This window comes from Labrus bergylta, chromosome 23, assembly GCF_963930695.1.
Source record: "Labrus bergylta chromosome 23, fLabBer1.1, whole genome shotgun sequence".
NCBI lineage: Eukaryota > Metazoa > Chordata > Actinopteri > Labriformes > Labridae > Labrus > Labrus bergylta.
This window is the reverse complement of record NC_089217.1, coordinates 16,606,631-16,667,578: the sequence shown is the minus strand read 5'-3', so window position 1 is coordinate 16,667,578 and position 60,948 is coordinate 16,606,631. Positions and strand designations below refer to the sequence as shown.

General features: G+C 40.4%; 2 protein-coding genes and 1 long non-coding RNA gene across 5 annotated transcripts in view; 2 read left to right on the top strand and 1 right to left on the bottom strand.

The window, feature by feature from the left end:
- The first annotated feature begins 1,500 nt into the window (after window positions 1–1,500).
- LOC110004020 (NXPE family member 3-like) lies at window positions 1,501–36,545 on the top strand. 3 transcript variants are annotated; one of them, XM_065951530.1, is made up of 8 exons: window positions 1,501–2,128; window positions 3,352–3,484; window positions 6,150–6,617; window positions 7,588–7,883; window positions 8,147–8,217; window positions 8,335–8,541; window positions 8,623–8,699; window positions 35,921–36,545. In XM_065951530.1, exons 2-8 carry the CDS (start codon window positions 3,368–3,370, stop codon window positions 35,936–35,938), a joined length of 1,254 nt encoding a protein of 417 aa, XP_065807602.1. In that variant the 5' UTR covers window positions 1,501–2,128; window positions 3,352–3,367; the 3' UTR covers window positions 35,939–36,545. The 3 variants fall into 3 exon arrangements, with proteins under 3 accessions (XP_065807602.1, XP_065807601.1, XP_065807603.1); XM_065951529.1 differs by lacking the exon at window positions 35,921–36,545 and having other exon boundaries at window positions 1,503–2,128; window positions 8,623–10,735; XM_065951531.1 differs by lacking the exons at window positions 1,501–2,128; window positions 3,352–3,484; window positions 35,921–36,545 and having other exon boundaries at window positions 6,488–6,617; window positions 6,758–7,883; window positions 8,623–10,735.
- On the bottom strand, window positions 33,788–38,259 carry LOC136177662 (uncharacterized). The gene is made up of 3 exons (XR_010665170.1): window positions 36,615–38,259; window positions 35,930–36,004; window positions 33,788–35,176 (listed from the first exon to the last, which is right to left on the bottom strand). It is a non-coding gene; the product is annotated as an uncharacterized lncRNA (long non-coding RNA).
- A 21,807-nt stretch (window positions 38,260–60,066) lies between these two features.
- Window positions 60,067–60,948, top strand: part of LOC110002972 (NXPE family member 3-like) — a 971-nt gene continuing 89 nt past the window's right edge. The window contains exons 1-2 of the mRNA XM_065951609.1: window positions 60,067–60,265; window positions 60,331–60,948. The exon at window positions 60,331–60,948 is cut by the window's right edge and continues 89 nt beyond it. Coding sequence (XP_065807681.1) covers window positions 60,067–60,265; window positions 60,331–60,893 — 762 coding nt within the window. The 3' untranslated portion in view covers window positions 60,894–60,948. The remainder of the gene's footprint in view (window positions 60,266–60,330) is intronic.

Sequence of the window (60,948 nt, the reverse complement as noted above, 5' to 3'; positions counted from 1 at the left end):
AACACATTTGATATGTAATGTCATAGTTGACATTTTCTTGTAATCCAGCCTGAATCCAGCACTCAGCTGGTATCACCATAATCCTGAGTTTTTGGATTAAAGAAATCATATAGTCAAAAGTTTAGACAACAAAAACTGAAGGTTTTACCAGTGAACAAAACAGGATTGGATTGGTTTTATTTGATTATGTTTTCCTTTTCTTTTTTAAACAACCTGATTTCAAGATTTGATCCTATCCATAGCTTTAATCCTGTTGGATTACTTTACTACCGGGACTTGATGATATCAGGGAAGTATGATGACTTTTTTCAACGTTCGTCTGATCTTCAGAAAATACTTTCTGGGTGCATAGTGCCTCATAATGGTTCATAATGCAGAACAAATGGCATTGCAAGGTTGTGAATCATGCAGATAATCTTTCAAGTCGAGTATTCATGTTGTTAATTATTACAACCCTGATTCCTAAAAGTTGGGATGCTGTGTAAAATTAAAATTAAAATAGAAGGTGATGATTATTTTTTAAAAAGGTTAGAACACCATATCTGATTAAAAATTGCACAAAGACAACATATCAAATGTTGAATCTGAGAAATTCTATCAATGTTTGAAAAATGTACTCCGATTTTAAATTTGAGGCTGAAAGCATGTTTAAAAAAAGTTTTGAAAGTTGCAACAAGGGGACAAAGAGTTGAGAAAGTCTTTCAATAACAGCTATTGATAGAATACATCTCGTGGATGCTCCTGAACACATCATCAGAGATGTAACCTGGGGTCATCGGGTGTTTCGGGTCTTTCAATCATCATACACCCTCGCCCAGGTGAGATCGAACATCTCACAGTTAATAAGGTTAACAGGAAAAAGGTGAGTATCATGATTGGTATAAAAAAGAGAAGCAGCAGAGTGGCTGAGTCTTTGTGCAGTCAAGATGGGGATGTGTTCAAAGTGTTTAAATTGATGAGGTTTAATTACAGTTGTTTCAAATGACTGTGGTACAGTCATCTCCCCAGTATAACTTTAACCCCTCATACAAGAACACGTATACTTTCACCTGAACAATGAACGAGCACCGCTCTAAACAGTCTCACCTTTCAATACATTCAAACGAACCATGTTGAGAGACCACATTCCTGTGGTTCAGGATGTTCTTAACATGTCATTCTCAACCTTTCACTATCTGCTCTCATCATGTTGTGTAAGGAGGTGTCTGTTTGTAGCTGAGGGATTATAGAGCATCATGTATGTAGTAAGTAGTAATAATCAGTCTTAAATAAAGGCTACTGTTTGTTTTGTGCTGATGTGATTAATATATTGTAACTAAAATTCAACAATGACATATGATCTGATTTAATAGTGCTCTGGCCAGAGTTTTCAGATTGTGAAATATAAAGCACATGTTGTAGGTATACAAGTCACAAAACAAGATCATTCTCTGATGTTGATGATCACAGAAGGATTCAAAAAGGTTTTTTCAAAGAGTTATATACATTTCATATTAAAAAAATGGATTCTGGATCTTTTACGTGGTTTCACTGTCATGCACAGGGGTGGGCAACTGGTGGCCCCCATCAACCCTCAATGAGGCCCTCAGGTCAATTTTTACATATCAATTAATTGGAAACATGAAGAAAACATGACAAAATCTGCCATGAAATCATGAAAACAAGAAATATTGCCCATCCCTGTCATGCGTGTATTAAGTTTCAGATAAAAGATATAAACATTTAGTAAAACATTTTTATTTCTTTTCCATATGGGTGTCTCCGCCACCTTGACATATTTCAGCACTCAATGGAGATGCATTGTTTTTGCAGAGTTTATGCTTCAGGCCCGTACTTCAGTTACTGTCAAACTGGTTTTCATCTGTTCAGTTGTTCAGCTGGCGTTTATGTTATTGCAACCCACTGTTAAATGTAAGGAGGCAACATTCTTATGAAGGGCATCATTCGTCTTGATAATAGAACTTCTAACCTTGATGACTTTATGAAGCTTCTTTATCACTTTTTTGGCGCTTCTTGTTATGACAGGTTGTCTTGTTTTCTGAGTAAAAGGTTTACTTTTTTAATTTGGATTTCCGTCACATCACAGAGATTTCAACACTGTGTTCACTCCAAATTAATCTCTTCTGAGGTAAGCTGTAATATTCTTTATTTTGTTTGGGTGAAACTTATGTTTCATTTTATAGACGCTGAGAAAACAACATGTTTCCATTAGTGTCTACTTTGAAGGTATTTTTTTTAACGTTTTCTGTTCCTCTTTTATGCTGCATGCTTTAAGCTTCTTGCTTCTGATTTTTGTTTTTAATTGAACCCCTGTATCACATTTACTTGTTTTGTTACTGGATACTTTAGGGATAGGAAATACTCTTCACTGTTTGAGTTCAAGCTCTGATATAAAACCCCATGTCATATATCATACTTTATCAATCTATGATCCCATCAGTTAAAAAGCACATGTTCAGTTTGATAAATCTAGTTTAAAATAGTCCTCCATTTAGAGGTAGTACAGTGCCATCAAAATATATTTAAATGCCCAAAAATAAGTGTCGTCATTCGGTAAGCATGAGCTATTTGAACAGTTTCAATTAAATTACTGTAGACATGGTATCATATATGCTGAAGCTGTGAGACACAGAGTTGATGAGCTTAATTTAATGTTGTCTAAAATTATACATCATGATTTTTAGAATCATTGATTTTTTAATCTACAAAGTAACAAGTGAAACTAAAGAAAAAACATTGAGGAATAAATGGAATAGAATTAGAATCTGAAATGTAAATGTGTTAAAGTATAAAGTAACAAAATAGTACCAGTTAAAATGTCTACTTAAAAACAATCTTTAGTTAGGTATTAAGCTCTTTTACCTGCTTTTTGTAAAGTGTGTCAAGATAACACTTGTTATGAGTTGAGGTTATAGAAATAAAAAATGATTGATTGATTGATTGATTAGACTAAATGTACATGTTTCCTTTGTGCCTCCATTACTGCGTGCCTGCAGGTAAACTAACCCTACCTTAAGTCAATATTTTGTCCTCAAGTGACTTCACTACATTTCACAAGACCATGTGACCTTGGCACACCTGATTGTGAGAATTTGACCATCAGTATGAACATTGTAATTATGTTTCTGTCAAACCTCTAGCACCAAAAAGTTGTTTTGTTGTACACTACCTGTTTGGTAACATATAATTATCACATTCTTGATTGACTACATTAGTTTGATGTTGGTAGTGAGACATGATGACAATATACATATTCAGAGGTTTTTATGACTGAGTCAAGTGACTTCCAGAAGAATTCATTTGATAAACTTAACACAGAGTCTGTTTCCCCTTTTTGTTGTTTTAATCCAGTACCAGAGGACTCACCATGTGGCTAAAAGGTTTTATAAGTAACCATGTCAACATGAAACTTCTGAAGACCTGTGTCATCCTTCTCCTTCTGACTGTGTTGTTCTTTACACTAAGAAACATGGCCCTGCTGCAGGTGAGAACTGTGATTATTGGTAACACTTTAAAGGTGGAATTTGTATGTTTTGAGTCTGATTACAGGAGACTATTTACAACAGTCTCTTTCGATGTACTCTCAGATAACATTAATCTTTTTGTTGCAAATAAACACTACAGGGGCTGGGGGGTGAGGGCACTAGCATGGGCCCTACTTGAAAATGATGCTCACCTGCTGCACCCCCAAAATGCTAACCAGCTATTCACCTTGTCAAAGGTTGGACAGATGATAATATAACATTTAGGTGGGGAGCATTTTTAATTCAAATATTTCACTGCTTTATTCCATAAAGATTCAAATTAAGACGTAAGACTTAAGACATGAAATGTTGAATTTATTTTTTTTAATTTTGTTAATAGTACTAATTCTGAAGTTACAGGAGTGTCCACTAGAGTGGACATCATGCAACTCTATAATGCAAAAATTTTTTATTTATTTATCTTGTAGTGCATAAACAACAATAATAATTCTTCCCCTTTCAAAATCACATTTCCAATTTTCACATGTCAACTGGGGTGGAGAGATCTATTTAAATTTAAGTTTTGAATATAATAATATAAAGTGTTTGAGTTTTTGAGTGTTCCTGTTTAAAAAAATCAAAAAACATGCTTAATGAGCTCAAACTACCTGCTCAGTTTTTGCCTGAAGGCTGCCTGAACAGCATTTAATGGGAGAAAATAAATTTATGAAGAGCAACCAAAACCATCACAACATCAGATATTTTCATAATTAGCAAAGTCTCAGTATTGTCATTGAAATGTAGCCGGCAATGCACGATGTCCAACTAGTGGACAGCCGATCAATCATGATTTTCTCCAGAACTAAAATCAATATTTGGATCGTTTCACAATAACATTGCTCCTTAGTTTTTACTTGATGTTAAGAAAAAAACATGCAAGTTATATGGACCATCTACATTTTGGCACACTTACAACAGCTGGCCAATGGATGACAGTGTATGGGCTGACTTGCTAAAGTCCACTGGAGTGGAAAACAGCTTTTGAATAGCTGTCCATTGTAGTGACCAGTATGTGTGAAAAGGATAATTATTGGTATAGTCAATATGAGCTGCCTTGTTGATTTGATTTTGATTTGATTGATTTATTTGGAACATGTAAAAAATGAAAAACAAAATAATAAAATAGCTGTAATTAAAAATATGTAAAAAAATAAAGTGAATTCACAACATAAGAAAGAGAAATTATAGTTCATTCGTTTTTGATGCCCGAAAAGGAGAAGGAAGAATGATTTAATCTACCCCTTTTAACTAAATTTAATTTGTATGAATTATACCATAATATATAATATTAAAAATGTTAATTACTTGTATACCATAATGTAACTATTCTCATTACCATAATTATTTACAGTGTGCCATTACCAGTAACAAAACCCACAAACTATACTAAAGTAAATCATAAACTAAATAATTACATACACACCCCAGTGATTGTATTACCCTTCCTCATGTACTATATGTTGGAGGGTCAGGTTTTAACCATTTAATTGTGATACAGTTGAGAACTGCTGTTATCACTATTTCTAAAAGGTATTTAATAGCTCTACCATCAACCTATCGGTTTTAGGCCCAGTATTTCCTCATTCGATCTTTTGATGAAATATTGTTTCCAGAGCTTCAGAAACCTCCTCCCAAAATGTTTTTAATGTTCAAAATATGGGTATGGGTGCTGATTTGTCTACCACTATTTATCCAACATGTATCACAGTATGCTGAGACCATTTTAATCACTATTGCTGGTGTCCGTAAGTATCTCATTTTCTTCCACTTCAATTCCCTCCATGTATTAGAATTGGCTACAAGATGTGCTTCAGTTCATATTTCTAACATTTTTCCCTCTGGTATGTCTACATTAATTTCAGTTTCCCATCTTCCTTTTATCTGCATTGCAATTTTCTAAGTCATACCTGAAAATACATGATAAAAGTGACTTGTAATTTTCTTACTTGGAAATTTTTTTTTCTTACTTGTAATTTTCTTAGTGGAAAATGTCCTGATCTGTAAATATATAAAGAAATCAGTGTAAGGGAATAACAAAGACTTTTTTCAATGCTGAGCCAGAGTGTGTCTGACGGCCAAATTCCACCAGCTTCCACTGTCTCAGCTCAGCCAGTCCGGAGCAATCCGTAGCAGTTACACAAGGCTTCTATTTTTGCCAGATGCCGGAGCACGGTGCATCAATTTACCACAGAAAAGATTGAGCGGGAGGGGAAGTCATTTTCCATTTAAAAATAAATTGTACTCCCATTTTAAATTTGATGGTGAAGACATGTTTGAAACAGTTGGGACAGTGGCAACAAAATAGTATAAAAGTTGTAAAATGCTTTAAATAACAGCTGATGGAACATCTTACAGTTAATAAGGTTAACAGGAAACAGGCGAGTAACATTTCTAGGTATGAAAAGAGCATTGCAGAGTGGCTTGTCTTTGTTAAGTCAAGATGTGGTGGATGTTTTCTTGTCCACTGACATCCACATATTAAATCCCTTGCAATCCTGTAACTTTTTTTCTTGTGTAGAGATCATGGCAGTATATTTGAAAAATCTTCCATCCTCTTTTAGTTCAATTTAGTCCATTTGTTTGATACATCGTTGTAACCATCCTTCTTTTTCGACTCCTTGCCAGATTAATTTAGAAGAAAACTCTATCATCTTCCTCAAGAAAGTGACCTCTGCTCCTTCCACTGGTCCTGTGTTGGCTCCTTACATGCCTGACAACTTCTGCACCATCAAGCCACTGTCTTCTGCAGATGCTAAAGAGGAACGTCTCAAATTGGACTCCATTGCTTGGCCTGAGACTCCTCCTCTGCCAGTTCCTTTTTCATTGAATCAGACAAGTGATGCCGCCCACAGCACCTTTACCATTCTCCCAAGGAGGGGTGGAGGAGATTGGCATGTAGGAGACCAGCTGGAAGTTATTATACAAATGTACAACTTCCAAGGTAACCCCAAGAAGTCTGGAGGAGATGCAATTGTTGCCCGGTTGCACAACAGGGCACTTGAAGCAGGTGTGGCTGGACGAGTGGTGGATCTCCTTAATGGCTCCTACTCTGCTGTATTCTCTTTACTCTGGGAAGGAAGCGCACAGGTTGAGGTACAGTTCAAGGCTATATCCTTAAATGTTAATGTACAATAAGTAATGCCAAAAGAATTACCTATTGCAATGGTATTGTTCTGTAGGTAGTTTAATTTATGAAATCTAAACCATTCCCCCTGATTACTTTTGCTAACAAGCAACAACATTCAAAGTTAAAACGAAGACATTGTGGAAGTCTGCAGCGCTCCTGGTCCGAAGAAAATACAAGGAAAGAAAACTCTCTGTGCTCGACCAACTAGTTGCCGACTACGCACCAAGACTCTTAAAAACATGCTGTGGAAGCAGGGAAAGTGATACAGACCTGTCTGCGGAGGAAGGCCAGCACTTGAGAGACGAGGAGCAATTGGAGACTACAGTCTTTGATTCCCTGCTGTTATCCCCCAGTTCTACTCCAATGAGGGAATTGAGTCTGACTCCCCCCTACACTTTACACCTGGGCCACAGGCCTGAGTCTGTCCAACACACGGCTGGTCACAACACTCATAACACTTTATGTTTACACTTTTTAATGGTCTGATGCTCTACAGAACACTTTAGCCACTCTAAAATTGCCTATGGGCCAGAGATGGTGTCAGAATTGTTGGGTTAGATAGTTGCAAAACTAAGGGTCCGGATATTATGTTACGAGCCAATTTACAGAGTACTTGTTGCAGTGGCCTGGGATTAGAATCCACTCTTGGCCTTTTGCTGAATGTCACCCCCCACTTTCTCCTCCCAACATTTTCTGTCTGTCTTCAGCTGATATAACAGAGAGAAGAAAACAAGTTCTACTGGCCAGCTAGAGAGTTTACCATATAAACCAATCTCTCTTATGTTTTAGAGATATTGTTAAGTTAAATAAATTAGCAACTTCAGTGCGCTGAAGCAAAAAAAAAAAATAGTTATGAACTATCTAATTATACAGGTACTGTACATGGGGTATTTCTTGTATGTTATAACTTTAAACTCTTGTTCTTTGTTTTATCAGGTGACCCTTGTCCACTCAAGTGAGGCTGTCACAGTTCTACGTAGGCTAAACAGAGATCATCCTGATAGGGTTCGCTTCCAAAGCGTCTTCCGCTCAGGCTCAATCTCTGAATCTACCATCTGTAATGTTTGCCTACGCCAAACCAGCCAGCCACAGTGCAACTATACTGACCTCCATACAGGTGACCCGTGGTTCTGCTACAAGCCAAAGAATCTGAGCTGTGATGCCAGGTTTAACCACATGAAAACAGGATATAATAATGTACTCAAGACCGAAGAGTTGAAGCTCTTTCAAAGGTGATGAAGCTTAAAAAAATACTTTTTTCACTTGATGAATACATACAAATATTAGAGTTTACTATGTATCTCCTGGTTTAAATATGTCTAGTTAATAACAACGGACATTTATGAGTAAATCTAAAGGTATTTATATATAAAGCCCAAATATGGAGGCTGAGTAACTTAATGCAATTAAATCTTTACCTTTTGGTAAATCATGTTTTGACAGTGATTATATTAGTGTGTGTAAAGTACAATATATAATGTGAATTTTTATACAGGAATGTCAACCTGAAAGTCTTCATTCCGGCTTCAGGACCTGCCAGTGTCACTGTGTTGCCACGAAGGAAAGGTAAGCATAATCTTTCCTACTCTCACCAATAAAAATCAAAACTGAATGAGCTTGAGACCTTGACAGTTAAAGTGACTTGTGAAAGAGTACGTACAACCTTTTTTCAATTCTTCTCAGGGCAACCTGCAGTCAATCAAGACAGTGGGAAGTCTGGACTCTCTGGGTATTACTACCAGGGTGTGTGGCGATCACTAGGTGGCTTTAACGTTAACCAATTCAACAACGACTCTGCAATCAGCCAGTGTTTGAAAGGCAAGGTGGTCCACATGTATGGAGACTCAACCATCAGGCAGTGGTTTGAGTACCTCGACGCTTCGCTTCCAGGTATCTGTTCCACAGTTATTGTAGGCAAAATTTGGTTCATTAATATTGCAACTTAATCTGTTCCTTCTGTCACACTTGCAGAGGCTAAGGCAGTAAACCTGAACAGTCCGAAGCCAGCAGGACCTTACATGATATGGGAAAATGCAAACAAAATCATGGTAACGTACCGCATCCATGGTCTTCCTCTTCGGATTTCAATCATACCAACCAGTAAGGAGTGTTACGTTTCCAAAGAACTTGATACGCTGGTTGGTGGTACCAACACAGTTGTAGTTTTAGGAATCTGGGCCCATTTCAGCACTTTTCCAATTGAACTTTACATCAGACGGCTTCAGAGCATCCGCAGGGCAGTGGTCCGTCTGTTGAATAGGGCTCCTGGCACACTGGTGGTCATCAGAACTGGGACCCTCCAAGCTATGCATGTTGGTAATGTGATAAGCAACGGTGACTGGTTCTCGTTTCAGGTGGACAAGGTGCTTAGAGCCATGTTCAATGGACTTAATGTCCAACTGGTGGATGCATGGGATATGGTTCTTGCTCACCACTTGCCACACAACATTCATCCAAAACGTCCCATCATTAAGAATATGGTTGATGTTCTATTGTCCTACATATGCCCACAAAAGAAGAGATAGCTGTTAATTTCATGAAGGAATTTTAACAATTCAGGAAAAATGCAGCTCTTGTTGGTAAAACTGAAGTTTTTCTGCTTCTTGTGTGTTTCTATCAAATGATTTCTTTTTCCTAAAGCAGATTATACAGACAAAGCAAGTACAACTTCCATCTTTTAAAAAAGAGAATTGTGAATAAAAAAAGGAGAGCAAACCGTATTGCAATCAGTTTGAAGTCAAATAGCTCTAATAAAAACAGGCGTGTGAAGATTCACATTAACCCAAACAGCTCATTGAGCTAGGTACTTGGAAATTTGGAAATTTAAATACATCTGAGCTCAAGTCTAAATTTACCATACCACAATAAGCTAAATTTACCATTTAGTCCATTTACTCCATAGAATTGTATGAGAAGTTACTATCTACCCATTAACTAATGGCTAACTAGTAGTTAATTCCCCATTAACTATGCAACAATTTGTGTAGTTACATTATCTGTTAAATTATAATTAGCTACTCTGGAACATGTAATGAAGAAGTATTCACCATCTACCCATTACTAAATATCCATGACATGAATTTATTCAGCCAATTTACATGAAAACTAAAAAACTAAACTAAAATAATCCATTATGCCATCCAACCTTTGGCTGCTCAATTGAAAAAGAAAAGTCAGGAGAATACCTCGGCTTGTGAGGGAGCGTCTCCTATTCACCTCATTCAATCATGTAACTATCTTATTAAACATTAAGTGGACTTTTTTTATTCAATGTGTTAATCAGCTAAAGTATGGATCCACTGTAGTTAAATTATTCATGAGCTTAATTTATTATGTGAGTAAATGTTTTGTTGCTTTGATTATTAATCATGTCCTCTCTGAGGTAAAATTTCTATTGACAAAGAAGCATAGCATGTTTCCTTGATGTCTGATGATATAGTTAGGTCATTTTTATGATTTAATTCAGGAAATAGCCTACATATGGGACCTTGAACTTGATCCTAGCCTGAATGGTTTGGACCTTTTACCAATAGGTGGCAGTGCGTGACAGTAAATGGTGTTCTTTCTATCCTGATCTTTTCTTCCACCAGCTTGTTGTCTGTCAGCCCTTCTGTACATTATGTACACTAATGAGTGTTGCAGCATTTGTGTGTGTGTGCTGTTGTATGTGTACATATTTCATATTTTATATGCTGCAGCTGGATTGCTTCTACAGAGTTTCGTTGTATAAATTTACAATGACAATAAAGATCAATCAATCAGTCTATCAAAAACAGACACATTGGGAAATGTGTTGATGTTACTTTGATTGTCAGCCTTCTTGATGGGGGAGAGCAGGGTTATGAGGCAGTTGTGGATGACTTTATGGCTTGGCATGATCAATCTTTTCTTCATTTCAATGTGTCATAAATAAAACACATGATTATTGTTTCAAGCAAATTTTCACTTTAAATAAGTAGAACAATTTGTCCATGGAGTCAGTGTTTTTTCTTATTACAAGCAAAAAAAACTAACTCCATGGAGTTTCTTCTTATTTCAAGTGAAAATTTGCTTGAAACAAGCAAAACATGTGGAAATCAAATGACTTTTTAGGTGATGTGTCTTATTTTAAGTGTAATGAGATTTGTTTTGACTAGAAATAAGACAAATATTCTTGGTAAGATTTTGAGTTTTTGCAGTTGACAGCAGTGGTCACCAGCTTATTTGTATAACTTTAGATAGAGGTAAGACTCGTGGGGCGCTGGTGGTGCAATGGTTAGGGCGTGCGGCCCATGTATTGAGGCTGTCATCTCAAGCAGGCAGCCCAGGTTCGCATCCAGCCCGTGGCCTCCCTCCTGCATGTCGTTCCCCACTCTCTCTCCCTGGTTTACAACTCTATTCACTGTCCTATCACTCCATTAAAGGCACAAAAAGCCCAAAAATAAATCTTAAAATAAAAAAAAGAGGTAAGACTGGTCCTTTAACTGTGGTTAGAAAAATGTATATATAGCACTTTGAATTTGACACTGACAACATAGAACAGTACTGGCAATATAAACTCTTCCAGGTTTGAAGATCTGTATAGCATTACAAACACTGTAATTTATGAAATATGTTTAGGTTTAATTTTAACAACAATGGAAAAACATCAACCACAAACAGTTGGCCAGTTTTTACATACAACTTTTCCAAGAATACAGTGTCACATTTTTACTTTTTGTAAATAAATTGTCTTTATTGAAATATTAACTCAAGTGTGACTTTTTTTCCACAGTGCCTTCAGCGGTCATATTTGAATTTTAAAGAGATCATACATTTAAAAGAAAAATTCTACCTTCTTTTACTACAACGATGCATCTGCCCTCCACATGTAGAACTTGAGGATTATATAAAAGATGACGCTGCTAAACTTCTGAATGTGTGTGTGTGTGTGTGTGTGTGTGTGTGTGTGTGTGTGTGTGTGTGTGTGTGTGTGTGTGTGTGTGCACGCACAGTTTTCATTTACTGTCTAAGCAAACAAAGCCGTTTTAGGCCAAATCCATTACCTCCAATCCACTCTTCAACACAGAGATGAATTCTGTTTTAAAACTTGCATAGTCTTTGTAGTTAGATGCCAGTTCCAAAGAACAACTGCAGGTGTGAGCCAAAGGCGCCCTTGCGAACTGTGGCTGTTCTGCTGTGAATGTGACTTTAATGGTCTTAGAGAGGAACAAGTCAGACCCTGTGCAGTACCTGAGGCCAAGCTCCTTCTCATCTCTTTTTCTTACAAATCTCAAGAGATGATTTGAGGTAGTTTGTTCTTCCAGTGACATAGATCCTGGTAACTTGATGGTTTTGGTAATGTTTCTTGCCTTGGGTTTGAGATCATCCAGAATGTTCTTCAGTCCTTCCCAACTCATGGATTGTCCAATAGATCTGAGAATTGGCTTCAAACACTTCATGATAAATGCTGGTTCTTGTACCATCTCTTTGTGGGCTATTTCCTCCACCAGACTTGGCAGATTTTCTTCAGTTGGGAGTACACAGCAGTTGTGACTGCTGAGTATGCTGAGGAGTTCATCCATATCTGCCCCTTTGAAGTTGCTAATTGCCTCAGTTAGCACATTCTTCTCAGTTGCGCTGATATAGTTGAAGAAAGCCTCTAGTAGATTGTCTGAACAGGAGAGAGGTAGAGCCTCTGTAAGGAATGGAGGGGGAAGTTGGACTGGAAAGAACTGAAATTTCTGCCATCCAAAGGCCATGATGCGAGCAACAGCAGTCCACTCTTTCTCTTGGAATTTGTGGTGCAAAATTGGGATAAAAATAAAAAAAAAACGTTCAGCATAAAACACTATACTCTTATCTTATCTGGCTTGTATCTATTGGGTTGTATTTATATCAAATGTGTTTTCCTCTCTAAATTAATCTAGTTTTTGCAACAAACAACTTTAATCTTCTCAATTTATGCGCACAGACATAAACACCAAGAGTAGTTTTGAAAAGTTCCACTCGATATTCCGTTACTTATAAGAGTTCAGTACTAAATCAACACAAAGCAGCTGTAGGCCTACATTAACAGATATTCTGTTACTTATTGGAGATCAGCACAGAATCGGTGGCAAGCAGCTGTACATTAACATTTTCAAAACGGAGCCAGGAGATGCTTCCGTTGTGATGCATTTACAAGAGTGTACGGACAGTCGCTCACCCTCTATCTCTCTCTCTTGCTCTGAAGCTGATGTGATTCTGCTCTATTTTGCTGTCTTAACTATGCGCAGGAGTCGAGAAGGATTTTTTTTTGCTATGTTGAACGCAGAGCCTTATAGTTCAGAGGCTCTGGTTGCACGGAGCCTGCACTCTCTCACGCGTTCACTCTCTCACGTGCGCTCTCTCTCTCTCTCGCGTGCAGGCACACGCAGCAATTTTATGAATAATTGAATAATTAAATAAGAACAGGCCGGAAATATACTTGGGCCCAGATATCATCTTTGTGTGGGAAACACTGGAGACTAAATATTCTCAAACAGGTTGTTGGTATAAAGTTGTCATTTTTATTGTGCTGCACTTCTTTTAATTTGGGCAAATGTCAGAGTTGTTTGGCGTTTAAGTGCCAGTTCTAGCGCTAGCCCTTAGTAGGCCTATAGTGTGGCTGCCAACAGTCAATAATAAATAATTTTTTTTCTATGAATATATTTGCCTCCAGCATAAAATGTGTGTAGAAATAGGCCTACAGTATATTTTAACATCTACCATAATGGTGGTACTTATTTTCGGAGGTGGTACGCAGTCTAAAAAGTTTGAGAACCACTGCTGTAGTTGGTTCCACAGGTCTTTGATGCATAAAACATATCCCAGAAACCAGTGAGGCAGTCTCTGGTGACCCCACTCTCAACTCCAGCCTCAGCCTCGCCACGTTCAAACACACGCCTGATTGAAATATTAGCATCCAGGATGCAGTTGTCTGTAAATGCTTCAATCATGTCCACAAGACAGTGTGCTTTGCGAATCACAATGACTTGCTTCTCCACGACATTCTCTGGATTTTCAAATAAATCAATGGCAATTGTGCTGGTGGAACTTGAAGCCTGCTCAGAATCCACAATGTGAATAATATCTTCTTCCATCTCAGCTACCACTACTTCTTCTATTTGATTTTCAAAGACTGTGTTTGCGCCGCTTTCTTGTTGGCTGTTAACTAGCCAGGAATCTGGACTTACTGTGGTCTTGACGCGTGGAGGTGAGTATATCAGAGTGTCATCAAGACCATCGACAAGTTCACAAGGCATGTTGGTGTTATATCCAAGTACAATAACTTCATCATCACTGGAAAGATCTATAAGAGGCTGGTCTGATGTTTGAGAAGAAGGAGTAGCTTGGAATGTTGAGGTAGTATTGGGACTGCTCCAAGAGAAAGGCCTACTGCCGTACCGAGGTCTTTTGACAGGAGTGGGGGAGAGCAGTGATGGGCTGGATAAGGATGGAGATGTATGTGTAGCTGGCCCAAGTGTGTTGGATGTGTCAGGTGAAAAGGGCATGTCTGTTGTTGCATCACTAAGCTCAGAATCCCTACAATCTTTTGGCTTTGTACAGAGGTATAGTCTGTGGATCTTGTAATTAGTTTGCTCTAACAAACTTCAAACTGTGACACTACCCTCAAGGGGCTCCTCAGAACCAATGACATAAAGTATGCACTCAAAGTCCTCTAATTTGCCTTTCGTCGATGTACCGTTGGGGAAAAAAATGTTTTCCCTTTTTCAAGTGTGGTGGATACAGTATCATCTTTGCTTACAACTATCTCTCTTGTCCACCCCCAGTAGGCATTCTTACTTGTTTGTACATAATCTTGGTAGTTCAACCAGCCAAGTTCTATTTTCATTGTCTTCTATTCAGCATTCTTATTTCCACGGAGTGTAGGTGTGCTGTCACATTTTTATCTGGTTTGTTTTATTTTATAAATAATATAAAGGTGCACTTTAATATGAGCCATGTTGGCCAGTGAAATATTTATTTGAAGAAGAGTTTCAATTTAGAATAAACTGCACATATCAGTGTTGCCAGTAGGAGGCAGTGTGGCGCTGTGCTTCTCCCTTGGACGCTCTCGTTGCTTCATTATGCTAAGAGAAGCTGCACTGAGCAGAAACACTGTCGTCTTCCTCATCTTTCTCCTGTTTACACAGGTTTGTGAAGCTTTTAAAACATGTCAACATGTAAGAATTTGGTTTAAAACTAAAAGCAAGTTAAGTCGAATTTGAAAGTATGTTTTAAGAATGGTTTTGTGAAGAAGCAGGGACTTTGTGTGTACTCTGTGTCAAGTGCAGTCTAAGATGGCGCTGCCGATTATATCGTCTTTTTGGTTATTTCAAAATTCTGTCAAATTTTTTGCTCAAGTACATTTCATTTAGGAATAAATATAGTTAAGTATAGTTAATATTATTATGTCAGTCTTTGGTTCATGCATGTTTTTGTTTGATACTAGCAATGTGCTAGTTTCTCTTACCTCATATTTTAAGTAAAGTTAAACTATCTCAGTTTAATGGCTGAATAAAGATTTATTGAGGTAATTTTCTACTATTCGCATTTGGAAGTATGGTGAATTGTGTACCTATGTTGTTTGTGGATTCTGTACAAAATGCTGTAATATGCTGTCATGCAGAGAAAATACATTTATTTTGAATATTAACAAATAAATTATGCTGAGAGAAGCTGCACTGAGCAGAAGCACTGTCCTCTTCCTCATCTTTCTCCTGTTTACACAGGAACCTTATTTGTTTATGGGTCCCAGCCTGAGACCTGAGGTGGTAGATGGAAGTTTCATCTTCTCTCTTAGTCTATTTATTAAAGTTTGTTTCCTTTACTCTGTATTGTTTGGCCTCAGCCATGTGTGCTGGACAAAGGACTCAGGCCTGTATCGCAGTTCTCAAGCCTGACTAGAGTTATTTTGGAGGGAACTAAACAAAGGAGTCTTAGCCCAGCACCCCCCAACAACAACTAACAAATAGGTGTGAGGGGTGGGGGGGTGTCTGAATTCTCTATCCTCACTGGAGAACTGAGGTAAACCCCCAGCAGTTCCAGTCTTTAAAAGCAATCGTCAGGCATTGCTTCTTTCTCTTCAAGTGACGTCTGCCGACAGACACAAGAGGATACCCTTTTTGCACATGATGGACATCATGTCCACCAACATCCCCAAAATCAGGGGTGAGCAGACAATAAAAAAAACAGACAATAGAGGGTGTATTAAAAGTATTTATCATGAAATAACCAATAAAAACAGCTATGTATCTACCGTATTGTCCGCACTATAAGGTGCACTTAAAAGCCTTCAATTTTCTCAAAAAACGACAGTGCGCCTTATAATCCGGAGCGCCTTATATATGGATCAATTGGTTAATTGGTTGATCCATACTGGTTGTACACGGCACTCAGCGACACTGACTCGGATAATGACGAGAGGGAGCCGGGCATGTTGGATGCCGTACTCGCCCAACTGTTCAATTCGGACACCAAAGAAGAAGAATTCGAGGGATTCGTGGACGGGGAATGAACTGAAAAAGTGAGCTTTACGTGTTCTACGTAACTGAACAATGTTGAGTTATGCACTAACGCAGGGGTACCCAACCTTTTTTGAACCAAGATCTACTTTTAAAGTTACCAGTCTGCCGAGATCTACCAGTCCACATAGTGAGCCATAGCCTTTACCAACAGCCTACAAACGCATTTAATACTCACACAACAAACAGAAAATAATAAATGAGAGTTCTGTAAAAAATAATGCAGACTACAGACTACAGCAGGCTGCTGTGAGATGATTTTGCTTTTGTTAAATTAGCTGCAGACACGGTGAGAGTGAACGGAGTAAAGTCCAACCGACTGTTTGACCGGGTCACGTGTGTTCCCACCTCGGTCCGTACGGATCACGGATCAACTGTGTGCTGTAGCACTAAAAGTAAAAAGTAAAAAGGTTTGTGTGGTGGCTGGCGCTCCAGTGCAAGTGTGTGTGTGTGTGTGTGTGTGTGTGTGTGTGTGCGTGTGCGTGTGCGTTTGCGCTGTTTGTTGGTGTGTCTCGTCCCCCGCGATGCTCACAGTCATGACAGCAGAGAGGAGCAGAGAAAAGTAGCTGCAGCTTCATGAAATGCGCTTAATACTCGTAGCATAGTTTCTATATATGACTTTTTGGTAAAACATTTACCCCCCCCCGGTTTTACCTGCACGTCATTGCGCATGCCTGCACTCTCTCTTGCGCGCGCTCTCTCTCTCATGCACGCAGCAATTTCATGAATAAATGAAAAATTAAATACACACAGGTCGGAAGTATACTTGGGCTCCCAACACAGGTATCGTGTGTGGGAAACAGTGCAATGAGATGAAATTGAAATCACTTTTCTATTTTACAATTGTATTTTATATTGACAAAACATCTCGCGATCAACTGAGAATCAGTCAGCGATCTACCTGTCGATCGCGATCGACTGTTTGGGCACCCCTGCACTAACGTTTGAATTAGCGGTATCAGACTGTGTTTCTTTTACGTGTTTACAACTGAACAAGGCTGGGAGATATTGTGAATATGCACATTAACGTTTGAACAACGTTGAGTTATTGTGAATGCACTACGTATAAAACTACGTTTTGAGAGTTAAGAGAAACGTCAAAGAAATAATTTATTATTTGGGGAAATCGTCTTATGTACTTTTGTTTTTGTAGTTTTATACGTTACGTTTTATACGTATTTATATTTATATATTCACAATATCTCCCAGCCTTGTTCAGTTGTAAACACGTTCTATTCTATGCGCCTTATAATCCGGTGCGCCCTATATATGAAAACAGTTCTAAAATAGGCCATTCATTGAAGGTGCGCCTTATAATCCGGTGCGCCTTATAGTGCGGAAAATACGGTAATCTAAAAAGTCTTTAAAATGTATACTTCGTTGCACTGAGGCTTTTCTGTCAGTCCTAAATTAAATGCAGCATACTGAATGAATACTCTATGTTGAAGCCAAATAGTTGATTTTGTGATTTAATGGATATTTTGCATTTGTTTATCAATTTTGAGTTGTTTATTTATTATTAAAATGAATTATTTATTAATGCCGAGTGGTTGAGGAAAGGACGGTGCGTAATACAAACTCCGCCCCACAATTGCACGAGCTAGAGCGGCTGCTAATGAATATCAGCTGTGCCCAGTCGGGGAACTGGTTTCCCAGGTATGCGGTCACACTGTTTTTAGACCGCAGCAAAGCAGCCACAAAATCTACACAAAAGAATCTATCGCCAGGTAACGCACCGGCCTGTGTCTCCTCCACCCCAGTAAGAAAGAATGCTAAAATTTTCTGTTAAGAAGAGGAAAAAACAACCTTAAAAACAAAGGAAAACTTGTGGTTAATTGGGCGTGTCTAGCAGCGCATATCCTGGAAACCTAATGAAAAGTATTGCACTTATACTCTACATAGCAAGAAATATGAAAAACTGCAGTTTTATTACAAACCTGGGCATGGAAAAATAAAGACCCAGAACATAAATCTAAGGCGTTCTTCCTGCTCGTCTGTTTCATATTTTTTACACACGAATGTTTAAAAAGTCCAAACGAAGAAATGTATTAAAAAAAACATCATTCTAATGAAATCCAAAATTCCAATTACATTTTTACCTAAGGAAAAAATGAAGCAGTGTTATGTTCTGCTTGTTTTCGAACATTTACAGTTTAGCTTACTGTACGTGGTAAAGTAAAGTGGTTTATTTAAAAAACACTTTTCTTTTTAAATCCATTCTAAATTGTATCCTCATGCTCAAGAAAAATTCTTCTTAAGCTAAGAAAGAAAAGCAAAGGGTTTTGTATTTTACAAAGGAAAGGCAGGAGTTCAGATCTGGACAAAGAGTCTGGGTAGAAAAACAAAAAAAGCAAGCTGGAGTCATCAGAGGGCCATCCCAGACGCCAAGGTCTTACAACATTGACCTACCATAAGGAAGTCTGCAGTTTTTTTAACATTGATCTTTAAGTGGTGGTCGCACCACTCCACAAAGTCCTTCACAACAGGCCCATGATCGACCTCTCCATCCTGGAGCAGACTGATTAGAACAGTATCGTCCGCAAACTTCAGGAGATGCCTGTTGTCATAGGTGCTTCTACAGTCGTTTGTATATAAAATATACAATAAAGGGGACAGGACACACCCCTGTGGTGAGCCTGTGGATGACAGCCGCTTCTCGGATAGGGCACCATTCGCCCTGACTGCCTGAGGCCTGCAAGTTAAAAAGTCCAAGATCCATTTCACCAACCCAGCATCAAGGTTAAAATTGGACAGCAGTTTCTTTGCTAAAATGTGGGGTTGGATTGTATTAAAAGCTGAGGAGAAATCTACAAATAAATGCCTCGCATGTGTGTGTTTTTGTACCCTCAAGATGTTTATATAAATAGTTAAATAGAGTAATAGTGGCATCATCCACACCTCTGTTTGCCTGATATGCAAATTCAAGTTTCAAGCAGGCCCTGAACATGATTGGTCAGAACTCTTTTGACCATTTGTCAGAGTCAGAGCCACAGGCCTCAGGTCATTTAGCTCTTTTGGAGATTTGTTCTTAGCCACAAGTACAACAATAGAATCCTTCCACAGCTTGGGGACCTTGTGCACAGTAAGTGACAAGTTGAAAAGATCTGTAAAAACATCACATAACTGATCTGCACATACTTCAAGAAATTTGCCAGTGATCATATCTGGTCCGGGGCTTTTCCTAATGTTACATTTAAAAATGGATCTGACAGAATTAACACTTATACTAGTGTTAGAAGGGGCCTGAGAGGTGGCAGCACCATCACTAAACATGTCGAACAAGTCACCACATTTGTAAAATCATATTCATCATTAAAACGTAGATAAAAATCATTCAGTGCATTTGCAAGCTCTGTCTGTGATTTAAAACCGTCCATGTTCATCCACCCATTTTTCTTGTTGTCCTGGTCAGATCTGTCCTCCACCCTATTGGAGCTTAGCCCTCTTGATTTCATGTCTGGCCTCTTTCTTCGCTTCTGCTATCTCAACAACCCCACCATGCAGAAACATGTCCTGTTTCCTGTGCAGTGCATCCTTCACTGCTTTAATTTGCCTGGGTTTACTATTTGGAAACACCTTAACATGTTTTGTGGGGATGATTGAGTCGTTAAGATAAAGAATATAAGAGGCGATCACCTCAACCCTCTCATCAAGATCGGCAGAATCATCATTAAAAACATCCCAGTCTGTGCTTTCAAGCGCTCCCTTAAGTTCCTCAATAGCACTTTCAGTCCACATCTCCACTGTCCTTGTTACTACTTTACCTCTTTTAAGGAGAAGTTTGTAGGTAGGGGTAAGAAGGATGGTGTTGTGATCAGAAGAGCCAAGAGGGGGCAGGGCAACCGACTTATATGCACCTTTGACTGAACCATAACACAGGTCAATAGTTCTGTTCAGTCTGGTGGGGCAAGAAATATACTGGTGAAAGTTGCTCAATGATTTCAAGTTATAGTGATTGAAATCGTCAAGGATGAAACAAGGTGCATCGGGAGAGAGGGACTGTAGTTTATGTGTAATTTTGTGAATAGTATTTACTGCATTCCTCGCGTTGGCTTTTGGATGTATCTACACGACAGTAATGAATATTTGGGGAAATTTGCGGGGGAGATAGAAGGGGCGCACAGATACAGACAGCAGTTCAATGTCCTCAGTGCACACAGTCTCTCTGACAGTGATGTTCTTGCACCACCGCTGATTTACATAGAGGCAAACACCTCCCCCTTGGGATTTCCCTGTGACGTCAGTGTTTCTGTCAAGCCTCACCGGTGTCCCAAAACCGCTGAGAGTTAGATCTGTGTCCAAGTCCGAGGAAGTAAGCCAGGTCTCAGTGAAAGCCATGATGCACGAGTCTCTGAATTTCTCCAGATGAATGACGTTGGCCTGGATCTCGTCAATCTTGTTTCTGATGGATTGGGCATTACAGAGCAGCATCGAGGGGCGGGGTATACGGTGGAGATTTAGAGGCTTGAGCCTCTGTCGGACACCACTCCGTCTCCCTCGTTTCCGTACTTTCCCTTTGTTGTCCTTTTTGTTAAAATCATCCCGATGACGGGAGATAGCCGCTGTTAAACAGTCTCTGGTAATTAGGTTGCGACAGTGGCCGCTGTCGATACCTTAGATCCAGTAAAAATCCCCGAGAATACTGAATCCGGCCCGTATGCGAGTGGCAGGGATCAAACAAACACTGAGCCACAGCCAACAAAGTCCATGTGATGATAAAGAATAAAAGCTCCATACCCAGAAGTGTGCGGCGAGCAGTGAGATATAAATCAGGTTTTTTCTGGTATACACTGACGACATTGGAAAACAGACGAATAAAGACAGACCACTACTGCTAGTCGCAACTCGCGCAGTGCCATACAGTGTCAAGTTTATGTGACCAGATTGGTTATACTGAAAGGCGGCTAAACGCATGTGCAGGAGTCAAGGTAACGTTGTGATGTCCCCAAACGTTGGACATGAGGTTGTTTGGTTTTTCGCAAAGTTTTCACAGAGCGAGACTACGCACATGTGGTTACAGGTGAGTGAAATTGTTTTCCATCTGTTATATTATGATGCAGGGATACTTCGTTTTATTAAGTACATTTAATTAAAACCAGTGAAACGTTGCTGCTACTATAGCAGTTGTATTTGCTAATCGGACTACTTTACTTGCTTATCCGTCTTCAAAGAAACCTCGCGTTTCAAGATGTTTTGACCCTGCTGTATTGTATTAACATTTGTTTTTGTTAATGTGTTTTCTATTCTTAAAAGTACACTAGATCTCTGCCTTTTGGCTGGATAGTGACTACTCTTCTCCCCATGGGAGATTCTCCAAAAAGCTTCTACTTCTTTTTACCTAAGTGTAGTGCTTGTGAATATGACATTAATGACGCTTCTGTCAATGTAGACAAGATTGAAGATTTTTATGTAAATTAATTGTGTACCCACACGTCTAAAACCTCTAATTTTGCAGTTTGCTACATCTCTTCTTGTAGGCAATCTAACCTTGTAATGTTTTTCACCAAAACATGTGATCGCTCAAGCCAGCTCAGCTGTCTAACGAGGTAATGGCTGCCATGCCTGCCCAAAAGGTCTTTACCGCACTCTCTACAGACGAGGCTACAGACACACTCTGCTTCACACTAGCCTCATCTCTGAGCAAACTCTGCCCTCTGGTGTCCAAACCCGCTCGCAAAACCCACCCTAGTCCATGGCTCACTGAAGTCATAAGAGAGCAAAGAGCAGGGCTGAGGGCAGCAGAATGAAAATGGCAAAAGTCCAAACAGTCCGCTGACCTTAGACTTAGACTTAGACTTTCTTTATTGTCATTCAAACTTGTACTTTACAGTGCAGATAAGAACAAAATTTTGTTGCATTTGGCCCGTTGTAGTGCAGGATAAAAACAGCAGCATGTATTTACATATAAAAAATAAAAATAAGATGCAGATATAAATAGATATAAAAAGAAAAACTATGGGTAAAAATACTGTACAGATAAATATATTGCACGTTATATTGTGTTTTACAGTCCAGTGAGGTAGTCCTGTGTGGGGGTTTGAGGGGGAATGGAGGGATTATTTTTTCCTGTTCAAAAGTCTTATAGCCTGTGGGAAGAAGCTGTTACAGAACCTGGAAGTTCTGCTTCGGAGGCTGCGGAACCTCTTTCCAGAGTCCAGCAGCGAAAACAGTCCTTGGTGGGGGTGGGAGGTGTCTCTGCTGATTTTCTGAGCCCTGGTCAGACAGCGGATTTTTGCAATCCCCTGGATGGGAGGAAGTGGAGTCTTAATGATCTTTTCCGTCGTCCTCACCACTCTCTGCAGGGACTTCCAGTCGGAGGCACTGCAGGCTCCGGACCAGACAGAGATGCAGTTTGTTATGATGCTCTCTATAGTGCCTCTGTAGAAGGTGGTGAGAATAGGAGGAGGGAGGTGTGCTCTCTTCATCCGACGCAGAAAGTGCATGCGCTGCTGCGCTTTTTTCACAAGAGCGCCGGTGTGAAGGGACCAGGTCAGAGTGTCTGCTATCTGCACCCCCAGGAACTTTGTGCTGCTAACTCTCTCCACTGCTGTGCCATTGATGAGGAGTGGTGTGTGGCTGGGCTGGCGCCTCCTGAAGTCGACGATGATCTCTTTGGTTTTATCGACGTTCAGGGTCAGGTTGTTGGTTCTGCACCAGTCAACCAGATGTTTCACCTCCTCTCTGTAGTCCATGTCGTTGTTGTCACGGATGAGGCCCACTACTGTTGTGTCGTCTGCAAACTTCACGATGTGGTTAGTAGTGGACCTGGCGCAGCAGTCATGGGTCATCAGGGTGAACAGCAGCGGACTCAGGACGCAGCCCTGAGGGGAGCCGGTGCTCAGGGAGATGACACTGGAGGTGTTGTTGCCCACCCGCACAGACTGGGGTCTGTTTGTGAGGAAGTCAAGCAGCCAGTTACATAGGGGGGTGCTGAAACCAAGGGGGGCCAGTTTGCTCACCAGATGCTGCGGGATGATTGTATTGAACGCTGAGCTGAAGTCCAGAAACAACATCCGCACATGTGTGTCCTTCTCTTCCAGATGTTGTAAGCCCAGGTGGAGTGCAGAGGAGATGGCATCCTCTGTGGAGCGGTTTGGGCGGTAAGCAAACTGGTACGGGTCGAATGTGGGGGGAAGTCTGGAGACAATGTGGTCCTTTACCAGCCTCTCAAAGCACTTCATCATGATGGGGGTTAGTGCTACAGTGCGGTAATCATTGAGCGAGGAGATTGTGGATTTTTTAGGCACTGGTATAATTGTAGCAGTCTTTAAACATGAAGGTACCACAGCCTGGATCAGCGAGGTGTTGAAGATGTCTGTGAGAACCCCAGCCAGCTGGTCAGCACATTCCTTCAGCACCCGTCCCGGTATGTCGTCAGGGCCCGCTGCTTTCCGGGTGTTCACTCTCCTCAGGGTTCTCCGGACATCAGCTGCGTCTAGGCTGATTGGCTGCTCATCGGAGTGAGGAATAGATTTCCTCGCTGGAGTGGTGTTGAGTGCCTCAAACCTCGCAAAGTAGTTGTTGAGGTCGTTGAGAAAGTTGATGTTGTTGTCACAGGGGGGAGAAGTAGCTTTATAGTCTGTGATGACTTGGATGCCCTGCCACATTCGTCTGGTGTTCGTGGGGTCCTCGAAGAAGTCCTGCACTTTCTGACTGTGAGCACGCTTTGCAACCTTTATGGCACGGTTCAGGTTGGCTCTGGCTGTTTTTAGTGCCACCATGTCGCAAGATTTAAAAGCGTCGTTCCGGGCTTTCAGCATTGCACGTACCTCACTAGTCATCCAGGGTTTCTCGTTGGCCCGTGTGGAGATGTTCTTGATCACACTAACATCCTCCATGCACTTCTGAATGTATGCAGACACAGACTCGGCATACTCCTCCACACACGTCTGGTGATTGTCCGTAGCAGCCGCCTTAAACATGTCCCAGTCCGTGCATTCAAAGCAGTCCTGTAATGCTTCCATAGCTCCCTCAGGCCAGGCCCTCACCTGAATCACTGTGGGTTTTTTCCTGATCAGCAGGGGCTTGTATGCTGGAATTAGCATCACAGAGAGATGGTCTGAGGAGCCAAGGTGGGGGCGGGGTGCAGCCTTGAATGCCTTCTTGATGTTGCTGTAGGCCAGGTCCAGCGTGCTCCCACCCCTGGTTGCAAAATCCACATATTGATGGAAATGAGGAAAAACAGTTTTCATATTGGCCTGATTAAAGTCCCCTGCCACAATGAAAACTCCCTCTGGATGTGTAGATTGCAGTTCACTGATGGAGCAGTATAAAACATTCAGGTCTTCTCTGGTGTTTGCACTGGGAGGAATGTACACTGCTGTGAAGATCATAACAGTGAATTCCCGGGGTAAATAAAAAGGCCTGCTTTTTATAGTCAGTAGTTCTACATCAGGAGAGCAGTGACTTGAAACTATCTCACCGTTGTTGCACCAGTTGTTGTTGGTGTATATGCAAACACCGCCGCCTCGGGATTTACCAGTGAGAGAGCTGCTCCTATCCGACCGAAATAATGTTAGCCCCTCTATGCTAACTGCCTCATCTGGAACGGATGGTTTCAGCCACGTTTCTGTGTGAAATATGGCGCAGTAGTCTCTCATCTCTCGTTTTGCAGTTAAATCCAGCTTCAGGTAGTCCAGTTTGTTCTCCAGGGAGCGGACATTAGAAAGCATGATGGAAGGAAGCGGCGTTCTGTGCGGGTTAGCTTTTAGCTTGGTTGTTAGCCCCGCTCGGCATCCCCGTTTTTGCTTCCGGTCACATCGCTTCCGTCTCCTCCGCTGGCAGACTCTGCTGGTACGAGGCTCCGCTGCTTCACAGGCCGCTGGTTGTAGCCGGCGTAGTATTCCGAGGCTACGTAGAAGGTCCAGAGTAGTCGCATCTACCGGACTGAAACTGTTTGATTTACCTAAAACTAAAATTGCCTGGCGGTCGTATATTACTTTAGAGTAACTACGCTGCAGGTTTACTGTGAAGTTATCAGAACTGACTGGGTTATTTGCCATTATATTCCTGTTGCTATCACGAGCCACTGCAGCCGCAGCCGAGCAGGGCGCCGCCATCTTGAATCAGTGACTATAAGCCTCAATGAACCTCAATGAACCTCAATGACTATTACCAAAGACTTGTCTCATTCTCCTCCAGCCTGAAAATGGCCAAGACAACATATTATCAGGTGTTCACACCAGACATGTTTGCCCTGTATCATACTGAAAAGGTTGCAACCATCAGTAACCAGTTTTCTGAACCTGACCAACTCAGCCCAAAGGCACCAACCAAAAGTTCCTCACTCGACTCATTCTCCTCTCTGACTGAGGATGAAGTCTCTAAGCTTGTGCTAGACTCTTGGCCCACCACCTGTCCTCTGGACCCAATACCATCAAGCCTCATGCAGACCATTTCCTCTCCGCTTAATGCTGCGCTTAAGCATATCATCAACTCTTCTCTGTCAACGGGTGTGTTCCCCACTGCATTCAAGCAAGCTCGGGTCACCCCTCTGCTCAAAAAACACACACTAAACCCAGCCCAGGTTGAAAACTACAGACCGGTTTCTCTTCTGCCCTTTCTATCAAAAATACTTGAGCACACAGTCTTTAAGCAAGTCTCTGAGTTCCTGTCCATAAACAATCTGTTTGACCCAAATCAGTCAGGTTTTAAGCGGGGCCACTCTACTGAAACTGCACTACTGTCAGTAACAGAATCGCTACAAGCTGCCAGAGCTGCGGGTCAGTCCTCAGTTCTATTACTGCTAGACCGGTCTACTGCCTTTGACACAGTCAACCATCAAATCCTCCTATCCACGCTCTCTGAACTTGGCATCTCAGGATCTGCCCTCTGCTGGTTCATGTCCTACCTCTCTGAGCAATCCTTTAGAGTGTCGTGGAAGGGAGAAGTGTCCAAAGGGGTACCTCAAGGGTCAGTGCTTGGTCCCCTTCTCTTCTCCATATACACAAGCTCACTTGGTTCAATAATCCGCTCTCATGGCTTCTCATACCACTGCTATGCTGATGATACCCAGCTCTTCCTGTCATTTCCGCCAGACGATGTTACAGTCTCTGCAAGAATCTCGTCATGCCTTGCTGATATCTCTAAATGGATGAATGACCGGCACCTTCAACTCAATCTTTCAAAGACTGAGCTACTTGTCATCCCAGCCAGTCCCTCTATACAACCACAGATCAATATCCAGCTTGGAACAACCAAACTCATGCCCACAAAGTCTGCACCGGAACCTGGGTGTCATGATGGATGACCAGCTAACTTTTAAGGTTCAAGTAGCCTCGATTGCCCGGTCATGTCGATTTGCCTTGTACAAGATCAGACCTAACTGTCAGAACATGCTACACAGCTCCTGGTACAGGCTCTTGTGATATCACGCATGGACTATTGCAACTCTCTACTGGCAGGTCTTCCTACATGCACTATCAAACCCCTGCAGATGATACAAAATGCAGCAGTACGACTGGTCTTCAACCTTCCTAAAAGAGCACATGTCACTCCGCTGTTCATCTCCCTACACTGGCTCCCAGTTACTGCTCAAATTTAAAACTCTGCTGCTCGCTTACAAAACAGCGACAAAAACGGCTCCTCCTTACTTTAATTCTCTCATCCAGCTCTACAGTCCCTCCTGCACACTACGCTCTGCCAATGAAAGGCGTCTGATCCAACCTTCACAACAGGGTCCTAAGACACTGACTAGACTCTTCTCCTCTGTTGCCCCCTGGAGGTGGAATGAACTTCCAAACTCCATTCGATCTGCAGAGTCCCTCTGCACCTTTAAGAAAAAGCTAAAGACCCAGCTCTTTCATGAATACCTACTAACTTAATGATGATGGTCTCGATATTATTGATGATGATGATGGTTGTGACGATGGTTTTTGTTTGATAACGATAACTTTTAAGATGGTTTCTATACTGATTAGAGCTCTCAAGAACTGCCGCCAATGTTGTGCTTTGCCTCTGTGCAATGCCTGTCAGCACCTGTGTGTCCAATCGGACTTAAAGCTGATCGTTTGCTCTTACTGACATTGTTCCCTTTTTTCTAGATCCTTGCTTGTGTTGTAATTACTCTCTGATGTACGTCGCTTTGGATAAAAGCGTCTGCTAAGTGAATTGTAGAATTGTAGAATTTCTCAACATTATGAGAGCAGAGGGCTGGGGGATAGTATTGAAGATAAATAAGATAAGATATACTTTATTCATCCCAGCAGGGAAATTTAGGTGTTCCAGCAGCCAGCATACATACAAACACACAACACAACACATACATACATACATACATACATACATACATATCCCACCCATACAAAAAACATGAGCCCACAATACATAGCCAGGATAAAAAAAGTGGTATGGATGGTCCATGTGCATAAGTAGCTGTTACTCATAGATAACAGTACAAAATACTAGCTCTGCCAGTGCATAGTATGATAGATAAATAAAGAATTATTATAAAAAAGCAAAAGTGTGCAAATATACAGGTGCAAAATACAGTTTGATATAGGCAGCTCAGGCTAAAGTTTAAATGTCTTCTGTCCTTACTTAAAGGGGAGTCGTTATAAAGTGCAATTGCAGTAGGTAAAAAAGTATTTTTAAATCTGTCCTTTTTGCAGCTTAGCTGTAAACGAAGTAGAAGTATGAAAAGGTCATATCACCCTACCCAAATGAAATCTCCCCAACTCCCATTGGATCCCAGGCCTCATCTCAACCATCAGCAAGACACCAAGATCAAACACACCACAGGCATAGCCTCAAGAATATGACCAAGCCTCTCCTCACAACTCTCACTGTGCAGTAGCCTTCTACACATCACTGCTTGCGATGTCTTCCTCTTCCTCCACTAGATCAAGTCCACATTCACAAACTGAGCTCCACATCAGGAACTGGACCGCTGCTCGCCTCTGACAATCCCTGAATCCCCCTTCAACTGCCACTATGTCCAGAGGCAGCTACCCTTGTAGGGGACAGAGCTTATCACCCCCTGTGCCTGCTCCTTCTGTATCTGACATCTCATATCTCTCTCAAGCTATCACAGCTTTCTTTATATCCTGGAGTTCGCATGCTTCACAAAATTTCTGTGCACATACATCCTTCCATCCCATTATAGTTTCCTCTACTCTTCCTTCAGTCTTTCAGACAAAACTTCAGCAGAGTTCACTCTAGCTTTTTCAATGTAGATGCACTATTTATTCAGCCTTTCCTTCACGAAGGTCTGAGCTGGATGATTATCTGTCCATCATAGTCGACATAGTCTTACTTTTCGGAGGAACTGGTTTCTATAGCTACCATGTTTACTTTGCAGCATACAGCAGTTGAATCAAGGTACTGGGGAGGTCATGACTCCAAACTGTAATGTTGAATCTTTGCAGCCCAAACCTCCCTCTCATACCCCAGAATGTCCCGTCAGCGCTCTTCTACAAAGCTCACGCTCATTTTTCTCACACCCCAATCTTAAACCATCTATCACACAGGTATCAAAATCAAGGCCCGCAAGCCGAATCCGGTCCGACAGCAGGTTCCATCCGGCCAGCGAGACAATTTGGGAAGAAGGGGAACATCTTTGAAAGACAAATGTATGAGAATTTCTTTATAAATTAAATGTATTTAATTATTTTTGATACTTTTTATTTGATTGTTTTAAGAAAGACAAAGAGAAAAAAACTGTCAGAACAAGCATAAATAGATTTGCATAAGTTTGTAGTTTGCAAGATGTGTTGAAGTGCTTTCTACACAGACATGGATATATATTTCTGGTAGCTCATTCTACGACAAAAAAAAGTGAGAAAAAATGTAAAGAAAAATAAATGATTAAAAGGTGATAAAAAGCAACAGAGCAGACTGATTTAACAAAAAAACAATAGTAGACATAAAAGTTTAAATAAATAGTGGGCCTTGGTTTGTTCTACTCAAAGTGTTCATTAATTTTTGTCTGTGTTCTTCACCATCTTTTTTTACCACCATTTTTAATACATATTTTCATTGAATTTTGAAAAACCTTTATTTAATTAGCAAGGTAAAAAGGTAATATGATGATACAAAATTAATTAAACTGGACACTTACAACTATTTTCTCAGCAGGGAGTAACATAAAAAAAACGTGTTGCCAAGCGCACAAGCTGCTCCTGCATTACGTTTCAGTAATCAGGCTGAACAAAAAGAGAGGTGACCGTGACATAGAATTCAGAGAGACTGAAGGAGAGGTATTTCTGTAGTTTTATTCACTCAGAGTTTTGTTGCCAGAATTTAATCAGAGCTGCGGTTCTTAACTCCAGGGGAACTGCTGCACTGCGCACGCATCCTGGCGGTATTCAGTTTTGTCCACACGTCTTATCAGCTTCTCCTGTTTTCACTGATGTAAAACAACAGTTCTGCTGATAATCACAACGCTTCCTTCCTGGAGTAAGCCACAAAGAGCAGCTCGTCCAGATTTAAATCACTCCTCTTCGTCATCAATAACGGCCCAGACCGTCTCCACATAATCCAGACTGGGTGTAAATTGCGTACACAGGCGTATAGCCTAATGCATCTCCCGACTTACTCTATTTAAACTCTGATCATGGTAAAATCAGTCATTTAAGATTTAAATCTGATTTTATTTACAGATGGTTCATTTTTAGGTAATTTTTAGGAAAGTGTTGTGCTGATCACTTTTCAGTTTCATCCCTTCTAAATACAGTAGCCTGCTGTTGCGCATTTATCACCAGCTCTCATCAGACTGTAAATATGTAATTAATAATGAAAATGTCCTTCTTTTCCGAAAACGATATAACACAGGCTGTCCGGTCATATAGAGGTCCGCTGGTTTAGCCGCAGAGCAGCGCTAAAATGCTTCCTTGAATAACACACGGAGAAGGCACAGATTCATGGCACGTAAAAAGTCAGTAACAGAGTTAGATCAGTATCGATAGTATGGACACATAGAAGAACTGACTGCCACGCTCATATTAAAAGTCGTTTAACTGATTTTACTCAGTTGAAAAAGTGGAACTCAACACTGAGTTGATCAGACTGCAGAGCGCAACGCTGAAGCGCACGTCTGGAAACATTTTATCATTTTATAATGCCTGGCACTAAAATACCTGAAGATGACAGTGTTTCCATCACAGACACATATATTCATGAGAGCAGGTTTTGTCTGTGATGAACCTTAACGAGTGAAAACTGTGCTGTGGCCTGACACCTCTCTCTCTCTCTCTCTCTCTCTGAAGCGTAGCCTGTGTTGTTTGCAAGGTGTTTTCATACGATTTGGTGTGTGTGTCTCGTTGGGTAGTCACGGAAGTGTACGCTAAGTTGGGTGATGCGGAGGCTAGTATGGTTAGCGACTCTCTGTGGTGACTTGTTTGCCGGCGTCCGGCTGGTTATAGGTTTGTATTGGGCATTGTATGGGCATGTAAGTAGCTTGAAGGTTTTGTGCAGGTCAATAGACTGCATTTGTGTCGTGATTTGTTCCTTCTCCTATTACGCCTTTACTGTGTTCTAATTTTTGGGTGAACATGGCCGAGTTTAAACCAGAGGACTTCTTGGAAAATGATGTGACACGTTCGCGGTTGGCTAAACTGGGTAAAACTAAACTATGGAAACTGATGGAATATTTGGAGTTAGATGACTCATGCAGAGTATACTGGTAAATTGTAACCCTGAGGAGAAAGCCAGAGAGTGTGAGCGAAAATAACGAGAGAGAGAGCATGAGGAGAGAAAATGAGAGAGATTTTTTAAATGTTCGAGAAGATCGCTTTGCAGCGTAACTGGACAAAAGAGGAGTGGGTCACACTCATACAGGGCTCCCTAACAGGGAAGGCCCAGGAAGCATATGTTGCGCTACACAAGAGTCAGATTGATGATTATGATGTGGTTCGACAGGCTGTCCTAAAATGTTACGAGTTGGTTCCAGAGGCCTATAGACAGCGGTTCAGGACCGACAGACCGCGTCCAGGACAGACTTATCTAGATTTTGCAAGACAACAGGAAGCAGCATTTGATAAGTGGCTGAGAGCCAGCGAGGTGTATGATTTTAAGAACTTAAGAACACGAAGTAATGGTGCTGGAGCAGTTCAAACAGAGCCTGCCAAAGGTCATGCAGACCTACTTGAATGATCTTGAGGTGAAAACAGTGTCAAAGGCTGCTGAGGCTGCGGATAATTATGTCGTTATTCATAAAGAGTCATGGCGTGATAAACCTAGCAATCACTCTAACAGGACAGAAGACTTCACGACATGTCTGAGGCTTCTGTTATGGTCCTCAGGGACACCGCCTCAGGGCAGTCTCTAGTGGTAGAGGGTGCTGTAGATCTTCCTGAAACAGCTGCTTTAGGGGTTTATGTGTCTGTGAAAGGTTTTGGAGGTGGTTACAGTGCTCTTCCCCTGTACAGGATGTTTGTTGTTAGAACATTTTTGTTGGATATGCTAAGGTGGGAGTGACACCTGAGCTACCAGTGGAAGGTGTTACTTTTCTTTTGGGAAATAACTTGGCAGGTGATAAGGTGATATCAACCCTCATCCTGTCTCCAACTCCTTGTGAAGTTGCTGGGACAAAGGTTTTAGAGGAGCAGTATCCAGAGGCTTTCCCAGTTTGTGTTGTCATCTGATCACACTTTTTTATTTTTTTATTTTTTATTTAACCTTTATTTATCCAGGAAAGTCCCATTGAGATTAAAAACCTCTTTTTCAAGGGAGTCCTGGCCAAGAGGCAGCAAAAGTTACACAGTTACACTCACAACAAACAGACAGCAATTAAAATTATAAAAAACAATTAGGAATTAAAATTATAAAACACAGTTACAAGTAAAGGAGGTCTTCTCAAGTGCTCTCAGCCTGGATTTAAAAGTATTCAAAGAAATCAGTTCAGTTATTTCCCAGTCTTTTTGCAGCATGTTCCATGTAGAAGGAGCAGAGTTGATGAAAGCCCTTTTTCCCAGTTCTGTGCGGGCAAATGGAACAGACAGCAACAACTGATCATTTGAACGGAAACAGTAAGAATCAACACTTCTCTGTGTGATTAGGTTACAGATGTAGGAGGGCAGTAGCCCAAGCATGTCCTTGTAAATAAAAGTGCACCAGTGTTCCAGCCAGTGGGTAGCTCCATCACTCTAACATCTCTCCATTAGTGCATGTCCATAGGATCCTGTTTGTGCATTTGTGTATATTTCAGCCTATGTGTGTGTTGCATGACTTACAGAGTGTAAAAACAGAAATTTCCCCTTGCGGGGATCAGTAAAAGTTAATCTTAAACCTCAGAGAAGCATGATTAACAGCGTCAATCTTACTTAGACATTTAGCTGAGGCATTCATATACATCAGGTCTCCATAATCTAAAATGGATAAAAAAGTTGCACTGACAAGCTGCTTTTTCACCTCAAAAGAGAAACAAAATTTGTTTCGGAAGAAGAAACCCAATTTAAGTTTCAGTTTTTTCACAAGATTGTCAATATGGGGAAGGTGAGGGAGTCATCAAGCAAGACACCAAGGTATTTGTACATATGAACCACCTCTATGACATTTCCCACAAAAGTGGACACTGTGGGGACAGTTTGAGGTACTTTCTTAGTGTTTGAGAACAACATTAGTTTAGTCTTGTCAGTGTTGAGGACTAGTTTTAGCTGCAGGAGTGTGTGCTGGACCACATCAAAAGCTTTCTGCAGAGATTCAACAGCTTTGGCAGGAGTTGATCCAAAACAGTAAATAATTGTGTCATCGGCATAAAAATGCATGTTAGCGTCTAACACATTTTTTTCTAAATCATGAATGTACATAATGAACAGGAGGGGTCCTAATATTAAACCCTGTGGCACCCCCTTGTGGACACTCACAAATTCAGAACACAGACCATCATATTTAATACACTGAGTCCTGTCACTCAAATAATTTGTGAACCAGGAAACTACATAATCTGACAAACCCAAACAAAGAAGCCTATGCTTTAAGACAGCATGGTCCACAGTGTCAAAAGCTTTTGACAAATCAATAAAAAGTGAAGCACAGTACTGCTTTTTATCAAAAGCAACAAGTATATCATTGATTACTTTTTTAGCCACAGTGATGGTACTGTGCTTTTACCTGAAGCCTAATTGCAGTTTTGAGAGATCATTTGAGGTTAGAAACTCTTTTAGTTGATCACACACAAGAGATCCAAGAATTTTTGACAAGACACACAAATTTGATATTGGCCTGTAGTTAGTTAAAGCTGCTGGATCACCTCCTTTTAATAAGGGGGTAACAAAAGCTGACTTCCAGAGGGATGGAATTTCTTTGTTTTCGATTGAGAGATTAAAAATGATTGTTAGAGGCTGTGCTACAAAATCAGCTGCTACTTTCAAAAAGTAGGGCTCTATCAAGTCAGGTCCAGGGGGTTTTCTGTGATCTAACGTTTTGAGGGCTTTATGCACTTGCTGCACAGTAAAAGTGCAAAATTAAAGGGTTCTCCTGAAAACCCTGGGGGGTCTGTGCAGGGAGTCACAGGGGCAGCTCCTGTAGAGTCAAACAAAGAACCAGATGATACAAAATGCTTGTTAAAGCAATTTAGGACCTCAGCTCTATCATAGACTGGGACCTAGTCTTTTAGAACAAATGTCAGAAGAGCCTGAAGACTTTTAATTACAGATAAAGACTTAATCACTTTCCAAAATTTCTGTGGATTATTGAGGTTCTCAGTTGTGACAGATAAGTAATATTCTGATTTAGCATTTTTGATAAGAGAAGTGCATTTGTTCCTTAGTTGCCTGAAAATAGACCAGTCAGAGGCAAAATCACTTTTTCTGGCTTTGGTCCATGCCACATTATGGTGATGGATGGTATCTGACAACTCTGGGGAAAACCAGGGGTTTTCTTGTCCCTTCACCCGGAAATTCCTGATAGGAGCATGTTTATTCACAATTTTCACAAAATTTTTCTTAAAGAATGTCTAAGTTAGCTCAACTTCCGACAACAGACCTATATGCCCCCAATTAACCAAAGACAAATCATGATGTTAAGCTTGTTCATTAAAATTTTTTTAAATTCCTCTTGAAAATAATGCGTGGTTTACATTTGGGGATTTTAGTGTCCCTGCAAGTAGCAACAACACAATGATCACTTAAATCATCTCAGAATTTATGAGGAACATTTGTTAGAATTAGATCAACCAAAGTGGACTTATCAGAACTTTTATGATTTGAAGTTTTTCTGCCTCAAATACGTTGAAACACATCAAAGGAATAAAAAATAAAGAAATCAGAAAAGGCTCTGAGATAAAAGCGACAATATTTACCTTTTTTAACCATAAAATAGTCTTTTCAAAGTCGGTCTAATAGTTCAATAATGTTTGACATGGAGAATAGCGTTCCCATTTCCACAAAGAAGCAGAGGATTTTATGGCACACCTTCACCAACTACCAAGGTGCATGAAGAGTGAAAGGCTTGAAGAGGTCAAAAAGCTCCAGCAACACTTGCAGCACGGATATCAACTTTATTAAAGGGATACTTCACCCGTTGAAACATGAATCTGTATTGACATTGGGTCATATATGTAGTAGAAATGTGAAATACATTTTAAAGTTGGTGCCTTCTTGGCAGAGAAAAGGCAGAAAGTGTCTTTTTGGCCCAGAATGCACAGCACCGCAGGCCACTCCAACTAAGGTCAGGTTTACAGACATATTAACTTCAACACATACGGCCGTTTCCTCAACTGATTCCGAGATTTCTTCCAGAAGGAATTGGTATCTTGGAAATTCCTGGCAGAAAACAGACTCTATGTCTGTGTCCATAGGCAAACAGTGAGAACACCGACACTACCAGTCCGTCCCAGCTCGAGCCGGCCCCGGCTCCTCATCCTCACCGCCGCCGACAGGCAGGCCTTATGTCTCGGCTGCTGAGCTGGCAGCGGCGGCCAGCAATATAGCCGGGAGACAGTTGCAGCTGACAGGCTGGTTTTGTTTCTCGGCTGCTGCGACTAGTGGCGGTCCCGGCGGCCAGCCGCCAGCGGCCAGATTTCCAAAAGGAGCCTGGGTGCCCTGTTTTCAGCACTATGTAACTGGCAGTGGTCCAAGGTTCTGGTGAAAAGTGCAAACAGCTTTACAGCACTAGTTCACAGAGCAGCTTTCAGCCATAAAGTAACAAAAGTTCTCTACAGTGCAGTTGCACTCAGCGACCTTGGATGGGAGCCAAAGCGCACCAAACTGAATTCCCCCTTAGAGTTGCTTTAAAAAGGAACTCAAAAAGAGATCACTGACTTTGCTGACCTTATTTGACCAGATACAATTTTTGATGAAAAACAAAATGTATTACACATAGGGGCGGCTGTGGCTCAGTTGGTAGAGCCATTGCCTCTCAACCAGAAAGTCAAGGGTTCAATCCACAGCTCCTGCAGCAACATGTCCAATTTGTCCTTGGGTAAGACACTTAACTCCAAATTGCTCCCGCTGCTTCATCGGTGGCATATTAATGCAAATGAATGGGATTAGTTACTTCTGATGGTTTCACTAAATAGCAACCACTGCCATCAGTGTATGAATGGATGTGAATGTGTAGGTATGACATGCAGTGTTAAAGTGCTTAGTCAGAAGACTAGAAAAGCACTATATAAGCTCAAGTCCATTAACCATATTGAGCTAGAAAAAAGTAGCTTACATATTTTCAATGACAATTACAAAACAGACTCAACTGCATCAATAGATTCAAAATAACATCACTCTACATATGCTTTAACTTTCGGATACAGATTACAGTTTAAATATAAGTCAATAGCAAAATGTACAAAGATTTTCCTTTCATGTTAACTTTTTTCCTCCCCAAAGTGCACTTACCGATGGTGATCTGACTGACGCAGCTGTAGAAGGTTCCTGAAGAGACATTGTAGCTGCCACTGCTGGGCTCACGGTCTATGACAAAGGCAGACATCAGGTAAACTCTTTACATCCAAACCACTTATGATCACCAAAATCATCACAGTCATACTTTCATGTACTTTTTCTTCCATTTTGGATCTGTACAGCAAAAAATGTTTTCCTGGTTTGCAGAGTGTCAATAAAGTGTGCACTAAGCCACTTACAGCACTGCTCCTGGCAATTTGAGGAAAGTCATGACCCTGCATTTTTTGTCTAAATGTTCAGAGTATTATTTCAATAAATACTTATCAACAGCTTTTTAATTGTTTTTTTATGTAAATTGATTGGCTTATTTAGTCTGTATCTGTAAATGATGATCTTTTATTTTTAGAAGACTGCTTCAAACTGTAAAGAAATGGCAAACATTCAGAGGGATTCAAGTGAAAACACTTATTCATTGCTGTTTCTAACATTTTACAATCACCGAAATTATTCTAATGGTAAAAGATGGCTAACTAGCAGCAGCAGTGCAAACTGCAAGCTACAAATTACTTCCGCCTACTCTGGAGTAGAATACAAAAAATAGCTCCTAACACAGGTGCATATCTTCGGGATATAAAAAATAACGCTTTAACAATGACATTACTAAAAACATCTTACTTACCTCGTCACTTGACATTTTTCCGTAAGAAAGCCTTTACAAGGGAAATGTTATCCACTGCTGAAACTTGACTCCTTGTGAATGTGAGTTGAGGGGGGTTGGACTCGGAGGTGTGTTGCTGGAGTAGAGAAGGAGGCTACAGCATGGAGGAGGTGTGGCCAAAGAGCCGTTTGTTTTGATTTCATGTTGGTGCTCAAGGGCGACATCTACTGGATCAAAAAATCGCATATAAAGCCTTTAAAGAAAGATGACATATTCCTGTGTATATCTTTTTGCAGTAAAAGGGTAGAAACATATAAATCTTTAAAGCTTAATTCTTAAATATGTACTGTATGTGCAAAGTCACAATTTAAAGTAATGACAAAATGAAAAGTGCTATATTGAAATGCAAAATTAACTACTACCAGCCTTCAATAGCCCAAATAGTTTCATTTAAAATAGTTTTTTGGCCTCTGACAAAGGAATAGCCAATCAGATTTCAGGATTATTAGGATGCACCAGGGGTGTCAAATCAGATAAAAAAGCCACTACATTTTGTTTGAACCTCACAACAAAATAATGAAATAGGAGTTAAAGATGTATACAACTTTACATATGGGAGCAACTGTGACAAATTAAAGTTTCAAACAACGTTACTAGTGTTTCATTGGTACACACTGCAATAAATATACATATAGAGTTATCTGAGTATCTTGATGAGAAACATAGCTTGCAATCACTGAGTTTCCGTGGTCAATTAAAAAAATAGCCTTTGACACTGGAAACTCGAGGCTTAATTTGGAACTCCATGTTATCAAGGGAGATAGAGGTTAAATCATTACTCTGCAGCAGAGGGAAAAGACTCTGTGGCAATGCAGTCGCTACTTGAAGGACACCCCTTGCAGTTTTGCATCAGACCGAGAACTGAATGCAAACACTTCTGCTCATGAATCTATTAAAGAGAACTTCTGTGGAAAAGTGCTCATGTCCTAATTCTCTAATCTAACACCTACAGGCCACAGTACAAAAAAGCAACTGCATTTCTCACTGACTGATGAGAGTCTGCTCAGCATAAGCACTCGCATGTGCTTCTATCTTTAGAGGTAAGGCTGCAGGTATCATTTATTACTGAAGTTGTGGCAACTGTTTTCTAGTTTCATTATTTCACGATGTTTTCAACCTAAGGCAGTTGCAACTTTAAAATAAAGAGCACTCAAATAATCGTGTTTCCTTAATGCATAAGGTGAATGAGTTAGATTTTGCCATGAAAAATCAAGAGATAGTGATACCAGTCTGTTGTGGCAAACTAAAAAAAAATAAGCTCCAAGCAATAAATATGATTCATTTTGTAACATTGCATCCATCTGGAGGACAATGAAAACTAGCATGACAGTCCAAGGAAACTCCTGCTGAAAATGTAATAAGAATAATTCATATTTCTTATGTGGTCAACTGACAGCACCATCGAAGAAAACTCACAACCAAGTTTATTAATCCTCTTTTTTTTCCCCCCTTTTTTTTTAACTCAACGGTGGGATAGCCTGCACTTGTGCTTTATCTGCTCTGTATGAATAAAAGTTGTCCCCCCCGGGCAACAAGGAAAACAGAATAATAGGAGAAATTAGCAACACATGATGACATATCATAGTTAAAAGTATCCTCTGGCAGATGTTTTTTTTTCTTTTTTAGTATCATACACTGCAGAATGCCTTTACCTGCGGATCCGGAGGAGAGACGCTTCGCGATAGCGCGGCGAGGACTGCGCGGACTTCCCGGACAGACCCGTACACCCTCGTCCTGACATTGGAGGCAGATGACCTGGCTCTCCTGACCTTCTCCGACTCTGCCGCACCCCATGTGCTCGCCCCCCGCCTGGATCTTCATACCTGTGTTGATCCGACGGACCAGCCGCATGTCTGCCGCTGCTTCATGCTCGAGCATTCTCTTTACAAGCGGAGGTCACAGTTATCATAACGCATGGCTTGGCTTTGTTGTATTCAAGCGCTTATTTTCCAGACTTGTCCCCCAATATCAGCTCACCTCCGCTCCATCATGCCAGCCTATCTCTGCGGCTTGGGGGTTGGTTGATGTTGCGGCTCCTTACGCACGGCTGAAGGCGTGGCTGCTTCACGTGGTTGGTTAGGTCGCAGTGTCAAGTTGCCGTGGGAGTTTTAATTATCAAAAATTAAGCGTACATGAAGGAAGGTCTCTACTAAGTACAGAAGAGACTCCTCACTTTATAAATTAAGTAATTCTGAAGATTCTGCAGGGGGGTTCCTGATGACGTACCAGACCGGTAACTAGGAATTTCAGACTTCCAAGTAGTGCTGGGCGATATGGCCTAAATTTGATATCACAATATTTTTTTGCCTAATGTCGATATTCAATATGACTCGATATTTATCATATTAAAGTTTATAAATGTAGCTTATAAAACTGAAACGCCACTGTATAAAAAAAAATATATATCACTGGCCCGACCATTGTAGCCGCTGGCTGAGGAACATTACTTTTGATTTGAAGAATAACAGTCACCAATTTACTCTTGAACCATTCTAATGCAAAAGTCAGTTACAACTTGTATTTCATTAATTGAGCTCGAATTATAAAAATATTGTGTATTTTTCTTATATTATATTTATGTTTATTCATCATGCTGGTAACTGTAAGAGTCTACTTAATCTGATATTAATATGAGACTGTGATAGAGCTGGAATCTCTCCTTCTTTCTTCTCTGTGAGAAACTCTTCATCCTTAGATCTTTACTTTAGGAGCTCTCTTAAGGGCTAAGATGCTTTGTGAATAACTTTTATCTTTACCAGGATCTAGTCTTTAACTTGAAGGTGTTCCAGCTCCTCCAGCTGTCTGTCACTGTGGCTGAAACTTTCTCCCTTCTGTTTTCGTCATGCCCTGCTGTCACTCTCAACTTTTCCGGTGATTTTTTCTCTTTGAATGCTGATTTAAGATCGGCTTTTGTCGGGATCTGATGGTTTTAAAACCGTTTTACCGAACGTGTGTTTTGGTAGAGAAACCCTGCGCTAAAATCTGTGTGCGAGTGAACAATTCGAGTGTAGCGATCGGCTCACAGAAGTGACAGCAGTGAAGCCGCCAGCTGAACGTGCTGGACTCTGTCAATTATTCATCCGGGCCAGGGCCAGTTATAATGTCGAGCCCATAGACTGTAAATATTACTGGACGAACCCTGACCCGTCTGTTACATAGGCAGAAAATGAGTCCAATCGACGGCCGCATCCATATTGGATTTGCAGTCTCAACCTAACTTCGGATCAACCTAACGACAGCAGTAAGGCGGGACCAGCGGGACTTAACTCCGCCCATTCAGCTCGACGTTAGCAGTCCACTTGACAGCATCGCTAACAGCTAGGCTGCTATCATCAACTATTCCTGCTCGTCCTGAGTTATCTCTACAAACAGTAAGTTAACATTTAACTTTTCTACAACACAGTTAAAACTAATTATATTCAACCCAAATATTTAATTAAAGTCTTAAAACTACACTTTTTTAAATATACAATCATGGTTATTAGTTATTTGTCAGAGCAGTTAGACTTTGTCAGTGTTAGCAGAGCAATACATGAACAAAGTTTTATCCATAAACTGTAAATAAATATGAGACATCCAGAAGAAATCAATATTACAAAGCATACAGTTCATGTTACTGTTCTGACAAAAAGAGGAATGTCTGTGTTTTATATTTACTGATGTCAACAGCGATGAGGTGAACATGACAATTGAAAAATAATTATTTAGTATTTATTACAAGACATTTGTTTTCTATTGAACCTGTGAAGTCATGGAGTCTGTGGACAGTGGACAATTGAACACCTTTGTTTTTCTCCTATAGACACAGTGTGGATTATTGGTGACTGGTCCGTCGAGGTTCCCAGAGAGCTGCAGAGACAGAGGAAGAAACCTGAGCTTCAACAACATCTGTATGTGTTGGTTCTTCTGGGGTGGACTTCAGTTGCTTCTCTTCAACAACTCGCTGTGAGGGAGGTCTCCCCCGGATGGCCTGAGTGATGTCACCCACAGGCTGAGAGCTGAGGCGGGTTTTAAGCCTCTTGACAAACCGTTACACTGCGCCCGCCTGTCAAGCTGGTCAGCTACAAGCCTTATTGTGAATAACTCTTATCCTTCATCAAATCAAAACTGATGAGTCATCAAAACATTCACCCCCCGTACAGTGTGTGTCCATCGAGACATGAGCTAATCACACCTATTTGTTTGTTTTGTACCAAGCTGTAAACATGTTCATCTCTGCTGTAAAAACAGATTTTTTTTTATGTTGTTTTTCAGATTAAATAAATATTTCTATATAAATGCACTCCTTTATGTCTACTTATGAGTATACATTTCAGATTTGAAATAACAAGACTAAAATGTGCATTAATGCTAAACTCAATAGCTTAGGGAAGGAAGTCTACTTTTACACAACTTCTTATTGTTTCGACATTTTCTTTTACCAAATACTGATGTAGTTCATTTCTGAAAGTGGGATGGAACAGAGTCATTGCAAAAATATGCCCTTAAACACAGCCCCATTCTTAAATCAAGATACATGGAGAGTAAATAAGATCAATAACTTGTGAATAAAAACACAGTTAAAAATGATTTAGAAATGTAGTCTTCCCTGATCAATATCACATAATATCAACTTCTCCCATCTAAACTGGACAAAGGGTTTTAAAATGGGAAGAAAATGGTTTGATTGCAAGTTGTTTGGAGGAGATCTTTTTTTATTTGAACAGCATGAATACAGTCTTCCAAAGTGCAAACCCTCCTCCTCCTCCTGAAGCTTGTGGAGCTCCTTCATGTACTGCCGTCTTATCTGCTGGCCATCTTCTCTCACCAGAACTTCGACTGTTGAAAAGTCATTCAGAAGAAGCTCGAGCATGTGACATGGATCCAGGAGAACATGGACTTTTAGTGAGGGGTCTTCAGGATGGCAAAGAAAGAGAGAAAATATCAGTTATTCATTAAATCATTTTGTTTGTTCTCATCTATTTTTCTGTATTCATCTGTGTGTAAGAGTACATTTATAAATTCAACAGTATACTACCCAGACAACAAAGGTACAGTATTCAGGTAATCAACATCTATTTAAAGTTAAGAAGATAAACCTTATTGTAATCGTGCTATTTTCAGCTCTCTCACTCACACAATGATATTCCACATCAAATTGTCTCAGATTTTGGAGGAAAAATTAAGCAGTTTATTGTGGATAGTACTTCATCTTAACATGAAACAAATATAACCTGAATTATTTAAATCATTAACAGTCTCTGTGCTTTAGTACAGAACATACAGTAACTCATTTATTATTAACATGAGCTCAGTACATGGCTGTATTCTTCAAACTATTTCTTATACTTTATATCTATGTGCTTTAAATCTTATTTTCATACATATTTCATATGTTATTGATATTTCTACTGCTATATTCTGTGTATGAGTTCAGTGAAAATTAATATGGTTATTAATATAGTTCTTAATGGTTACAGATGCTCTTACAAAGTGCATTTTTTTTAATTTGTTAACAGTTTGCTCAAATCTTAAGACACTACATCAACCATGTAACTTTAATGTCATCCTCTATAACCTACACAGCACATTAGGTTCAGGTGAGTTTATGTTACTGACGGATAATTACTACACAAAGTTTGTTTTTTAATGTCCACATTTACGTGGAGTATAACATTCATCATAACGTCAGATAACAACTGAGGTGAACCTTTAGCTTCTAACATCACACAAACTCATTTTCAACATCTTAACAACAAACATTTCTAAACCATTGACCGTAAATAATGTAAATAATGAGCTACACAGTTCGTCGACTGGTTTACAAGCTAATGCTAAACAAGCTAGGTCCGTAAATATAAATACCGACACACAAGTATACAGTAAATATAACACTACTATATCACTTACCGAAGAAAACTGAAGCATCAACTTGTTGGATGGTCTGTTAACCGCACAGCAAGCCATGTATGTTGTCAGATATGTGTTAAACAAACTCTCCAAACGAAGTAAGAAAGAGGAGAAATCAGACGGATCAAGCTGTTAGCCTCCTGACCTGCTGACCGTGCAGAGCTGTCAATCAAATCTGACACAACCAAATATGGGCATAGTCGTTTTCCTTAATAGAATAAAATCCGATGAGTTATAAAAAAAATTCACCCCCCCCACAGTGTGAGGAGAAGGGGCCGTCAACTTATCAGATATATCTCGTTTTTTGAACCAGGCTGTAAACATGTTGATTCCTGTGGTAAAAACGGGCTTTTTTGGCTGTGGGCTTATGGCACTTCCGACACTTCTGCAGCCAGCCTCAAGCGGAACCTCGAGGAACTGCAGTTTTTTGTACTTCCGCATAGGCTTCATTTTTCGAGACCGGAGGTTGCCCCTTGGTCGAGCCCTGCGTTATGAGCCCTTGTTTTGGAAGTAATTCGGCCTTGCTCGCATCTTTCTCTTTCTCCTCCGTGTTGGTCGCTTACAAGAGCTGGGCTACTCAGCGGCAGGAGTGGCGCAACAAGCGCTGTCGCGGAAATCTCACGGAGCAACGACATATCACAAGAAAACTTTGTAGTAGTTTAAAAGTAGTTTAAAAAAAACAATGTTCCCTCATCCATATCAAGCATTAATTAAATATCGATCGAATCGAGCTTCACAATATATCGCCCAACACTACTTCCAAGTTCAAACTGAATGCTCCATAACTTATGAAGGGGGACCTGAAGTGTTAAGTGAATGCATGCACATGTTCACTCACTCTCTGCTGCAGTATTGCTCATCATATTCTTTATAGTGTTTGGCTGTAATTTAAGTTAGGATTCTAACCCTAACTTAATTTACAGCCAAACATACCCTCCAGAAGAAGCCATTGGGCGAAACGTTGAGGAACTCTTTTTATAACACTTTTAACTTTCTTTTATTGTTTTATGACAACCTTTTAAATAGTTTTTTTTTTAAAGGACTACGGATTGTTTTTAGAGCCGTTTTATCTCACAGCGTGGTTTTTAACAGCTCCCACAATGGATTTTAAAGTGGATAAACATCAACGAAGGAGACCGGCAGCAAAACCCACCAGAATACGGTGAGTGACAGCGTGTAAGTGTGCACACTGAAGACAGCAAGTCACCACCGTCTGCCCGGAGCTCCAAGGACCAAACATCGCATTTTATCCTGCTTTTATCTGCTTTTACTGGTTTTATGGATCTTATGTGAAAACTGGGGAGCGACGCGAGGGGGACTCCCTCAGTCCCCCCTCTTCCCCTGTCGGGAAAACCTTTCGGTAGGCCTCCACCAGGCCCCCGACCAGTGAGTTTTAAAGACTAGTTTTATTAATAATCCTACTCCCTCTTTGTCATTTTTAGTCACAGCTCTTCCTTTACTCTCCTCCTTTAACTTCTTCTACTGCCTTTATCTCTTTTTACATTTCCTCCACATTTTAATCCAGTTTTAAAACACACCTGTTCGTCCTTCATTTTAGCTCCTGGTTTTTAGCTCTTGTTTTTAGATTGTTTTTATTTTCATTTCTTTTATTTCTGGTGCTTCCTCCTGTGTCCGCGGGGGGTGCTACAGATTTTTCACACACTCTATGTGGGGCGTCTATCAGCTGGGATTCCCCTTCTCCAGCTCCGCAGCGATATGCCCATAACTCTCACCAACCACTTTACACCACTGGCTGCTCCTCCTGGCCGGGGGAGGAGGGGGAGCACTAAACACTGCTCCTCTGCCCCCCCCGGGTCCCCGTCCACACTCAACACACACACACAGCTCACACCGGAACTCCACGCACAAACTAAACAATACTTCAGACTCCTTCAAGCCATTCACCACTCGGATATACTCAATAATACATTTACTACAGGTTCATTCCCACAGGGGATGATGAGGAAGGTGAACCGTCTCACCTCCTTTATCAAACCCTCCTCACCCAACACCATAACATTTGAAAAGGTTAAATCAAACACAGCTAACTGGATGCATAACAACATGTCTATTCTCAGAGAACACTATGACCAAGTCATTGCTGTGGAGCTGGAGACCGTGCCCCCTTACAACCAGGAGGTCTTGGACAGGGCCATCGAGTGGGGGAGGGTGAAGTATAGGAGGAAATTCACGTCCTCCTCTGTCTCCACTCTTAGGGACCTCCTAACCAGGGGGCCCCGGAGTGAGGAGGGCCCTCCTGTGCCTCAACTCTCCCCTGTGGACTTTCCCCCACTCCCCCAACCAGCAGGTCCATCCACCACCCACCGTAACCTCCCTCGCCCTCCTCTCTTACCTACTCCTACCTTCCCTCCGTTCTCCTCCTCTGTCCTCCCTACTACCTTACCCCCCCCCAAACCTAACCTTACCCCTGTTCCCTCCTCCTCTCCTAAACCTAACCTTACCCCTGTTCACTCCCTCTCTCCTAAACCTAACCTTAACCCTGTTCACTCCCCCTCTCCTAAACCTAACCTTAACCCTGTTCACTCCCCCTCTCCTAAACCTAACCTTAACCCTGTTCACTCCCCCTCTCCTAAACCTAACCTTACCCCTGTTCCCTCCTCCTCCCCCTCTCTCTCCACTATACCACACCCTCCTCATCCCGTAAATCTAGCTCACCCCCCTCCTCTCCTCCCCCCACCACTTCCTCAAGTCTCTGTACATTGGGGGGGCGGCGGCGGCATCGGGGCCCGGCGGGGTGACTCATCCCCCATTGCCAAAACACAGCCCCGGACAGCGAGTGAAGGTTGAAATCCACCCACTCCCACAGAGTGCACTCAACCGTCTGGGGGTCACGTGGGCTGGGTCCTCTGCCTTCCCCCCTGTCGCCCCCTCCTCCCCTCCCTCTTCACCCCCTTCATACACATACGTCAATAACCGCACTGAACAGACACCGCCTTACAGTAACATTGTTCTACCCAGCTGCTTGCCACGTAGCCCTGTGTGAGAAACAGTAACCCAGAGGTGGATAACAAATCAATGATGATGAAGGGAGTAACAAAAGCAAAGCTGAAAACAACCCCAACATCTGAGATATCCACCTCTTATGCCACAAGGGCCTCCGTGGCAGCACATGGCTCCCCAAGTAGGCCGGAACCACACACACACCCACGCACTCACAGGAAAATACAGGACTGGTCGTTGGAGGTCCGGAAGAAGACACTCATTACAGGTGACTCCAACCTCTCCCGGATCCGTCCTTTCACAGACCCACACATACAGGTAGACAGTTTTCCCGGAGTTTTCCCATCCTTAAGAAACTCACTCCATGCCACAACACCACACAGCTAATACTCTCAGCCGGACTCAATAACTGCTTATCAGAACATGACCCTACTACAACACTCAAACAACTACAGACCATGTGGAGGACCAGTCAGACCACCTTCCCCAATGCCACCATTTACATCCCCATCATAAACTTTTCAACCAGACTGGACAAACACAAACAGACATTACTAAAAAAGACTTCATGACACAATAGCATCCAAATACAACTTCATACCGGAAATCAACCCTCTACTCTTTCAGACAGGCAAGGACGACATACATAGGACTTCAGACACGGCCGGGATGTTGTTCAGGTACTGGAAACAGCAATTAAACTTGTAACTGGGGAAAACTGTCATACCACAACTCCCCACCAGTCCAACATTACCAACCTCTGTGCCGTTTTCTCCCTCACAGCCGTACAGCTGGAGATATTAGAAAAAGGTCTCACCTTCATCCCCACACCCAACCCACCCACCCGAGCTCAGAGGGGACCTACACATCTTCCACAGGAGGTTGAAGCTCAAAGACAATTTCCGGGGGGAGCAGAGGCGGGAGCCTGTGCCGTTCACTGGACCGTCCCACTGGTCACCAAACATAGACACACTTTCACCTGCCATTTCTCAACTCATCCATAAAAACAACCTCGCACTCACACATTGGCGCCCCCTGCCACACAGAACGCACAACATTAGTGAGGAACATAAACGCATCATCAGAACATTGGGTAATCACAAACACATAGTCATTAAGCCAGCAGATAAGGGGGGCCAAATAGTTATTCAGGATAGGGACAATTACATTTTAGAAGCACACAGACAGTTAAATAACGGCACATATTATAAAACACTGACACACCCACTACAATTAGAGACACAGACACTAGTTAGAAAGATTACAGAAACACTCTACAGACAAAAATTCATCAATTTCAAACAAAAACAATATTTGGACGGTCCCAGTGAGTCCAGGCCCCGCCTGTTCTATCTGCTCCCCAAGATCCACAAGCCTCCTGAGACCTGGACGGTCTCCTCGGTGGTTCCGGTCGGCCGCCCCATTGTTAGTGACTGCAACCTGGAAACATACATCATAACAGAATACATAGACCATTTCATCAACCCACTCACCAAACTTCACCCCAGTTACATTAAGGACACGTCACCTATCACTTTGTTAATAAAATCAAACACCTGCACGTACCCGGTCACACCTTCCTTTTCTCTATTGACATAGATTCACTTTACACCAATATAGAAACACCACTCGGATTAGCTGCAATACAACACATATTTAATAAACACCCAGACCCATCCAGACCAGACAGCCACCTCCTACAGTTATTACAGATCACCCTCACCCGCAACGATTTTATGTTTAACAATCAGCACTATCTCCAGCTGTGCGGCTGTGCGATGGGCCAGAAATATGCACCAGCATTTGTTTACATTTACCTGGCCCACTGGGAGGAAATGGCTTTCACCAAACTCCCCATCAAACCCCTCCTGTATTTCCGGTACCTGGACGACATCTTCGGCCTATGGGATGGTACACGACAGGACTTTTTGACTTTTCTGGACACCCTTAACTCACACCACCCTGAAATAAAACTTAAACACAACATTCAAACATCTTCAGTAGAGCCAATGGGTGCCAATGGTTACAACCTACTCAGAAAGCTTAAAAAGGGTTTTAACAACTCTCAAAGACAACTTTGAGGGGGCGAGGAAGGGCTGTGTGCTGGGCAACTGTCGGCTGATCAATAGAGTGGACCAGAATGGGGAAGTGTCTCGAGGCTTGGACATTGGTTTTATCCGTCTCCCCCACGTTTTTAACCCCTACGCCAGAATCGGCACAAACCCGTGGCAGGCCTTGAAACCTAGTACAATTAATGCAGTTTATGCCATCCGATGCAAGGCCTGCCACAGACTCTATGTGGGGGAGACGAAGAACGACATTACAGCAAGAATCAAACAGCACTATTATAAAATGAACAGCGGGAATGACACCAGTGTCTTGTATGAACATTTTAAACTCCACGGCCAACACAATGTTGAGAGCATGGGCCTGGAGAGCAACATGGACTGGACCACTGTCCAGAGACAAGCAGCGGAGAGGAAGTGGATCCACCCTCTTAAAACTATAGACCCAACTGGTCTAAATGAAAAATACTAGGGTGGATCCGCTTCCTTCTTTTTAATAAAGATTTTAGTATCTAGAAATGCTGACCTTCTGGTCTCCCGGGGCCTCTCTTTTATAGGCTTTTATCAGGGGGGCTCCCTCTGCTGGCGGGAAACCCTTTTATTCTCTCCCCTTTCATTTATATTTTTAAATCCTTTTTTTCACCGGCTCTCCCCCTGTATTGGACTTTATGGATTTTATGTGTATTTATGTTTTAATTTTAGAGGTTTTCACTAACATTGTATATAAACACTAACTTATGATTTTAGATGAGGTTTTAAAGCACTTTTTAAAGCACTTTTAACGGCACACTTCTGTGCCATAGCACTTTTTAAATCCATGCAGGGAGGAGTGGCCCTTCTCTTAAATTTCTTATTCCTACTTTATTTTAACTTGGGATCCCGTCGGGGGGGAGTCCTCCTCTTAAACCAAAATTTTATTAAGCTCCTTTAATAAAGCATTGGAGTTGTCCAGTGACGGTGCATTGCACTTTTTTACATAATTATATATTTATTTATATAATTCCTTTAAAAAAAAAAAAAAAAGAAGATCTTACTTTTCTGATTTGTATGTTGGGTTTTAGCTGTTTTAAAACAAGCGAGGGCATATATATTTTTACTTTGATGGGTTTGTGTGTGTTTTATTGACTTATCTTTCATTGTTTAATGCACTTTATATATGCAGACCTTTAAGACGGCTTTAACTCCTTCATTTCAGGGCACTTTTAAGATCTTTCCTTTATTTATTTATTACTTTTATTTCCTTTAAGTGTTATTAATATATTATTTAGCAGTGGCCGTCGTCTGGATGCTCCTCAGATGGTTTTATCAGAGGCCCTTGGACACCGGAGGCTTTTAATTAACAATAGCGCCGCCACAGTGGTCCAGTCACCCTTTTATCCAAACTTTGAACTGTCTTAGAGGGCTTTTATCAAAATACCGCGGTGTGGTTTTTAAGGAGGTTTTAAACATATTTAATAACCATTGTCCCCCGAGTGCCCGTGCCCCTCGTAGCGTCCCTAGAGGACGCTGCGCACCCTACCCTACCTAACCCTAATGTCTTAGCCGATGTGAATACAACATGTTGGCATTTGAGTTTACTTTGTAGGTATTTGTAAAGTTTTTCTTTACCCTTTTTCCTTCTGCTTTGTACTTCTGCATGACATTTACTCGGTTTCTTACTGGTTACTTTTTTAACTATGGTTACATCTGTTACAGACATCTGACCAGTTTGATAAATCTTGTTAAAAATAGTCCTCTATTTATATTTTTATATATGAAAGAAGTAGTGCCATCAAAACATATTTTAATACCCAAACTTACGTGTAGTCATTTGGGAAGAATAACCTATTTCAACAGTTTAAATTAAACACATTTTAAATTAAATCTAATTTTCAGAGGTGGGACATATAATAAACTTAATATAAAGCCTGTATAAATATCAACTTGATGGGTTGTGAGGCAACAAGCTGTGAGGAGCTTTTTCTATATTTTAATGGAGCTAAATTTAGTCCTTAAAGATTCAAGCTGAAAAGATGATATTTCAACTCATTTGTGTTAGTCTTGTGAAATATTACACATTGAATAACATCTGTATGATACTATATTGTAAGTAGTAATTAAAGAAAATGTGTACTGGAGACAGACAGGGTAAATGCATAAATGACATACACACATACTTGATGCCATCCCTGCATACGTTGTTGCACCAATTGGGCCAACCCAATCACAAAAAGTCTGAACACACCCCTGCTTACAAAAAACATCAACGTAAAAAAAAAATAAAGGGTCACACATTTTTACATTATTGATCAGTTAAAAGGTCAAATATAAATTCAGTTGGACATTAAAATACTCTTAAAATGTGACATTTGACTCTGCATTTAAAGAATTATTGGTACAGTCAATATGAAGTGCCTTGTTGTGTTTGATACTTGAAATACCTCCTGAACCATCTGCCTCACTCTACCTCCATATCCCCAAGATGTTATCCTTTAAGAATTATCTGAGCCCAGTTGTTTCAAATGAATCCAGATAAGAATGATCTGGATTAGGTAGTCCAATTTTTTTTCATATCCAGGAGTCCAGTTCACTCTTTTTCACTTTTACCTACCCAGGATCACTAGTCCAACTCACTTTCATGCTTGTTTAAAAAACACAACAAAACAAAACATAATTAGCTCAATCTGATCCCAGCAGTGACTTTTATAGATGAACCAAAGTATTCTATTGTTTGGCCTAAAAGGTTCAGCAGTGCTCTAAAGAGGACCACACACTGCATACTTTGTCCACAGGGGGGCGCCACAATCCACACAAGTTGAGAGAACCTCTCAGCTGCAACACATTTGATATGTAATGTCATAGTTGACATTTTCTTGTAATCCAGCCTGAATCCAGCACTCTGCTGGTATCACCATAATCCTGAGTTTTTGGATTAAAGAAATCATATAGTCAGAAGTTTAGACAACAAAAACTGAAGGTTTTACCAGTGAACAAAACAGGATTGGATTGGTTTTATCTGATCATGTTTTCCTTTTCTTTTTTAAACAACCTGATTTCAAGATTTGATCCTATCCATAGCTTTAATCCTGTTGGATTACTTTACTACCGGGACTTGATGATATCAGGGAAGTATGATGACTTTTTTCAACGTTTGTCTGATCTTCAGAAAATACTTTCTGGGTGCATAGTGCCTCATAATGGTTCATAATGCAGAACAAATGGCATTGCAAGGTTGTGAATCATGCAGATAACCTTTCAAGTCGAGTATTCATGCTGTTAATTATTACAACCCTGAAACAGGTTCACAGCCAGAGCCGTGACACCATCCCATATGGGTGTCTCCGCCACCTTGACATATTTCAGCACTCAATGGAGATCCATTGTTTTTGCAGAGTTTATACAAAGTTTATGCTTCAGGCCCATACATCAGTTACTGTCAAACTGGTTTTCATCTGTTCAGTTGTTCAGCTGGCGTTTATGTTATTGCAACCAACTGTTAAATGTAAGGAGGCAACATTCTTATGAAGGGCATCATTCGTCTTGATAATAGAACTTCTAACCTTGATGACTTTATGAAGCTTCTTTAGCACTTTTTTGGCGCTTCTTGTTATGACAGGTTGTCTTTTTTTCTGAGTAAAAGGTTTACTTTTTTTAATTTGGATTGCCGTCACATCACAGAGATTTCACCACTGTGTTCACTCCAAATTAATCTCTTCTGAGGTAAGCTGTAATATTCTTTATTTTGTTTGGGTGAAACTTGTGTTTCATTTTATAGACGCTGAGAAAACAACATGTTTCCATTAGTGTCTACTTTGAAGGTATTTTTTTTAACTGTTTTCTTTTATGCTGCATGCTTTAAGCTTCTTGCTTCTGATTTTTGTTTTTAATTGAACCCCTGTATCACATTTACTTGTTTTGTTACTGGATACTTTAGGGATAGGAAATACTCTTCACTGTTTGAGTTCAAGCTCTGATATAAAACCCCATGTCATATATCATACTTTATCAATCTATGATCCCATCAGTTAAAAAGCACATGTTCAGTTTGATAAATCTAGTTTAAAATAGTCCTCCATTTAGAGGTAGTACAGTGCCATCAAAATATATTTAAATGCTCAAAAATAAGTGTTGTCATTTGGTAAGCATGAGCTATTTGAACAGTTTCAATTAAATTACTGTAGACATGGTATCATATATGCTGAAGCTGTGAGACACAGAGTTGATGAGCTTAATTTAATGTTGTCTAAAATTATACATCATGATTTTTAGAATCATTGATTTTTTAATCGACAAAGTAACAAGTGAAACTAAAGAAAAAACATTGAGGAATAAATGGAATAGAATTAGAATCTGAAATGTAAATGTGTTAAAGTATAAAGTAACAAAATAGTACCAGTTAAAATGTCTACTTAAAAACAATCTTTAGTTAGGTATTAAGGTCTTTTACCTGCTTTTTGTAAAGTGTGTCAAGATAACACTTGTTATGAGTTGAGGTTATAGAAATAAAAATTGATTGATTGATTGATTGATTAGGCTAAATGTACATGTTTCCTTTGTGCCTACATTACTGCGTGCCTGCAGGTAAACTAACCCTACCTTAAGTCAACATTTTGTCCTCAAGTGACTTCAGTACATTTCATAAGACCATGTGACCTTGGCACACCTGATTGTGAGAATTTGACCATCAGTATGAACATTGTAATTATGTTCCTGTCAAACCTCTAGCACCAAAAAGTTGTTTTGTTGTAAACTCCCTGTTTGGTAACATATAATTATCACATTCTCGATTGACTAGATTAGTTTGATGTTGAAAGCTAGACATGATGACACTATGAATATTCAGAGGTTTTTATGACTGAGTTAAGTGACTTCCAGAAGAATTCATATGATAAACTTAACACAGAGTCTGTTTCCCCTTTTTGTTGTTTTAATCCAGTACCAGAGGACTCACCATGTGGCTAAAAGGTTTTATAAGTAACCATGTCAACATGAAACTTCTGAAGTCCTGTGTCATCCTTCTCCTTCTCACTGTGTTGTTCTTTACACTAAGAAACATGGACCTGCTGCAGGTGAGAACTGGGATTATTGGTAACACTTTAAAGGTGGTCATTGAGTGTCTTTCAATGTACTAAAGTGGGGATTGGGCCCCCCTGGGGGCTCCTTAGACACTGAAAGGGGGGTCGCGAGATGCTTTCCATAAACAAATAAAAGTTTTAGGATTTGAAAAATGCATATTTTACCCATTATCGTGAAAATACATACAAAAAGTAGTTGAATTTAAAATACAACCATAGTTGTTAAGTAAGATTTATGCTGAAATGAAAGTGATATGTAAAAAAATCCATTAAATGTAATTTTGTTCAGAAGTGCAACAATGAAGGTGTTCATCTGCTCCCTACAAATAAAAACACACAGATATCAGCTGTCTACTTCATTATTACATTTCGTATGTCCACTCAAGTCCTTAAGTTTATACATGGAGATTACTTGGGTTCTGCTTCTAGCCTTTCTTACAATGAATTACTAAAATATGGACAGTGGGGCGCCCCAGTCTCCAGCACAGTTATTTCATATATGCCGATTGAAAGAGTTTGTATTGAGGAGACAGGCTGGCTATTCATCAACAAGTGACATCAGGAGGGTAATAATGTCATAACTGTGAGGACCAGAGGGGTATTCCATGAAGCAGGATAAATTCAATTCTATTGATTTCAAGAAACTTTATTTTTCCCCTGGGGGCAATTCAAAGGCACCGAGAGCAGGAGCATAACGACAGTGCAAAGAAGGCTACAAAAATTGAACAAAAAATATAAAATACCAAATTAAATACTAAAGTTAAGATACAAAATAGATACAGTAGAATAGAGATATAAGTGGACAGTGATCGGACTAAGTAAACTGAATTATTGACAAATGTAAACAGAGCTATATGCAGTAGATTTATACTGAGTGAGGGGAGCAGCCGGCCAGCCGTCCCGTCCATGTAAACACGCTGTAGATACGGCTCTGAAAACATCACAGACAGAGGGACTCGGGTGTCACACTCCTTGTAGACAGACATGACTCAGTTATTTTCAGAGGATATACTTGATTTCTGATGGATTTATGTGTAAAATGTCGTATGCACAGACTCTTTAGAAATTTGCACTATCTCCATTCAGACAGCTGCTGTACCTTGCCATATAAATTATGCTGTGCAGCTGTATAACAGAGTTCATTTAAATCTGATATAAATTGTGTATCATTTTATAATCTTATTCCTGCATTGGTTCATTTACATTTTATGGTAGGCCTACGCCTTTAATTTGTCATTTCTGTGGGTTTTTTAAAAATATTTTAATGGGGGGGGGGGGGGGGGGGGGGGCAGTGGGTGTTGTTAGATTGTAGATTGTTAGGTTGTTGTTAGATGTCACAAATATATAACATATAGGCTTAGGCCATAACTATAGAAATAAAGTTATTACAACACAAGCTTAGTCAATTTTTTATTAATTTAGACATTTTAGTGTAAAGAGCGTAATAAAATGTGACATATTGTACCTTTCTTTACACTCCTGGTTTGATAGAAAGATGTGCAGAATCACATAATTAACAGAGTGACATCTTGACTCACACATCTTGCTAGTTGTTGTCTCACTTAGACTGACAGTTATGTAGCAGTGCAATTACTCATTCAATGGCAAATGGAGTTGATGAAGGGGCAGAAGAAAGGATCCTTTGTTTTCTTGTCCCCTGACATCATCATATTAGATCCCGAGCAATTCTGTCCCGAAACACTTTTTTTCCCATGTTGAGATCATTGCAGTGGATATTACTTCAGTGTTTTATAGAGTGGCCCTCAGTGTATCGGCCTGGTCTTATAAAATGTCTATAATCCGCCATTAAATTAATAATGTGCCAGATACAGAAACACCTAACTTTGAGAGGGAAAAGTAGACAATATATAATTCGATAAAATTAAAACACAACTTTGATCATTAAAAAGAGTAAATAAGAGAACATTTGTAAATGAAATGTTCATAAGGGGAGAGCATGCTGTAAGATCAAGAAATGTAAACGACTATTGTCCTTAGGTCAAGTTAAGAATAATCCCAAAGTGACTTCCGGCAGATTAAAGTTTTAAAAATAAACAGTTATTAATAATACAAATTTATTTGGACAAATATTCCATTTTAGTAAATTTGTTTGATGCATCTTTGTCACCATCCTTCTTTTTCAACTCCTTTCCAGCTAAATTATAAAGAAAACTCTGCCATCATCAACAAGAGCATGACCTCTACTCAGCCCACTGCTCCTCCCACTGCTCCTCCCACTGCTCCCCACACTGCTCCCCACACTGCTCCTCCCACTGCTCCCCACACTGCTCTTCCAGTGCCTGACAACTTCTGCACCTTCAAGCCACTGTCTTCTGCAGAAGCTGAGGAGGAACATCTCATATTGGAGTCCATTGCTTGGCCTGAAACTCCTCCTCTGCCAGTTCCTTTTTCATTGAATCAGACAAGTAATGCCGCCCACAGCACCTTCATCATTCTCCCAGGGGGGGTTGGAGACGAGCGGCATGTAGGAGACCAGCTGGAAGTTATGATAAAAATGTATGACTTCCAAGGTAACCCCAAGAAGTCTGGAGGAGATGCAATTGTAACCCGATTGCACAACAGGGCACTTGAAGCAGGTGTGGCTGGACGAGTGGTGGATCACCTTAATGGCTCCTACTCTGCTGTATTCTCTTTACTCTGGGAAGGAAGTGCACAGGTTGAGGTACAGTTCAAGGCTATATCCTTAAATGTTAATGTACAATAAGTGATGACTAAATAATTACCTAATGCAATGTCCTGTAGGTCATTTAATTCATGAAATATAAACCATTCCCCCTGACTTACTTTTGCCAACAAACAACAACATAAAAAGTAAAAAAAAAGAAAAGACATTGTGGAAGTTTTAAAAATTGCAGTTCCTCCAATTGCCTCTTCTGACGGTCTCTAATGAGTCATTCACCTTTAATCCCGTTGTTAAAATGCCCAACTTTACAACACAAAGAAACATGCTTTTTTTATTTTTATTGAACCTTTATTTAACCAGATAAATAATCCATTGAGATCAGGATCTCTTTCACAAGGGTGACCTGGCCAAGAGGGCAGCAGCACACGTCATAAAAAGCATTACATGATAAAGAGACAGTTTACAAACAATAAGTTAAGAGAGAACACCAATTAGTTTTTTCCAATTGCTGAAACACTATTTTGCAAACTAGGCTGGTTTAATCAAAATACTTAACACGGTTCACAAAACCACACACCCAAACTGCAAAATACCTCATATGTCCTGCAAAATGAAGCACTGCAACCGAAACTACATATAGCATTATCAAAATCAAACTTTTGCACCAAATGGCACACACTTCATTCATATTACCAGATTTGTGTCTAACCAACTACACACTGTTGGGCATAATGAAAAGCACTCTCATCTTTAGTATGCTTTGCCATAATACTAAAATAGTTCAAATTGTAGAAAATTCTTCAGATTGTTCACATGCACAGAAATATTTGCAGATACACACACATGCTGTTGAAACATTTATTTTTTTATTTTTCACAAAACAAGTCAGTGCTACATATACCAGTACAGTAAAACGGCTCAAGTTGGGCTGCACTCTCTGTCCAGCCTCTCGCATTGTCAGCCCATGGTTGATGACATGATCCAGTAAGGTTGCTCTGATTTCATTTGAAAGTTGTTTTCTTCTTTGGCCATGAACTCCTCTACCAGCTCTACCCCTACCTCTCACTCTTCCTCCCCCTCTCATTCTCACCCTCCCTCTTCCTCTCTCTTCAACGTCTTCCACTGTTGTAAAAAAAAAGGTGCTCACCTGTGGTCTTTTCATAGTTCTTACTTCCTGATTGAAGTGATAACAGTTAACCACTGAGGTGTTTGGCCAGGTGGCACATATATTGGCCAATTAGCTCATGTAGTGTCATTTTGAATGGCAGTGTTTTGAAATGGCAAACTTGTGACTTCATGTCAGATTGTTGTGTCTTATGCAGAGAAACGTGGTCAGTGCATTTAAAAAGTGCCATTTTGAATTGCAAAATGTGTGTAAAGCAGAAAATGTGTTTAGACTTTTGGACACTTGAGAAGAGGTTTTGCTCTCTGTGTGTCAGTTTAAATAATTGTGCTATGCATATCATTTTAATGTGTTAGCAATTGGAAAAAACTGTAACAATGTGCAAATTGATTTACAGATAAAGTGCAGAATCTTGTCAGGGAACAATTCAGAAACACAGGCACTGTCCAATTGTCTCGCATTTTTTATCTTTTAAGATCGAGCCAAAGGCTTCAAGAGCTCTGCCATTTTCAAGTCATTTTGGAGAAAGTTCCATGCAGTGGGAGCAGCAAAACTAAACGGTCTTCTCCCGAGCTCAGTGTGGCACAGTCTACAAGCTCTCACATCACATTCTACAAACTCTCACATCACATTCTACAAACTCTCCTATTTTGCAACATATCTACCTTCATAGAAGAGCTTTATAAATAAGCTTCAGCTAGTGTATATGCCTGCGCACCTTCAAAGATGGCCAATCTGAGTTAGTGTACAGGTGACAGTGATGAGTGAAGCGTCTACAACCAGTCTTACAAAATGTTATTTTCTTCTGCTATTCTGGAAAACTTAACATTGAAGAAATGTATTTACCACAGTGGTTAAACGTTATTAAGACAGTAGCTTTTACCTGAAAAATAAAATATAGACTTTAGACAAAAGTAATGCTACTCAATCATCACTTGAGTGGGCCTCCATACATCTGTAGTGGTGACTGTGTCTCCAGACACCCTGTCCTTTGCCTGCATTTTAATGTTTTGGTTTTCTGGGATGTGCTTCCCCCTGCCAATGTCAGTGTGCAGGTGTGTTTAGGAGTGGATACAATTCAGTTATTGGTTGCGATTCAACCCCCGGCTAATATGATTGATGTGGAAGTAGCGGCAATAACTTAAAATATAATCATAGTGAGGTGAGACGAAACGCTACACGGATAAACCTTGTTCAAAAACGAGGGTTGGCTCTCACTCATGGTTGCAGAATTGGCCTGCATTCTCTTAGACATGCAGATGTCATACATCGGTGGTTAGCTTGTGCTAGCATGCGGTATTGCAGTTTATGTACAAGCAGGAAACTTACACACTACTCACCTGCAGTGAGTGTGTGCTTCCGGGGACAGTGAGCCCAGGAGGAGGGGCCCAATTTGGATGTTGTGTTCACAAGCTGCAACAAACAATGCCACTGACTCTACCTTTGAATAAGACATCAGTAGAACACTTTAATTAATCTTTTTGTTGAGTTGAATTACTGAACTAAAGAGGTTGGTGTTGTTGGATCCTTTTGGAGATATTTTCATGCAAATGTTAGTCATTTGATATGACTGTATGTAAAAATGTTTCCTGTGGGCCAGAGAATGGTGTGAGGATTGTTAAATGCTTTACTCCACAGACAAGTGGAGTGTCTATAATTGTAAGAAAACAAATTCTATGGGGGTTCCAATAGCCTATTGGGTATGATGTGCACCCAATTTACATTGGGTATAGTCCCGTTTGCTGCGGCATGGGGTTCAAATCTGATCTTTGCCCTTTGCTGAAAGTCATCCCCAACTCTCTTCTCCCAACATTTCCTGTTGTTGTCAGCTGTCCTATCCAATTAAGACGAGACAGGTCCAAAAATATACATGTTGAAGAAAACAAGTTCTACTGGCCAGCTAGTGGGGAGTTGACCATTTGCATCAATGTCTCTTACGCTTTTAATTTAAAATACATGAACAACTTCAGTCAGCTGACACCAAAAATACAACTTTGTTTTCTCATTATTCAATTAATAATTAGTAGGCATGACTTGTATGCTAGAACTTTAAACTCTTGTTCTTTGTTTTATCAGGTGACGCTTGTCCACTCAAGCGAGGCTATCACAGTCCTCCGTAGGCTAAACAGAGAACAGCCTGATAGGACTATCTTAAAGAGCCTCTTTCGCTCAGGTTCAATCTCTGAAACTACCATCTGTAATATTTGTCTACGTCAAACCAACCAACCACAGTGCAACTACACTGACCTCCGTACTGGTGACCTGTGGTTCTGCTACAAGCCAAAGAAACTGAGCTGTGATACCAGGATGAACCACATCAATGGAGGAATGCGTATAAAACTCAAAGCTAATGAGGCGAACCTTTTCAAAAGGTGAGGGAGCACAGCAATAGAAACGATGCATCTAGTTTTACATGTAATGACTATAAACAAAGTGTAAAGTATGTATCTCCTGGGGGGAAATGTCATGTTTGTAACTACAGGAGGCAAAGATGAAATCTTAAGATGTTTACAGTGTAAGATGATACCTATCAAAACACTTAGTCTGAACAATTAAAGTCTCTCTCATCAACAAAACTATAAAGTGTATCTATGGAGTCTAAATATGGAAGCAAATTGATTTATGGTGACTAAATCACATTTGACATTTACATAATGAAGTGTGTTTAAGAGAGTCTTAATCATGGGAGTTTTCTCCCCCAGCAGTGTCAACATGCAAGTCTTCATTCAGGCTTCAGGACCGGCCAATGTTACTGTGCTGCCTCAAAGGAAAGGTAAAGCACAACTTTTCTACTTTCAACTTTCAAAAATCTCCATGTGACCTTGAAAATAAAAATGGTTTGGTAAAAATGCATACAACCTAACTCTCTGTATTCAAGCAGATATACATATAAGTCAAAAATATATAAAAAACAAACCAGCTTCTATCTACAAAACTGAGGAAGAGCTGCAAGTGCTTATCTCATTAACTCAGTACCAGTGTACTAATAAAAAACTCAAATCACTTAACATCTGTAAATAATTTACTTTAAATAATTAACATTGTCAAATAAAAGGCATTTGGTAACATTTTCCTTAACCACAATAAACATGTGCATTCGAGACATACACTCACTATATTGTAGTAAAGCATAAACTTAATCTTTTGAAAAACATCAAAGAACTCTGTAGAAGCCATTTTAATCATGGTCCATTTAATCCATTTAATTGGCGGCAGTAGCTCAGTCTGTAGGGACTTGAATCAGAGGGTCACCGGTTCAAGTCCCGGCATGGGCCGAGTCCGGAAATTGGTCTGGTAGCTGGAGAGGTGCCAGTCCACGTCCTGAGCACTGCCGAGGTGCCCTTGAGCAAGGCACCCTCTGTTAGTAAAACACAACATTTAGATCATAAGAAATAAGAATATAATTTACAGTAAATATTTCAGAATTAAGAAACAGATTGGCTCCTACTAAGTGATAAAAACTGTTTATGAAAGTTGCCACTACAAATGCTTTTGTGACATATGTATAATGTCCTCATTAGTGTAAAGTAAAATGAGTGAGTAAAGCAGAGACCTTGTTTTGGCCTTTTTAGGGGATCTGTGGACAAATAATACCATATATCATAATAATAATAATAATAATAATATCATTTAATAACCAAATGTTTATTTTGATCAACAATTCTCAGAGCAACCCATGGATAGTCTGGGCAGTGGGAAGTCTGGACTCTCTGGGTATTACTACCAGGGTGTGTGGCGATCACTAGGTGGCACCAAAGTCCACCAATTCAACAACTCCTCTGCCATCAGTCAGTGTCTGAAAGGAAAGGTGGTCCACATGTATGGAGACTCCACCGTCAGGCAGTGGTTTGAGTACCTTGATGCTTCACTTCCAGGTAGTTGATTCACAGTGATTTTAGGCAACAGTTTAATTGTATTTATTTCACAGCTTAATCTGCTCCTTTTTTCATACTTTCAGATGCTAAAGAGATAAACCGGAATAATCCGAAGAAATCAGGACCTTTCATGATATGGGACAATGCAAAAAACATCTTGGTGAAGTTCCACTTACACGGTCCTCCTCTTAGTATTTTCATCCATATCCCAACCAGTGAGCTGCGTTACATTGCCAATGAAATAGATGATGTAGTTGGTGGCACCAACACAGTTGTAATTTTTGGCATCTGGGCCCACCTCACTCCTTTCCCAATGCAATTCTACATCAGAAGGCTTTACGGCATCCGCAGGGCGGTGATTCGTCTGTTAAACAGGGCTCCAGACACGCTGGTGGTCATCAGGACTCCAAACCTCAGAGGTACAAACCCCTATATATTTACCTTTAATGACTGGTATGCTATTCAACAGGACAAGGTGGTCAGAGCTGTGTTCAAAGGACTTAATGTTCAGCTGGTGGATGCCTGGGAGATGGTTCTGGCCCACCACCTGCCTCACCACGTTCACCCACCTCCTCCCATCATCAAGAATATGGTTAACATTATATTGTCCCACATGTGCCCCCAATAGTGCATTTATTAATAATAATAACTTTATTTATATAGCACGTATCTAAACAAGGTTA

Bases quoted from the DNA above. Each gene is read 5' to 3' on its own strand.
- LOC110004020 (XM_065951529.1), top strand. From the start codon at position 3,368: ATGTGGCTAAAAGGTTTTATAAGTAACCATGTCAACATGAAACTTCTG. The intron at 7,884-8,146 runs GTGATGAAGCTT...ATTTTTATACAG, and splicing joins GAGTTGAAGCTCTTTCAAAG to GAATGTCAACCTGAAAGTCT. The intron at 8,218-8,334 runs GTAAGCATAATC...AATTCTTCTCAG, and splicing joins TGTGTTGCCACGAAGGAAAG to GGCAACCTGCAGTCAATCAA.